Consider the following 68,229-nt stretch of genomic DNA (forward strand, 5'->3'; position numbering starts at 1 on the left):
CCAGAAAAGGCTCCAAAGCAATAATAAAATAATAATAATAATAATAATAATAATAATAATAATAATAATGTCCTTAAAGAGACAGTAATATAAGAGAAAAAAGCCAAGTAAAGATGGGAAATGCACAGGGAGTCTGGATCCTGTATAGTATTGTTGATTTTTTTTTTAATTGCTGAAAAGCAAAGGACAGCTGCTAAGAGACCTGGAATTGAAAGAGGGATTGTGGAAATAAACCAGCCTAGATATTTTAAGAATGTCTTAACTTTTGAAAAGTCAAAAGATGTATTTGTCAGATGGAAATCACCAATGTTTTAGAGAAGAGATTTTGCTTTTGCTTTCACAGGAAACAAGAGGCTGTGGATTCATTCCAGGTTGATTTGGATCTGAAACTTGACAGGTAATATCTATTAACAAAGGTTATAATGACCAGGACTTGGTCATTATCTCGAATTTTCTCTCTGGGTCCACATCCCAAGAGAAAAGGTGGTGTAGGTGGTCTTTGGTTATTTTGTGGGTCATGGATATTTGCTACATTTAGGGGTATATAGGATAAAAAGACAACTATCAATCTCAGATATTTTGCATTGGCATGGATTTTGGTATAAAGGTACAAATTCAAAGTCAATTTTGTTACACTATATATACATATGTTTTTACTCTTGTTTAAAGGACTTTTGTATATTGATACAAATTAAGGCAATTTTTGTTACAACATATTGCATACGTATTTTTGCTCTTGTTTAAAGTATTGTACCTATACAGTTCATTTAAAAAATTAAGGTAAAATTCTAGTTTTTGAAAACTATTATCATGAACTACTTAGGATAATCAAGAAACACAGGTCAGTAGTTAGTTATCTATAACATCAAATTTGTAGATATGCTAGGTATGCTTTCCGGATCAAACAGAGATATATTTTAGGTAGACAGACCGTCTTCAAATACTTCCAAGATTCATATGGCATTTAAAATGTTAAAGTTTTTTTGTTGTTGTTTTTGTTTTTCGAGACAGGGTTTCCCTGTAGTTTCTAGAGCCTGTCCTGGAGCTAGCTCTTGTAGACCAGGCTGGCCTCGAACTCAGAGATCCGCCTGCCTCTGCCTCCCGAGTGCTGGGATTAAAGGCGTGCGCCAAAAATGTTAAAGTTTTTTATGACAATGAGACACTTCTGGCCCTTGGCAGCACCAATTTATTTCAGAGAAGATATGAGCATTGAAAAAACTCCTTATGGAGTTTGCTTTCATTGTGACAAAGGTTAGCCACTGAGCAAAGAAACTGTTCTTGCCTTTGACTGCTGACTATGTATGTGCTGTGCAGACTGGACATGCAGGACCCACAGCAAAGTGACTGCTGCAAACTTTGTCAAAACAGGTCAGGATGGTCCTTCAGGGTTTCTGCTTCACAGAAGAAACTGCCAAACATTCTGCAGGACACAGAGGAAAGTGACTGACAAACTGCCAATACAGGTGGAGCAGTCTTTCAAATTTCCTCCTTCATTGTAAAGTTTGCCAGGCCAGGTGGTGGTGGTACAGGCCTTTAATCCCAGCTCTCGTAGAGGCAGAGGTAGGTGGATCTCTGAGAGTTTGGGGGCTAGTCTGGTCTACAGAGCGAGTTCCAGGACTGCTCCATAGCTACTGAGAAACCTTGTCTTGAAAAACAAAGCAAAACAAAAAAAGTTTTCCAGTTACTATGGGCCTGGAGGCTGAAGATGGATGCCCCATTGTTGTAAAGAAACTTGGGGTAACTGTCTAGGCAGTCAGATTTCTCTGTCATTCCTAAAGTTTCTAGAAGTCGTTTGTAATGCGCTTTTTGTTTATTTAATTATATCCTTCTGGTGCCTTTGATGGAGATGAAGATTAGATAGTTAAAGTTGAAGTTTTTCTTAGACACATCAGAAATCAAATTATGCATACAATTTTGGATTTACTGAGATAGGATAGACTATATTTTAAAATTACTAGACGCAAATGAATTGGGATTCAGTAGGTACATTGTGAATGTAATCTTTATTTGATAATTGTTCTTTTTTTTTTTTGGTTTTTCAAGACAGGGTTTCTCTGTGGCTTTGGAGTTTGTCCTGGAACTAGCTCTTGTAGATCAGGCTGGTCTCGAACTCACAGAGATCCGCCTGCCTCTGCCTCCCGAGTGCTGGGATTAAAGGCGTGCGCCACCACCGCCCGGCCGATAATTGTTCTTTTTAAAAAATATTTATTTATTTATTATGTATACAATATTCTGTCTGTGTGTATGTCTGCAGGCCAGAAGAGGGCACCAGACCCCATTACAGATGGTTGTGAGACACCATGTGGTTGCTGGGAACTGAACTCAGGACCTTTGGAAGAGCAGGCAATGCTCTTAACTACTGAGCCATCTCTCCAGCCCCTGATAATTGTTCTTATTGTACAGTCTTACTATGTTAACGTTAAAAATTTTCATTTTTGTTTAGAAAGAAAAAGGGGGAAACGTTGGGGAATATTATTTTAAGGTGTGTTGCTTTTGTTTATGCTACATTTGTTTAACTCTGTGAAGCTGTGATTCTTTGCCTGTCTGAAACACCTGATGGTCTAATAAAGAGCTGAATAGCGGCTATCAAGGCAGGAGCAAGGATAGGTAGGGCTGGCAGGCAGAGAGTATAAATAGGAGGAGAAACAAGGAAGAAGAAGCAACAGAACAAGGAGAGAACGGCATCAGGAGTCAACTACCCAGCTACACAGCAAGCCACGGAGAAAGAAGAAAGGTATACAGAGATAGAGAAATAGAGGTAGAAAGTAGTCAGGATAATTTAAGTTAAAAAAAACTGGCTAGAAACAAGCCAAGCAAAGGCTGGGCATTCATTCATAACTAAGACTAAGCCTCTGTGTGTGATTTATTTCGGAGCTGGGTGGCGGGCCCCTCAAAAAGTCAAGAGTAAAATATCACACAGCAGTTGTTTGTCTTGGATGATGTGATGGGCCATGGGAGCCTGCAACAGCTCTCGAGGCCAGTTTGCACCTGCCCATTCTCAGGACGGAGCTGTGTGGATTGGACAGGCATGAACGTGCCTGCCTGTGCACTCGGTAGGTTGAGATGGGACGACGACTGAGTGCCAGGCTAGCCTCAAGTACCTAGCAAGATCCTGTCTGAAAACAAAAATAAAACCCCCAATCTGAGAAACACTGGAGTTGTGTGATATAAGCTTATCATTAATGTCACAAAATGTCTAAGGTAACTAAAATAGATTTACTCTTTGTTCATAATTTTATCAGTCCTAGCTCATGTCTTGTCTCCTCTGCTTTCCGGCCTGCAGCACAGTGAGATGTCATGATCAGAACATAGGATGGGGTAAAACCCTGCTCCCTCATCAGTCAGGGACCAAAGGCTAAGACAAAAGGACTGGTGTCACCACAATAACCAGTGGGGACACATCAAATGACTCAGAATCCTCTCACAAGACCACAGCTCACAAAGGCTCCACACCTTGGAGACTTTGGGGGAACACATATCAAACCATAGCAGCCATAATTGAACAAGCCCCTCTTAATGCCTCAGCCTTCCTCCCACAGCTCAGACTCGCCACACTGCAGCATCAGAGAAGCCAGTTTTTAGTGGTTTAACCCAGAAGCACCGTAACAGGAACAGAGGAAACCCCAGGGTCTCCCCTTAATGTAAAGCCAGCACTGAGTCAAGCCGTGGAAACCAGTCAGCACCCCGGGTCAGAATAAGACTGAGGAGGAAGCCGGATCCAGGGGCTCCTGAGGGAAATGACAATAACCTGGGCTGTGAGAAGCAGTGGGCTGCAGCACGGGAGGAAAATGCCCACCCTGACGGCTCCTTCTCAAAGCCTCTGCTGTGGAGGGTCCAATCTGAGGGCCAGGGAGGAGCATCAGCCTGCAGCTGGAGCTGGAGGAGACCTCCATCCTGTCCCCAGCTTCACAGGGTCCAACTAGCAAGCTTTAGAATGCAGTCATAGGTCTTGAAACCTAATTGGTACAGTGTTTTCTGGGGTCATTTTAGACCTTGAGCATTTCATACAGACACACCACAGCATGCTTCCATGTCCATCAGCTAGCTAATAAGCAAGTGTATTTTTCTTTTGTGGTTATTATAACTAATGATGGTATAACCATCCATGTCTAAGTCTTTGAGTAGACTTTCTATTGATCCGGGGTAGAATTCTAAGGGTAAACTAAGCACGGGAATGCACACTTACAATCTCATTATTCAGAATACAGAGGCAGGTGGATGACCATGAGTTCCAGGCCAGCCTGAGCTATAAATAACAGATTGTATCTCAAAAAAGAAAGAGAGAGAGAGAGAGAGAGAGAGAGAGAGAGAGAGAGGGCACATACTTATAATCTCAGCACTGGGGAGGATTAGGAGTTCAAGGTCACCTTGGCTACACACAGAGTTAGAGACCAGCAGGAGCTACTTTAGAACCTGTTTCAAAACAAAAATATTCTAAGCACAGAACTCTCTGGGTCTTTTTATTGTGTATACTGTGTGTATGCATGACAAATGTACATGGTGGATGTGTGTGCGTGCTAGTGTACCTGGGAGGGTCCAAAGACAACTTTGTGTATTTGTGTGTTGTATATATATGTGGATAGTAATGGTATGTGGTGCATGTATGTGGTGTGTATGTGTGTGGTGTGGTAATGAATTGTGACTGTTTGGCTTCGCTAATGAGACTTAGGTGCTTATTAGCCATTCATTCATGCTTTGTTCTCATTTGCATGTTCTTTCTGAAATATCTATTCCAGCATTTCACCCAACTTTAGATTAGGTTGCTTGAGAGACCTTGATCAACCAAATGGACAGAGTTCAGACAGATGATCTATAAAAATGGAACTTTGACCCCACCCATAATGACCTACACAGGAAGGCAACTCCCTTATCTATAGAAACCAGGCAAGGAGGGCAGCCTGTGTGGGCAGACTTGCAGGAAGTCAGATGCTATCTCTAGGGACTCCTGGGAAGCTAAATATTAACCTCAGAAACAATTGGTCCCAAACACCAGGACCTGATCAATAATTGACAGCGTTTGTTCTGCTTCCAACTTAGAAGCAACCAGAAGCCAAATATGCTCTCCTCTCTGGTCCTGGAGCTGGGCCCTGCTGGTCAACCTCCCCAGCAGCCTCCAGAAATGCATCTTCCTCACATGAAGCTTCCTCCTCTCCATTTGCCTTTGAGTCTTGGTTAAAATGCACAGCCCGCTGCACTAGGGGTAGGCTCTGAGCCACATACCTTGGCAGTCTTCATCCATTTGAACTCCTGTCATCTTACTGCCACGCTATAAGAGTACTTGGGGTGCGGGGGAACACATGCTACGAAGCCCAATGACCCAAGTTCAGTTCCCAGGACCCATACAGGAGAGAACCCATCAATGCATACCACCCACCCACACACGTTTAGAAGAGAGGAGTGCTTTGGGCTCAGGAGTGCTGCTCAGTAGGTAGAAGGCTTGCAGTATGGAGCCCTGGGTTCAGTCCCCAGCACTACATAAAACAGTGTGATGAAGCATGCCTGTATCCCAGGACTCAGAAGGTGGAGCGGGAGGAGCAGATTCCAGTTCCAGAATACCCTGGGCTACATGAGACTGTCTTGAAAAAGCAAAAGAAAAACAGAAATGATGCTGTAAATATTGGAATACTGCTCATCTATTCAATTATCAGATATACAAAATAATGGGTTTTTTTTTAGCAACTGCTTTGTCTTCTCAGTAGTTTCCTTAAAAAAAAAAACTTTAAAAAATTTTTAAGTTTATGCCGGGCAGTGGTGGCGCACGCCTTTAATCCCAGCACGCAGGAGGCAGAGGCAGACGGGTCTCTGCTGTTAATCCGTGAGCTATAATAATCTAGCAGTGAGCTATAATAGCTATAATAATCTAGCAGTGAGCTATAATAATCTAACAGTGAGCTATAATAGCTATAATAATCTAGCAGTGAGCTATAATAATCTAACAGGCCACTGCTATTATTATTCTGGGCACTCTTCAATCCATAGAGAAAGGATTTTCTTCTCCAAACCTTCGTTTACGGCTGTTGAGGTGGCTGGCAAGCGGAGTCCTTTACTTACTGTCAAGCCTGATGGTCTGAGTTTGGTTCTTGGAACAGGAGTTATCCTATGACGTCACATGTGCACCATGACGCGTGCTCTCACACACAAAATAGATGTAAAAAACAATAAAACAAAGTAAAAGGCAACCTTTTCCTCCTACAATGCTTCCCTTTCTTTATGAAGATGCAAGTTTTAGAGTTATGCCATTTTTATTTTAAATAACATTTTTGTGGTACTGGGGGCTCAACCCAAGGCCTTCCACACAACAGGTAAACATTTTGTCACTGAGCACTTTACCCCCAACCCCACCCCCCAAATTAAAAACCGCATTAAGAAAATCAGTTGATAGGGCCGGAAGGACGGCTCAGTGGTTAAGAGTGCTCACTACTCTTGTAGAGAACCCAGGTTTGGTTTGCAGCAAGATGGCCCATAGCTTCAGATCCAGGTGATCCAATATCCTCTCTGGACTCCGACCTGCATGCAAGTATACACACATACACATACTAAAATAATTAAAAAATAACTAAAAAAAATATTTTTAAAGGAGCTGGAGACGGGTCCGTGGTTGAGAGCACCAATAGCTCTTGCAGAGGACCCAGGTTCGTTTCCCAACAGCGACATGGCAGCTCACAACTGACTATAACTCCAGTTCCAGGGGACCTGATGCCCTCTTCTGGCCTCTGTGGGAACTACATGCACATGATTACATGCAGACAAAATCCCCATACAGTAAAAAGAAAACAAAGGCTAAAAAAAATATATATATATTAAAGAAAAAATTGATTTAATAGAAGCTTAACTTATATTGCCCATCTCTCCTTGTGAGAGACTTAGGAGACTGTATTCTAGGAATGGGTCCGTTTCATCCATTACTGAACTTGCGGGCAGACTGTGGTATTCTCTTATCCTTTGAATGTCCATGGGAACAGTAATGCTGTCTCCTCTTTCATTTCTAACACCACCACTGTGTATTTTCTTACCTGCCTGCCCTTAATTAACTTGACTAGATGCTTCCTTCCTCCCTTTGAAAAGTATTTTCAAAGAACCAGCTCTTTTGGTCATTTTCTGTCCCGATTTCCTATCCCACTGACCTTTGGCTATTTTTCCCTCTCACGGCTTGCTCTAGCTCAATAACACAAAATGTTCAGCTTCATTTAGTTCTGTGCAATTTTACGTTCTGTGGAGACTTGTTTTGCTCTTGTGCTCTGCGGAAGGGCGCTGTTTCGCCTCCAGATAGCAGGGCACTTCCCAGCTTTCTCTCTGTTAATGATCTCTAGTTTAACTCCCTGTGGACTGAAAGCACACACCATATAATTCTCTTCTCACAATCTGAGGTGTACATTGGGACCAGAATTGCTTATCTTCGGTGTATATTCCACATTTCTTCAGAAAATTCAATTTTCTGATGTCAACTACCTCAAGCTGACTGGGGGCGTGGAGCTAAACTACATACATCTGCACTGACTTTCTGCTGACCTCCTCTGTGCTGTGCTGTGCTGTGCTGTATGCGTGTGTACTTGCACAGTGGGTCAGATTCAGAATCCTTGTGAATGCTAGGCAAGTGCTCTGCCTCTAAGCTACATCCCCAGCTCTTGAGTTTCTGAGACAAGACCTTGACATTGGCCTGAAACTCAGTGTAGCCCGGGGGCCTAAAACTCAAGATCCTCCTGCCTCTGCCCCCTCTGTGCTGGGATTGCAGATGTGGTCCATGACTGATGCCTAGATCTGGCCATTTCCTGCCTAAGGCTCTCTGTGCCATACAGGATTCACCTATTTTCCCTTCAAAGTTCTAAGAGTTTTTTTCATGTGTTTTTGGTGTTTTATTGTTAAGTAGAGAATACACCAAGGATTGTTATGTCTTCTTGTAGGACTGAAACCACTTTTTGATTTTTGACAGAGTCTCCACTTCAGGCTGATCTTGACTTCCTTATGTAGCCAAGGGTGTTTTTCCATTAGTGAGAGTTCCACTTTCATGACCTATACCTCCCATCTGCCGTCTCCTACTAACAACACACTGGAAATTAGTACCAACATAGACATTGTAGGAGGATAAGAATGTTTGGGCTCTGGCATTCCACTGAACTCAAATTTATGACTATCTTTCATGCAAGGTCTACTCACTCCACATTAGGAACTTCCAAACAGGATATTCTAATACCAACTCAGAAATCTACAGCCCAGTGATCAATTCTGCCTTGTTCATTCAGCAAACTGCTCTGCGGTTGTGAATCAAACAGGCTTTTCAAGGCAGGGTTTCTCTGTTTAACAGCTCTAGCTGTCCTGGAACTCCCTTTGTAGAACAGGCTGATCTCAAACTCACAGAGATCCATCTGTCTCTGCCTTCCAATTGCTGGGATTTAAAGGCGTGCATCACCACAACCCAGCTCTCAAACAGGTTCTTGCCCCCACAATTATATCTGGGAGGTGAGGCAAGACAAGATACCTCCCATGATTCCAAATGAAAGGAATGGGGTATGGGCGTCACGAGTTGCAGGTACCAAGGAAAGTGTGAAACCCAACGGGACAAACAGTAACAGATCCTAAGATTTCAGATCATCTTGGGATGAGCATTCTGCCCTCCAGGCCACAGAGTAGACAATAGCATCTTCAGGAAGCACTGTGGCTTGGCACAGTGGCCTCACCTTTACAGGAGCACTGTGCCCGAGTCAGCAGTGTAGGTTTTCACGGGAATCAATCAATAGCATCTTTATCAAGCAAGTCCTGGGGCAGCTCCACTCCTGTGGATCAAAGGATGACCTACCGTAGCGCAGTCCTCTTCCTAAGCCTCATGGCTCACAGCAGCACCCCCACAGCTGACCCGTTCTTCCTGAACCATCTCTTCTTTAGTACTGCATCTACCATAAGCAGTCCCAAGGAACCAGCCCCACGAATACTTTGATGAAAACAGCAGCGGCCAAATACCCAACTTGATCACCAACTCAGCCAAATCCTCTGCCAGTTCCTGACAGTGCAGCCCTATCTTTAGTTTCTTTTAAGGTTTATTTTAATCTTACTTGCAGATATGTGTGGGTACCTGCAGAGACAAGAAGGGGTGGTCAGGTACCCTGGTACTGGAGTTACTGGCAGTTGTGAACCAAACGCAGGCCCTCTGAAAGAGTAATTTAAAGTGCTCTTAACTGCAGAGTCATTTCTCCAGCCCCCTTTCTCTGGTATCTAATAATACGTTTCTCATTTCTACCTGAGGCTTCTACATACCCAACTGTCTATCCAACTTGTGATACAGTTGTCTCATACGGGTCTTAGAAACTGCTTTTTGTCCAGTACCTCACCTTTCACCTTGTTGTTGGGATGGAACGACAATTTCTAAGCCCCTTCTGTACCAGACTGCTAAAATATTTCTATTACCATTTCAATTTCTTCTCAGATGTCTACTGATCATTTCTTAAAGAGGCAAGCTAAAGTGTGTCAACCTTTTTTTTTTTTTAACTTCTTGCCTTTCCCCTCTTTTTTCAAAGAATTCTTAGGTCTGTTGATTTTTCCCTTTTAAAATTATACTTATTTATGTGTGTGCACATGAATGCATGCATTCAAATCTCAATGTACCCGTGGAGCCAGATGGCAGCCTCAGTTGGTTCTCTCCTTCTGCAACCCGAACCTAGGTTTTCTGGTGTGTCAGCAAGCAACTTTTACCCATGAAGCCATCTTGCTGGCTTGACTGATTTGTATCATTCTAATCTTTTTCTAAATTGTGTATGTGTGCGTATGTGTGCATCCTTGCATACACGCTCATGGAGACCAGAAGAAGGCCTTGAATTCCTGGAGCTGTATTAAGCTGTTATAAGCTTCTTGATGTAGGTGCTGGGAACTGAACCAGGGTCCTCTGGAAGCACACCATGCCCTCCTAACTTCTACGCAGTTCCTTCCTTCTTGGTTACCTAGAGGGCTGAAGAATGAATGGAGGCTTCCGAGGGGCAGGAAGATGCTCGCAGTGGGAAGCTTCTGGAGTAGACCCTGAGTAGGTGAGACTGTCAGAAGTGGAGATGAACAGAGAGCACCATGGTATGGTATCTACTGTCCAAGGAGTTACGACACTCTTCCATGTTCTCACACACACAAGCAGTTATTCCAACACACTCGCTGAATCTCTGTACATGCTCCTATAGTATAGTATAGTGTTAAATACAGTATTATATTGACAAATGAATCCCCCTTGTCCCTAGATCTATTTATTCCCAGGTTTCAAGCAAGACTTTAGCCAGCACAGGTTTCCATGCCTCTGACCTGCTGCTTCCTCAACAGGAAATGCAGGTTGCTCACGGGCATGAGTCCTGTAAGAGAGCAGTGAGTTCCGGCCACCTTGTTGCTGGCCTTCATGCTGAATGATGTGGGCAACCCTGGAGGCACATCCTGTATCCAGAGAATGGAGCCCAGCTTGTTTCTGGCCCCCACCCTCAGTGCCCTCCAACAGGACAGCTGTGTGAGGTCCCAGACTCACCGGACACACTGGAAGCAGTCACCTGGCGCAGGAGTAAAAGCAATCACAGAGGGCAAACATGTGCTTCATTTTTTTTATTATTATTATTCTTTATTGGTCCTACCAATGTGACTCTTTACCCAGGCCCACTTTTCCTATGTGCGCTGGCTGTGGAGACGTTTCCGCCACACAACTGCTAGTTTCTCCCTCCTATGCCTTTTCCTCACTTAGCCTCATTTTCTCAGAAACTGAAGGCATCTGCTTATTATTATTTGCTTTGGGTCTGTGTAAAGGTTCCTTGGCAGGAGAACATGCATATGACTTTTAAAATAAAGACCAACATTCTGACACTAAGGTAACACACAGAAAAAATACAGTACTTAGACATCATTGCAAATAAATACCCCATACAGATGATGTTATCTCAAATGTAACAATATTTGTATGAATCAACACTGTAACAGAAGGCAAAGAGTCCCAACAACTAGGAATAAGAAATGCTCATTCCAGGAAACAGAATTCTTCAATTCCTAACAATTTATATTATTATAATTTGTCCCTTTTTTGGAGGCCAGAGGACAATTTCTCTTCCTCCACTAGTACCAATTTGACCACACCCTGAATCTCACTTAGCAAGCAGCTTGCTAAGGAGTTTAGTGACTTCTGTTTCCTGAAATTAACAGTGATTAGTTACACCAAGCAAGAGAAGATAGAATGTCTTGTTTTCACATTTGCAAAGAACACTATGGCTAGCCCTCTTCCCTACTCGCAGGCCGACTGCGCCGGCTCTCCTGACGCCCTCAGCCCTTCACAAACGTGATGTTTGCACAGCTTGCTCAGCTTGTCCCATGAAGTCCATTTGGTTCCCAAAGCACACTCCAGGTTTGCTGTTTGTTCTGTTTCTAAGCCCCTGAATTTGCATGTGAAGAATTACTGACTAACAGAATTTTGCACAATCACTGTTCTCTCTCCCTCAATGCAGATGCCCAGGTGAAGTGAGCCAGATACCCCCTCCTACCTGTTGGTCCACACTGGCCTTCAGCATTCCCAACTAGCTCTCCGCTGCCCATTGTAGAGAACTTCCTTGGCTGGGACACCTCCCGTAACTGATGAAGGCACTACTGGCAATGGTTACTAACAAAAAGGTGTTGAAATAGAACACCCTAAAAATCGACAACTGTAGAATTTTCTAAGTGTACCACAATTTGGCACAACAACCAGAATAACAAAACAATTCCAATTTGGAATTTCACTGGTGCAGTTGTATAAAATTCTGTTAGTCAGTCATGCTTCACAATGTCCTAAAACCCAGAAAATTCTGGAATTTGTAGGTAATACTACTCATTCAATAATTTATGCTTTCAAGTGCCTATTACTGTTTTAACCAGAGCAAAGGTCAAGTTTTCTTCTTGTTACATTGAACTATTCCTAAGAATAATAATAATACAATATGAAAAACCCCAGAATTGGAATACCCTGGATTTATTAATGAACATGGCATTTAAAATCTGTAACTTCAAACATGAACCACAATGCCGTGTCCTCTACAGGCTGTTGAACCACAGCGTGGATACACTAGCCAGCTCCTTGCCGGGTCGAAGCCTCACCTGCAGTCCAGCTACTAACTATGGAGCACAGCTCTGCCTCGTGCCGACACCAGATCAACACGCCTGAGCTAGGACGGACAGCTACAGGACCACGAGCAGAGACCACGGCACCGGAGACCATCTCTACGCAAGGAATTAAGGAAGCAAATATAATATCAAAATATCAAAAGTGCACAGGTTGATCGGATAAAAAAGGAGCATGTGTAATAAGGAGCCCCCCATGGCAGGCTGTCCAGCAGGCCCCTAGAGAGCCTGACCGTGGTGGTGGAAGCAGGTTCTTCGGCCGTACACAGGCCTTTCCAAGCAGCTCACAGCATTCTCAATAGTAAAGCTTTTTTTTCTCCTTAAAACTCCCATTAAAAACTTGGGGAATGCTATTTGAAAAGAATTACAGTAGCATATCCAAACATCTCTAAGTGGACTTTAGGCTGCCCTTCCTTCCTCTGCATAGGCCATGGGAGGGGAGAGGGGAGGGGGCTGCAGTGTGACAGGCCGGTGGCCACATCCTCCCAGCAGCTACTCTATAGCTGAAAACAGGAGAAAATAAGACAGCATTAGAAATCAGTCACGTGCCACTTCCATACCACTTAACGCTAAAGCTCCTGTTCTGGGAGTGAGCGAGCAAATTAGTTGGCAGAGGAGGCCTGCGTGTGTGTTAGGGGATGGGACTCCAAGTGCCCGCAAAGCCCCAGACGATGGAAGGGAAGCTGTGTCCTGGCCCAAAGAAAAGGAAAGGCAGAAGGTGGGTGGGCATGCGGGCAGCCATTCCCAGGACGGACATGCAAGGGACACATGTGGCCTAGTCTACCCTCAGTGCACGACTGTGTGGTGCCTAGAATCTGAGAGAGACTGCAACAACCTAGGCACCACACAGAGGGAAGGAAGAGAAAGCTGTTTGAGAGACCACAGGGTCCCATGCTGGGGACCAACGTTGTGTTCCACAAATGAAATGCTGTGTCCCAAACTGTGAAAGATACCTGTCCACAGGGTGACAGGCAAGCGGCTGTCACAGGAGATGGAAGTCTGGGAGAGAAATACTGAGCAGAGTCCTACTTCACAGCACACTAAAGCAAACGCTTGATGCCACAGCTCTGCACTGAGCCTCTGGAAAAGGGGCCCCAAATTGCACTGAGAACCACATGACTCTTACCAGCCGGGCCTGAGCACAGCTCCGGGCCCACAGGACGTCCTTCCAGCGCACAGCTGGGCTCTGCTGCACCAGTGCAACCGGGCAGAGCTCACTAGCACTTCTCCAAACACTGCTTCTTTGGGTCTGACAACTTCCAGGAAAAGACCCGAGCATGGGCTCTGGGTCTCTAGGTACCAAAGAACAGGCTGCACCAAGGACCAGGGTCTGGCCAGGCACTTGGAACACTTTTTCATTAAAAAAAAGGAAACCTAGGACCTCAGGCCCTGCCAATTTGTCACCTCACAGGGCAGAACAGCATGCGGATGGATCTCAGAGATGAGACCCTAAGCAGCCAAGCTCTGTCCTTCTGGGCGATGGTTATTTGTGTCTGAAGTGTGGGGGTCTCATGCAGCCTCTGGGGTCAGTTCCCCCTGGGACTGGAGGAAGTTCTGCACTTCTGTCCTGAATGTTCGCAGTGAGATGCTGCAGAAAATACAGGGAACCTTTCCATGAGACCACGCCAGCCGCAGAGAGCTGACCTGGGCTGCTCCTACGACAGAGGCTCGAGTCTCATACAACTGCTTTCAAGCGCTGATGTTGGACACATGTGAGGACCATGCAAGTTTCAGCTCAGGTTCTGCCCATGTGCCCAGGGAAGGACTCTACCTCGGGTTCTCCTAATGGTGCCTGGGGAGACCTTTGATACCACCACCCCAAAAGACAGCAACTGATACAGGATACCCTCGAGGGGGCTGTGGGCGAGAAGCAACACAAAGCTCAGTGTCCTGGGGACAGATGTGTCCCAGTGCTGCCCTTCGTGCGTTAGTCACGTTAAGACTGGCCTAGCACTGCTGTCCCACTGCAACTGGGTTAGTTGAGGTGAAGCAGACGTTAGCGGCGTGCAGCGCCCCACAGCCCTAGTCGCAGTAAATGCTGTGCTTCTCGCTGCAGAACACCTGGTTGGCCAGCCCGGCGCCCTCCGCCCTCTCGCTGGCACAGGCACAGGTGTGACTTACGCTCGGGGTGGCTGGCTTGGCCTTGGGGGTGGCCTTGCTGCGGCCCCTGCGGGTCTGCTCGTGGTCCAGCTCCAGCAGCTCCAGCCGCTGGGTGAGTGCCAGTTTCTGCTGGATGGCCATGCGCAGCAGAGAGTTCAGGGTCTTCTTCTCATCTTCTGCAGCCGCCAGCTGCCGCTGCATCTCATCCAGCTGTGTGATGTACTCATCACATCTGTGGAAACAGCACAGCTGAAAGGCTCAGACAAGGAAAGGCAGGTCCCAGGCACCCCACTCCAGAGTGTCTCTCAGATGGAGCTTGAGCCAGGGCTAGGGAGGCTTGGTTGGGTTTCTTTTAGCAAAGGCTCCTTCAGAGTAAGACCATGACCAGGACCAGAGAGGCAGTGCCCCAACAGAGTAGCCCTTAACCTACCTCCAGTTCTGTGTCACTGCCTTTGTTTCTTTTGTGTGTGTGTTTGGGGAGCGGGCAGAAGGAGTGCAGCGTACTGGCTAGTTTTTATGCCAACCTGACACCAGCTATAATTATCCGGGAAGAGGGAACCTCAACTGAGAAAATGCCTTCACCAGACTGGCCTGTGTGCAAGCCTGTGATGCGTTTTCTTAATTAGTGATTGATGTGGGAAGGCCAGGCTCACCATGGGTGGTGCCATCCCTGGGCTGGTGGTCCTAGGAGCTAAAAGAAAGCAGGCTGCCGGGCGGTGGTGGCGCACGCCTTTAATCCCAGCACTCGGGAGGCAGAGGCAGGCGGATCTCTGTGAGTTCGAGACCAGCCTGGTCTACAAGAGCTAGTTCCAGGACAGGCTCCAAAGCCACAGAGAAACCCTGTCTCGAAAACCCCCCCCCAAAAAAAAGAGAAAGCAGGCTGAGCATGTCAGTAAGAGCTCTCCTCCACGGCCTCTGCATCATCTCCTGCCTCCAGGTTCCTGCCTCGAGTTCCTGCTCTGACTTCCCCAGATGATCAACTACAAACTATGAGATTAAAATAAGCATCTTCCTCCCTGCTGCTTTATTACAGCAATAGAAACCCTCTCTAAACCAGGCATGGAGAACACGCCTTTAATCTCAACACTTGGGGAGTCAGAGGCAGACAGATTTCTGTGAGTTCAAGGACAGCCTAGCCTGGTTTACATAGTGAGTTCTAGGCCAGCCAGGGCTACATAGTGAGACCCTGTCTCAAAAGAAAAAAAAAAATTTCTAAGCCCCAGTGGAGGAACTTCCAGAGAAATCCTGGAACTCTTCTTGTCTCTGCTGCCCTGGAAGGGGCCTGCCGGGAGGGATGCTAAGACTTGGGAGCAGCCAGGTAGAGGAAAGGAGCAGAACCCTGGCCCATTCTGTCTGCCTCTGAAGCTCAGCTTCTTCACAGTCTACAGGAATGGGCCAGGTCTACCAAGTTCAGTTCTCAGCCTTGCCGTCCCCACGGTGTCATCCCAACTTAGACCAGCTGGTGGCGGCACCTGACTCTGAAGGGTGATAAGCAGAGGCCTTCCAGCTGTAAGACTGTTCTTTCCCAGCCTGGAAGCCTAGACAACCCTTAAGGGGTTCCCAGGCCACAGAGATCCCTCATGGGAGAGGAAGGAAAGCTGCACACCTCCCAGGCCTAAAGCTCCCTTGGCCCTCCCTTGATAGAAAGGCTGGAAGTGGATGGCAAATAGCCGAGTTGAAACCCCTGACAGTCCTGTCATAGGAAGAGGAGCTAACAAACTAGTCTGGGCCTCCGTTACCACTGGAACAAAGTTAGAACCGAAAGTGCTATTCCCTACCCCCAAAAGCTCACTCCTCTTGGCCCTTTGCTTCTAAGTTTCCTACGCTCAAAGCAACACAAATTGAGCATTCAGGTTCATTAATAGTGACATTTGAGCCAAGTTTCTGGGGACCACAGGAACAGGGAAACAGATGCATACCTCTGCTGAACGTCTGCCTAAGTGGTATCTACCAGGCCTGTCCCAGATTTGGGCACCTGCCTACATGATGCACAGAAGGCTGAGGTGCAGCCAGCTGTGGTGCACAGTCTTTCCATCTCCTTGCTTTCACTTGTTACCAACTTGAGCCAGGCAAGGAGGGCAGCCCCACATACATGATGGGCTGGGCCAGGGGCTGTAATTACCAACCCTGAGCTGTATTAGGATGCCTGATGGTGCTAGAGCCTGAACCAGCAGGCCTACAGGCTTCAGGAAAAAGCCTGTGGCCTTTTGAAGCCTGTGGGTAAGGGCAACAGGTAGCTCCACCAGGGGAGAAGCTGCAGGAGAGAGAAGGCCACTAGTGGTGGGGTTACCTGGTGGCAAACATGGCACGCAGGGAGGAGAAGGTGGCTGCATCTTCCTTGAGGGCCTTGAGCTCATTCCGCAGCTTCATCATGGTCTCGGTCACCATGGCCTTCTCATTCTCATACTTGCTCTTCAGGTTGGCGAGGGCCACCTCAGCTGTCTGGGGACAAAGAGGTGTAAGGTGGTAGGTGGGGTGAAGCTGCTCAAGGGAAGCTCTGAGTTTACAATGGGAACCCTGCATCCACAGCGGGGCATGCAGAGAATTCTCATATGCAGTCTTGGGGACAAAATGATAACCATGCTTACTGGGGGTCAGCTTGCCTCAGTGAGTCCTACCCTCTGATTCTGATTAGCAGGGAAGAATGATATACCAAAGAGCCTGTCCTGGAGAAGTCACAAAGTCCTGCACCATGCCCCTTGGGGCACTTGGGCCATCCATCACCTTGTTCCTTCAGCATCAGAAACTCTGTAAGGTGGTCAGGAGCAGCTCTGATTAGAGAGCCCTCTAATGCCAACAGCCACTCCACCTCGTCTGGGAGCCCTGAGGAAGGGGACAGCAGGAGACTAAACACAATGGCACAGGCCTGTGGGCCCTGCAACAAGTGGAGGAGGCAGCCTCCCAGTGGGCTCTGGTGCTCCACCTGATGTGGGAGTCCTCTCTGTGTGCTGTGACCATTAATGAATAAAGAAACTGCCTTGGCCTGCTGATAGGGCAGAACTTAGGTAGGCAGGGAAAACTGGACCGAATGCTGGGAGAAGAAGGCAGAGTCAGAGGTACATCATGGGGCTGCCGCCAGAGTAAGACATGCCAAAACTTTACTGGTAAGCCACTGCCATGGGCGATACACAGATTAATGGAGATGGGTTAAATTAATATGTAAGAATTAGCCAATAAGAAGCTAGAGCTAATGGGCCAAGCCGTGTTTTAATTAATATAGTTTCTGTGTGGTTATTTCAGTTCTGGGCTGCTGGGACGAACAAGTGGCCTGCTACTACACCCACCCACTTTATCTTACCTGCTTGTTGGCCTTGAGCACCGTGCGAAGGGTGGTGATCTGCTCCCGTTTGGTACTCAGCAGTGACTTCAGCTTGAGGATCTCCTCCATGAGGGCCTCCTTGTCCTTGTCCACGGCAGGGCCTAGTTCCTGTGAGGCAATTCGCTGCCGGGACAACTCGGTTGTACGGTCTACTGCTGCCTGTAGGTGCTTGATCTGGTCTCGGATGATGGCAATCAGGTTGTAGATGTTCATAGGTTCCCGGCGGGGGTCACTCAATGGTGATGGCAGTGAAGAGCTGGGTGAGGGGCTGCTGTCTCCAGTCCCATCCACTCGGCCCACCTCTGTGGCCAACAGCCCCTTGGGCAGAAGGACAGGTGAACGACGCCCGCGGCCCTCAGGGCTGGTACGGCCAGCTTTGCCCTGGCCCTCGCGGTAGTAATCCAGCATGACACGGTTCGGCGTTTCATTGTTGCACATACACACATGGTGGTAGAGGTTGGCCAGCTCCTCACTGAAGGTTACCAGCTCATCCTGAGCCACATTCAGGCTGCCCTGGGTCTCACCAGCCACATCGCTCACCTTCTTCAGCTCCTTCTCCAGATGGGCCAGTAGCTCTCGGTCCTGGTGGTTAGCCTTTTCTAGCAGAGAGACCTTCTCTGTGAGTGCCTGGCCCTCAGCCTCGTAGCGGCCCTTCTCTTCAGCATGTTGGGCCTCGCGAGCTTCGTGTGTACTGCGCAATGCCTTGAGCTGCTCCCGGAGTTCACCAGCCTCAGCCACAGCCACGTGGTACTTGCAGGCCAGGATCTCAGGCCCATTGATGTCCACTTCATAGTAGTCGCCGTCTTCACGGCTGTCGCGGTCCTTCTCATCATCCAGGGAAGTCTGTCGCTCCTTGCCAGCCTGCAGGCGCCGCAGGGCACTAAGGTTCTCCGTGAGACGATTCACCTTCTCATGTTGCTCAGAGAGGGCCCCCCGAGCCTGCTCCAGCTGCTTCTGTGTGTCCTGCAGTGTTGCCAGTAGGCCCACCTTCTCCCGCTCCATCTGCAAAGGTAGACATAGCAGGAAAGAGGGTCAACCGGCTTACAGGACTCCAGAAGGGCTCAGCCAGATCTCAGGCTATGCCACATGGGCCATGGTCATGCCACTACTGACAGAAGACTGGACAGAATTCACCACAAAGACCAAACAAGTGATCACTCATAAAGGTTCACTCTATGTGTGCTGAGGGGAAGCTGGGCTTCAAATGTGCAACTCCAGGGCAAACTGGCAGGATCCCTAGTGTGCCAGCTCTCCACCACTTTCCTTTCTTGTGTTGTGGGGAACACACTGTAAACTTTCAAATGTACCAATGTATGGCTCTACTGAGACTCTAGTTTGTGGTCTGTGGGTAGGAGTTACACGAGGAGCCATGTCACCCCACCCAGACATGATATGGGTAGCAAAGGGAGCAACATGGGCACCATGGTACTAAACTTTACACAATAATCAGGAACCTACTTCTCTGGGACAGAGTTTCATTTGTGGTAAAGATACAGGGTTTAAAGCCAGCATGAGTAAATTAAAGGCAGCCATGTGTCACAAAAGCACTGCTTACACAGAACATGCAGTCCTGCCAGCACTGCAGAAGGCATGGGGACAGAGAAGAATAGAACCATGAGGCCCTGCCTATTCACCTGCACCAGCTGCTGCTTCAGCTTCTGGATCTCAGATATGTGGAGCTCACTGAGCAGGTCAGAAACGAGGCTTGGAGAGGGTGGAGCCAGGCCGTCCTTCCTAGGTGTGGATGTCTTGTTGTCCAGCGAGGATTTGACCAAACCGCTATGCTCAAAGCCATTGACCAGGGCTTCAGCATCGTTGTTGGGCTCAGCGGTGACGGCATCATCACTGAACTTGAGGCCATCTAAGGAGACCTGCAGGTGGCTGGTGTAGAAGGAGTCATTGATGCTCATGTAGTGCGACAGCTCCTTGCGCAGGTTGTTCTTCTGCTCCCGTTCTGTCTTGAGTGTCTCCAGAGCCTCCTCCAACTGCCGTTCAGAGATCTCCTTAAGCCGGATGGCATCCTCCAGTTGGCTGTTGAGGTACTCGGTCTCCTCCTCCAGGCGCTTGATTTCATGCTTGAGGCCCTCAAATTCCACCTGGGGAATACAAATACTCCAGTGTCAAGGGATGTGGCGGCTCCTCTCAGGTTGACAAATCAGGACAGTGCCAGAAGACTACCCCCAACCACAAAGGACAAGGAGACCCACAGAATGAAATGCCACCCTGTAGGAGAGGGCAGTGGCCGCAGCCAAGGCCACTTCCCACATCAGGCGACACGGATGTTATTCTACTTCTGAAAATTAGTACTAGTGTGCACTGGCTTAAAATTCCATAAAATTACTCAGTTAATACTAACAGCTAAGCAAATCTCTTTTAAATGTGTGTACATCTGCATGGTGCATGATGTATGTGTGTGGGTGCACATGCAACTGTGCAATGTGGAGATTCTCTCCTATCTTTGAGTTCTGGGAACTGGGCTTAGGTCATAAGGTTTACATAGGAAACACCTTTACCCATTGAGCCACCTCACCAGCCCTAACTACTTCTTCTTCTTCTTCTTCTTCTTCTTCTTCTTATTATTATTATTATTATTATTATTATTATTATTATTTTGGTTTTTTGAGACAGAGTCTCTCTGTAGCTTTGGAACCTGTCCTGGAACTAGCTCTTGAAGACCAGGCTGGCCTCAAACTCACAGAGATCCACCTGCCTCTGCCTCCCAAGTGCTGGGATTAAAGGTGTGCGCCACCGCCGCCCGGCTCTAATCACATTATTTTAAAGCATGCCTTGTGGTGTGCTATGACCATTATTTTGAATCATATTTTAAAACAAAGGAACTGGACTTCCCTTAAGGCTGAATGCCTCAGCACCAATTCCTCAGAATGCAAGCTTGGAGCTAGAAAAGAGTGGGAAGGCATAACTGGCCTTATTAACATGGCACAGTTTGAGTGAACAGAGTAGATGGGAGCTGATGCTTACCGTGAGGCTCATATTAAAACATCTCTGTGATATTAAGGAAGCAATGAGGGACTCTCTCTGGGTTTGGGGGAGGAAGGGAAACCCTGTACAACATTCTAAGTGCACCCACATCCCAGTGCCCCAAGTGAGGGGGAGGAACCTCAGAGTAGATGTAGCTCCATTGGGGGCAGGGTTTCCTTGAGCTTTGGCTTTTCTTCTGCTCAGAGCACTGTGGGCAGCAGTACCAATCAATGCCCAATGGCATCTCACGCTTATGAGCTACAGGATGGAGCCCTGCACCTGTGGTTGCCCAGCACCAGACTCTACCCCCTGCCTGCTTTTGCAAACACAGAAGCTTCTACACGGACACATGGGTTTCCTCCTGCGGGACATAAACACTGGGTCCACTGACGATGAGGCCTTAGCTATAAGATGATGTGGGTGAGAGAGGGACCCTAATGAAAGCAAGACAGCATCCATGGCATTTGGGGGTAAGGTCTGGGATTTCCTGAGAGAAAAGGCCCTGTTGGCTACAGCTTAGAGAATGGGAAGTGTGTTCAGGTACTGGGTGGTTCTCACCCTCACCCATCCGAGAGGACCTCCTAATCTTTGCCACAGGCAGAGGGGACGTCTCTCATCCCTACAACAGGCAGAGTCGTGGCAGTGTTCCTCCAGAGGTTTTAGTACACCCTCTTCATCTGAGTTCCCCCATACCTTGGTGATGTGGAACACTGTCCTCCGGACATGACATGGCCCTTGCTGTCTCGAAATCAGAGCAGCCATGATTACCCAGCTTGGAGACCCTCACAAGATCAGGCCTAAAAACATTCTCTCATAGAAGGAAGGGGTAAAGCACTGTTAGACCCTCACCCAAGAGTCCAGCCATTCCCTTCCTCCTGTGTCCTGACCCCAGTGACACCTAATCCTCTTATAGCTATCTCAGAGGTTGCTAGAGTAGATAGGAAGCAGAAGGTTAAATGAAAAAAGAAGTCCATCTAGCAACTGTTGGAGGTTTCACCCACACTCCTGGTAACCCCTTGCCCAAGCTCCTATGAGTTCTCCCCACCCATGCCCCTGGAACCCCTCATCCATGCTCCTGAAACCCTTCACCCATGGCCCTAGAACCCCTCACTCACGCCTCTGCAATCCCTCACCCATGCTACTATGAGTTCTCCTCACCCATGCTCCTGTAAAGAAGCTCAACATTGTCAATGGTTCACCAAAATGGACTTTCTGGTGAGTTATCGGTACCCTATCTGTGCTAAGCAGAAATCGACTCCCAGCAAGAGTCATGCTACACTTGGCTTGGGAAATTGTCATACTAAAGTCACAGCCCTGTTCTGTGCTCTGGGAGCACTAGGTGCTGTGAGCCATATTCCTGTCTCCACTGTGGAGGTACTACTGGCCCTAACCTCAGATATGTTGGAACAAGACACAGAAAAGATGGGTGGATGAAAGGACTGAGGACCCAGGGTGACCCTGGGGTGGAGACTCGCCTGGTTCTGCCTGAGCACAGACACTTGTTTCTGCAGGCTGATGTTCTCCTCCTCCAGCTCTGAGTAGTCCTGAAGTAGACGGGCTTCCCGGAACTTGTACTCCTTGATGTCATCCCGCAGGCGGCCACGCTGGATCTCCACATTCTGGTTGATCTGCAGGGACAGAGGAAAAAGCTGTGTACGCTGCTTCTATAGCTGGCCCTACCATGTGTGCTTCCAAGTGGCATAAGGGGGCCTAGTATTGCCAGGCATGCTGTGAGCCCTCTGGACAACAGTGTGGCTGCTTGGAGGGGAGAAGCCCAGGGCAGTGGGGTGTGCAGAGCACAACCAGATGAGAACTGATGCGGAGTGCATGGGGACCACTGCTGCTTGGCCAAGCTCCAGCATTTCAACCCTGCAGAGCACACTTCTCCAGAAATCCTTTTACTTTCATTTTTAATGAGTCTCAATATTAACGGCTTTCCCTTAGGGAAATTTTGTGGGGGCTTTGGTAAAGGATAAAAATGTGTACAATTTAAACAAAATACAAAAAAAAATGTGTAAAATCTAAACAAAATAATTCTTTAGGGAAAAAAGAAAACCACTGCCACTGTGGAACCAGGAATTCCATTGTGCCCTCCTAATTACACCAAGAACAGGAAAGTTAGAGATTTGCTAGACACACCTGATCCCAAGGATGAAATGCCTACAATTCAGATCCACAGCCTGGGACCATTAAAGGCAAGAGGTCAGTTATTAAGTATAGAGAAATCAGAATGGTACGGTATAATGGGGGGAAAAAAAGATACCAGAACCTTCCTTTTTGGGAGCGTCATGAGGGAACAGATCCATATAGTAAGACTAAGACATTGTAGGGCAGTATCTGCTCCCAGGAAAAGTCCTTCTCCCAAGGTCAGGCATTTGAATAAAGGTCTCCATTCCCTGGGGTGCCCCCCCCCCCACTTGAGAAAAGTTCCTGCTCGCTAAAGTAGTCATTCTCATCTCTAGCAAGAACTTGTAGCTCTCCCAGTAATATATGGTTGGTGCCTATTGTCAAGGTCAATGCTAGAATCCTCAACCCCTGATCTCAAGCCACATCCCAGCTCACATGTCCCTTGTTTCCCCATTTAATCCTATGTGCAACCACAGAGTATAAAAGGTGCAGTCTATTTTCTTTTTTCTTTTCTTTTTTCTTTTTTTTTTTTGTTTTGTTTTGTTTTTCAAGACAGATTTTTCTGTGTAGTTTTGGAGCCTGTCCTGGAACTAGCTCTTGTAGACCAGGCTGGTCTCGAACTCACAGAGATCCGCCTGCCTCTGCCTCCCGAGTGCTAGGACTAAAGGCTGCGCCACCGCCTCCAGGCCGTGGTCTTTTTTCAATTAAATGCTGCTGGCAGCCGTCCTGACTCCCCTCAGATCCTGTTCATCTCCTCCTTCCCCACCCCCACCCCACACGTCCTCTTTAGAACCTGAACACCACCACACCACTCCCCACCGAAGCAGGTCTCTGGCACAGATCCCTCCTACTTCTCTCAAGGGTGGAACTTTAGACAAGTGACTCAACCTGCTCTAACCCTGCTGAGCTCTGCAGACTCCAGGAACCGACCTACTTGGGGTAGTAAGGGAATGAAAAAATGACAAACGCAGAAACAGAAAGGCTGGCATGGAGTGATCTGCACTCTGATGGAGAAGTCACGGCATCTTAGAAGCTCAACATGTTTATTATACACAGCTGAAATGCTGAACTTCACGCCTGAAGGAGGCGGGGTTAGCTAATACAGGCAGGAGCAATCTGTGTAGGGCAGCAGTCGTATCCAGGGAGAAACATTTTCTGCACACACCATCAGCATTCACACTTGGACTAGAGGAAAAGTTTGCCGTCCCTCTAAGCCCCACCCAAGGAAGGCTCTGCCAGTCTCGCAGATGTGAGTGCGGCGCTGGTGAATCTGACGTGGACATGCCCAAGTCAAACAAGGCAAGAACTTCACTTACTAACACTGACCCTTTTTCTCCATTTGCAAGATGGGGTCATCTGACTGGTGAACTGCTAAGTGGGGCAGCACTATGGCATATCTTCAGATGTTCAAACAGTTAAACAGAGTGTCTGTACCAGAGAAATGAAACAAATCCACACAGAACCCTGCACATCAGTGTTCCCAGTGTTCAAGGTGGATGCAACCCAAGTATCCATTGGCCAGTGAATGGATAAACAAAACACGTGCTATCTATACAATGCAGTATTATTCAGCCACGTTAAAGAATGACGTCTTGACACTTGCTACAACACGAATGAAGCATGAAGACATTCTGCTAAGTCAAAGAAGTCAGTCACGAGAGGCCATGCATTGTATGGCTCATTTGTAAGAAAGGTCTAGAACAGGCAATCCACGGCCATAGAAAGCAGACTGGAGGGACTAAAGAGAGGTGTGGGAGTAACTGAAAAACAGGCTTCATTTTGGAATGATGAAATACTCTGAAATTAACTGAAAGACTGGAAGTGTGTATCAGGGCAGAGGGCTTGCCTGGCACTGAATACAAGGCCCTGGGTTCGATCCCCAGCACCACAAAAAGAATAACAACTGTAGGATAGTCCACATACCTACAGCTATGTAGAAGCTGTCAATGCTGAGGGGACAAAGCTTATGAAGACAGAGCTGGGGCCTGGGCTTCTTCTTTTTTTTGTTTTTTTTGTTTTTTTTTTTTTGTTGTTGTTTTTCGAGACAGGGTTTCTCTGTGGCTTTGGAGCCTGTCCTGGAACTAGCTCTTGTAGACCAGGCTGGTCTCGAACTCACAGAGATCCGCCTGCCTCTGCCTCCCGAGTGCTGGGATTAAAGGCATGCGCCACCATCGGGGCCTGGGCTTCTTACTTAGGGCACTGGAGCACATGCGTTGCTGGTCTGGGAGGCCTTCTGAGCATTAGGAACAGGGATTAGAGGTGAGCATGGAACACACTTTTAAGTGAGCTATATAGGATGTATACCACCTAAATAAATCTGCTGAAAGTTGGTTACTGTCTCCAAGTCAAGTGTGAGGAGCTGGGAAGACTGTCACAGGGAAAGGCTAGTGCAGGGCCAAGAGGAGAACAATAAAACAGCCTTCACTGCCCACACTGTACACAGGGACGTAGGAGCCTCATTCCTACACTTTCAGAGCCACAACATTCTTTGCTGTGGTTGCTATCATGTATGTTGTAGGCTGTTGAGCGATTTCTTGACCTCTGCCCACCTGCAGCCCTCTTTTACCCTGTGACAAGTGAAGATGATTTCACACCAATGTCCCCTGGGAGCAAAATCCCCTAACAACCCTTCCCCCCTCCTGCTTCTAATCCCTGTTCTAATGCTCAGATGGCCCCTCTGACCAACAACACACCTGCTCCAGAGCCCTGAACCAGAAGCCCAGGTCCACGGCTCTGTCCTCTTAGCATCTACAGGAATTGCCCCTGATCACATTTCTGTGTTCATCTGAGGGGCATATGCCTCATAAGATGCCATGCAGGGAGATAAACAATAATGTTGGATTAGTGAAATGAAATATCATAAAAAAGTGGAGAGATGGAGAACACAAAGGAAAGTGGAAGAGAGTCACACAGCAAGCACTACTGATAAATTTAGCACTTAAAACTAAGACTAAATTCACAATGTATGAATATAGACACAGCCCCCTCATTAATTGGCTGAAAGAGGCAACAGAACTGACACCAGAAGAAACAGATAGCACAGGAAGAGAAAGAGAAGACCAAAAGATGACAGAGCAGAGATGGTGAGGGTGATATATGCTGAGAGGAGAGAAGCAGCCCCTAGCACAGCTACAAAGGAGGTAGGACGTAGGACCACAAACAGACCTCTTGAAAGCCTGGGGCTCTATGCAGATGGAAACACACCCAGGCTCTTTTCACCCCACCTAAAGCACAAAGGGTATGAGAGTAACTACTAAATGTTCTCTCTCTGCCAGAAATGACCCCAATTCCTGCTCTCTCTCAGCCAACTCAAAAGTGCTTGCTATGCAGAAAGTATTCCAGCATGTACAAAGAGGGACCATGTGGTCAAAGCCCTCAGGTAGACTGGTAACTGAGGGTAAGGGCTGAGTCTCCCCAGTGTCTAGGGCTATCCAGCAGAAATCAGAGACCTAGAAGGCAGGGGTAAGAGACACAGTGGTTCCACATGGCTAGAACGGAGAGTGCAGCTTATACAATTGGAGATGGACACAGAAGGCCAGGATGAAGCCTGAGAGAACCAGGCCCAGAGCCATACAAGGAGTGCTGTGACCCTACAACAGTACCCGTATGTTCTGTGAGTCCTTAGTGCGCTATAAACCTGGCCCTCACAAGACTCTCTAGGAGTTCCGTTCTTACGCCACTGCTAGGACAAGAATCCTGGGTACTAGCCAAGAAGTGTTTCCCTTTGGTGGAGTGTATGGGCCTGCATGGGCCTGTGAATGAGTGTCCTTGTGGAAAAACAAGCACAGAGAAATGTGCAGACACCTAAGTCACATGCTGCAAGGTAACATTACGTGCCAGGTTAACTGCCCCTTCTCTGCTGACAGAGCAAGAATCAAACACATACACTTTCTTTCTAGGGAGACTGCTTCCAACCTCAGCTGCCAGGCTTAGCAAAGGGGTTCAACTGGCCTGCTGCCTGGCACCTCCACCCATCTCATGCCCAACTCCTGAGAATTCCAGCAGGCTCCAACTAGCCACAGGGGTTTAGTTTTCCCTCAGAAAAGTACCTCCTCCCAGGCTGAGTGTCTGATGTCAGGGTACAGGCTCTGCTCTACACAGATGACCAGCCCACATGGAAACAGTGGGCATATGGGCTCGGGGACAACCATTTAAGGTCCTAGCCACCAGCTCTCCTTCACCTGAACCCCCTGACCAGCAAGAAGTGTGTGACAACTGCCTGCTTCAAGAGGCCACTGTGTTGGGAGACTGTCAGTTCCCTTTGCTGGCCTCTTGAGCTCCCAACCCTTTCCATACAGGGCTTGTCTGTTTATCACCTAGAGGAGAACTCTTATCTTTTATTGGGACTAGTGGGCCTTAAGTTATCCATCTGAGAAACAGTGTCATGTCTGCAACAAACCTTTTCTCAAGTGATCATCTACCTTCTAGGAATAATGCCAGCAAGAAAAAACCTGACCAAACTGCCCACTGCTGGTCCTACACGCAGCACAACAACCACAAGTCAAGCCTCCAGAGATGTTTTCCCCCACAAACCTCAGTGTCTTCATGTCTGACAGAACACAAAGAGTCATTAGGATGACTGGGTCCAAGACATTAGAACTATCTGACAGGGACAAAATTGTTTGGTACTGTAAAGTTAACACTGGCTTTAGCCCTCTCTTAGACAACAGACTTGGACAAAGCCTTGTCTTCAGTCTCTGAAACCCTGGGTAGGAGACACCCGGTCCCTTCACTGCACATCCTCCAAGCTCTCTGGGCCCTGTTCCAGCTATGGAAGCTGACCCTCTGCAGTAGATGTTCTCTCGGGGGAGTCAGCAGAGCACAGGTTATCAGCGTGTGCTGTAGTCAGGGCCCTGGAGGGAACTGCATCCCAAGCAGGAAGTCACAGGAGAGGAAAAACAGGAGTTGCTATTAGGGACAGAGGTAGTAGGACAGAGGTCATAAGGAATCATCAAATGCCAGCAAAACCAAATCTAACCCATAGGGGCCAATGCTGGGCAATGAGAGGACCATTATGCTAAGCTAGGAGCAACAGCAGAGGAGAGAACAATGCTAAAAGTGGGTGGAGACAGTTCTGAGAACAGAACCTCTACCCCAGACAGTTGTGCAGAAGGTAAAGGCTGAAGGGCAGCCTATGACTTGGCTGCAGAGGGCCTCCACAGACCTGTGGACAGAGAAAGGGACACTAAAAAAAAAAAGGCGGCTAAAGGGTGTGTAGGGAGACTCAGGATTTCCTCCTAAAGCATAAACAGGAACAACAGGAATCTCTCCCCCACCCCAGACCTGCCTGTCTTCAATTCACTGAGCTCATTTCCGGTCCAGGACAGTCATCCAGCCTTCTTGGCTGCCTAGGGGTTGAATATGGGAGAAAGCCCTGCACTGGCCTTTCAGGAAGGAGGGGTAGACAGATGGATTGTCACCAGAGCTGCTTCTCTTCCTCTCAGCCCCTCCTCCACCCTCACCAGAGCCATACTTGTGGAAGGAAATGAGATCATGCACTGGGCTCCAGAAGTAGAGGCTGCCTTCCCCCAACCCCTTATTCAGACTGAGTTCCTCAAGACCTCAGAGACCCCAAACCCGGGAAAGTGACTGCTCCCTGCTATTGATGGCCCTAGGGTCAGAGTCCCTGGGCCTACTGTGCACAGCCCTGACTACAGCACACGCTGATGACCTGTGCTCTGATGACTTCCCCGAGAGAACATCTACTGCAGAGGGTCGGCTTCCATAGCTGGAACAGGGCCCAGAGAGCTTGGAGGATGTGCAGCGAAGGGACCGGGTGTCTCCTACCCAGGGTTTCAGAGACTGAAGACAAGGCTTTGTCTGGTCACTAATCCAAGTTAGGGCTAAAGACACTATGATCCTAAGCCTCTAGAAGGATCTTGAGGTTAACCCCCAAGACCATGGACCTCGACCAGGATTGTAGCTCACATGCAGACTTTTAGCGATGGTTCCTCAATCACCTCAGTGTGCCATAGAGTCCCTATGGCTCTTGGCTGATCTCTGTCCCTGTGACCACCAAATCCCAAGCTGGGTCATTCATCACTCAGGTTGCGGTGCTCTACTTTGGTATTCCTCCCTGCTGGTCAGGGCCTGCTCAGGGTACACATGGCAGCAGTGAGATGGGCATAATTCAGGCACAGAACTGTTGAGACCAGAGGAGCAAGACGTAGCCACACAGCCCACCCTCACAGTGACAGGCGTCACCCCCAGTCACTCACCTCTTTTAGCTCCTGGGCCACGGACGTGAGGCGCTCATTCTCAGACTGAGTGTTGGTGAGAACATTGCGCAGCTGCTTCAGCTCTGTCTGCAGCTCTAGCACCTTCCGCACGTAGTACTGCTCCTTGGACGCCGACTCCTGGATCAGGCTCTCCTCCCGGCTCTCCCCGTCAGCAGCCACCTTCTTGTGGTTTGTGTGTGCCTGGCCAAATGCCTGCATGGAGAGAAAAGACATTCGTGAGACAGGTGTCCCAAGATCACAAGAAACACAAAGGCCTTGACCTGTGAAGCAGTTCTGTGCTGTCGTGGGTTAAAATACACTGAGAGGCACATGGCAGGCACATGTTTCATCACAGTGGAACCAAACTAGTCTTCGCAGCATCATTATGTGGAACGACAGAAAGGAAAATGAAGAAGACAGGGCCACAAACACTGGTGGAACTTCCCACAGAAGGGACAAAGTTTGAGGCCTGATGGTGTATACCAGCTGGAAAGTTCCCAGGACCAGGAAATAAGTGGTTTAGATTGTGGACCTGGACAAGCTAATGGGAAACAACCCTAGAGCAGCACACCCAACATACATTCCAGGCTTACAAAATTATGTCAGCCATTACACGCAAAGGGTGAGGAGCCGCCCCATCCTGCTACCTGATGTCAAATCATCCTTCATTTCTTCTGGGACAAACCAGGGCTGGGCAACCAGAGTTCCCAGTCCTAAGAACAGGGCACAGTAACAACTAGCTAGAGTGGCCACCTCAGGGTGCATAGGCCCAGAGATGCGTGTATCTGCATGTTTCAGACACTGGTGTCAGGCCCTAGGACTCGGGAAGAAAACCTACCAACTGAGAGCAACAAATACTGGCCTTACCTACACCACCAGGTCAGTCACCCACGGAGGCCAGCAGCTGTGCGGAATCCATACCCTACCCAGCCTGGCCTAGCCTGGCCTCTGTTCCACAGTCCACTGAGGGGCTGTGCTGTCTACTCTGCCTTCCTTTCCTGACTCTTCCTAGGACCCGTGGCTCATGACAAGAACATTAAAGAAGCGTTACTGAAGAACAATAAAATGACGTTTTCACTCATTTTAAAAAGAGAAAAGAACTATTTTCTTTCATTTCTTACTTCACAAGTCTAGGAACTCAATCCAAGAAAACAATGAGCAAAACATACAAAGCCACATTGTACACAGAAGTTACTGAGTTGAGCAGTATCTAATACTAACACATGAAAATGCAGAAAGCAATTAATTTTCATCCTGATAGGGAACTGGAAGATTGGAGCAGGGTCTAGTCTGAGGTATATGCTGTGTCCAAGATACTGTAGGAAGACCTCACAATGGGCCAGAGGACACACAGCCCAGTAAATCAGGGCTGGTTCTGACATGTGTATGGAGGGGTAGCCTGGGGCTCACAGTGTAACACTCCTGCAGTAGACTGTGGATTCCCTCACAAGATGGCCAAGCCTTACCCATATGCTCTCGGTCCTCCAACACAGCATCCATTCTACACAAATCAAAGCAGCTCAGCTTTGTGATTTCTAGTTTGTTTGCCTCCACCCTGATCCTAGGGAAGGATCAAGCCACACACTGCTACCTACACAGCACCTGACTCATGCTGCCTGTCCACCATAAAACACACAGGGAACCAAATACCAAGTCGGCCCCCAACTTGGGGCTCTGGGACTGAACTGAAGAGTCTAGCTTCTGTGGCTGCCTGGGATACACTTGTCAACTTGGGGGCTGGGGCAAGGAGTTTTCCCCAAAGTGTGATGGCTAAGCACTGTGATACAATATTCAAGCCCAGGCCTGCCAACCTAGGCCCCAACTTTTCCTCCACCCAAGCTACCAGCCTAGGGCACAGGAGCAGTCCTGGGCGGCTTTTCAAACACACTGTGATGGAGACATCTGCCTCCAGCGGAGAAGACACACAGTCACAGGGACAGACTCCACTGCCTGTGTGGGAAACCAAAAACCGGAAAACATAGGAACAGTCTATGGAACAGGGCTGCTGAAATGGCTCAGCTGGCAAAAACATGTGCCATCAAGTCTGACAACCTAAGTACTAAACTCAAGACCCATGTGGCAGGAGAGCGCTAACTCCCAAAGTTGTCCTATGACTTCTACATGCGCACTATGGTATATGCATGCCAGGCATGTGGCATGTGCCTACAGACATATGCAAGCAAATGATTTTAAATATGGTAAAGCAGTAATCATCAGTTTTCCAGTCTGTGGTACCAGGTAAAGCAACAGGATGAGGGGATCCTGCAACAGTTCTCATCCCTTCAAAAGGAGCTTCAGGGCATGGCAGGGCCTGTGGAAGTAGATGACTACAGACGGAAGTAAGGGCAGTTAGAGTAAGGACTAGAGTAAGTCTTCACTAGGGTGATCAGTGTAGGGCTGAGGAAGCCATGGAAAAGGACCATACAGGAGAGCAGGAACAATCCCCGACAGTCTGAAAACAAGCCTGCTCCCACTAGCCAGATTCACAGGCATGAGGAGAAAATGTCTGGGGCCTGGCAGAATCAGCCTGGATTACACGCTGATTAGCAGAGCAGAACGAAGCGTAAAGACAGACCATGAAAGGATTAATCCATTTCCAAGTCACTACATTCTAGAACAAAGCTCAGAACACATTAAGGGAAACAAACACATCCAGATGCCAACAGGTGAGCTCCACAGTGAAGACCTAATGAAGAAAGGATCAGCAGATAGCACACAGCCCTGAGCGGCCCAGAAGAGCGGAGAGGCTGAGAGTCAAGTACCAGAACCAAATCCTCAACTCAGAAGCAAAGAACAAATGGAAGACATAAAATATGCCAATAACCTTCTGGAGAAGGCAGGGTCAACAGCAGACACACTGTGCATCTGAAGGATTGATTAACCAACTCTAAAAGGCAGCCAAAGGAAGGGCCCAAATGAAACAAACCAACAAATAAGAAAGCATAACCTAACAAACCCGAGAGAGCAACCATTTCAAGGAGCATATTTATCAACTCACAATGCCAAAGGTCCAGCTGCTTTTGATAGAAAACTGACCAGTTCATTCTAAAACTCATATAGCAATTCAAAGGACCTAGAACAGACTAAATAACTTTGAAAGAGCAGGACTATCCCCACCTGCTCCCATGACCCAAAGGCACTTCCACTTCACTGCATAGAGACAGATTAACTGGCCTGACCAAGTTTTATGTTCTCTCTCTCTCTCTCTCTCTCTCTCTCTCTCTCTCTCTCTCTCTGTGTGTGTGTGTGTGTGTGTGTGTGTGTGTAAGAGAGAGAGAGAGAGAGAGAGAGAGAGAGAGAGAGAGAGAGAGAATCTCAGATCTGAGCATGGCAGTCAACAGCAAATACATGTAAACCCATCTACCAGGAGGCTGAGGCAGGAACAGTATGGGCAATAGAGATGATCCCATCCTGGGAAAAAGAACACCCACAAGGGGCTGGGGAGATGGCTCAGTGGGTACAATACTGGTCATGTAATAATAAAGACATGAGTTTACTCAAATTACTCAAAGCTAAAGGCCAGATATGGCAGTGTATCCATCTGTAATCCCAGCTTTCCACTATTTAAAGTACAGGGTCTTGAGAGATGGCTCAGTAAGTAAAAGCATTTGCCATTCAAGTCTGCTAACCTGAGTCCAGTCCCCAGAATCCACATAAATAAAGGTGCAAGGAGAAAGTCAGTTCTACAAAGTTGAACACACAAATACAATAGATTTAACAATTATATGTACCATATAATGAAGTACTACTCTCAATAAAAAAGAATTGATACATCAACAAAGATACACCTCAAAATCACCTCAGAGAAAAAAGATAAGACTGTTGAATTCCCTTTCTGTAAAAGTCTAGAAATGCAAACTAAACAGAGGTTCAGTGGTTGGGGTAGAAAAGACTACAGAGGACACAGGACAAATGCATTATCCTGATTTTGCTGATGGTCTCATGAACATATGCTTACATGAAAATTTATACTGAATACCCTAACATGCATGAAGCTCACTAAAGTTGCCTAAGGGAACAGCAGGTTTGTTTCTGAAGTGCTGTACCCCTCACCTGGAGAGTGTGAACCTACCAGACACAGCCCATTCCTGTAGCCACCATCTCCAGCTAGGAGATGAGGGTTAGAGAGGTGGCCGTGTCTGTCTTATCAAATTGCTTTTGACCCTTTCAGACCATACTGCATCCAATTTTAGGCAATCTTCCAAATCCATCCCAAATCCTGTTGCACCCAGAATCATCCTCCCATCCTATTGGTTGTGCAGGGTCCCTTCCATCCTTCCTTGAGGAGGTGCTCCCTGGAAAGGAGTTCCTGTCTGACCTGAGGGTTGGTGGGGAACAGCCATAGATGTTTTTGTAGATGTCCCTGCCTCATCTAGTGGATCTTCTAGGAGGTACCCTCAAGAGATGGGAGCCTTTGTCTACCACCCTGGTGTCAGGATCCTTCCCCTGGACCACAGGTACAGCTTCTAACCTGCCCCTTCCACAAACTTCCCCAGCTGCTCCAAGGAAGGAAGACAGGGAGACAGAAGATCAGCTCTTCCCCAGTCTTCCGCACAGGATGGTGGATGACCTGTGCTGTGCGGAGCAGCAGTGAGGTCGCTTATGGGCTATTCAGGAGATTCAGTTCTCAACATAGGCTCTTGGCCTACATCCTGCCTGCTGCTCTGAAGTTGCCCAGGTTCAGCAAGACCCAACAAGGCCGGGAGAGATGAAGCATGAGGTCATGACTAGTCAGGTGCCTTTAAGAGAAACACAGCCCATGTTTGCTTCTGTCCAACAGCAGCCCCCTGAGACGCTGGCTTCAAGGTCAGCCACACCCATGTAGCCATGGTGCAATCATCTATGCCTACAAGAAATCAGCCCAATCATGACTTCAGCAGCAGGACCATCCTCAGAGATGGGACTTTACAGGCTGCAGGACCCTAGTGAGCCTGTCAAATGTGGTTGGGATGGGAAAAGAGAAGCTCTGGGCAGGAGAAAAAAATTACAGCAGTCCTAGCAGACAAATTTCCAAACTAAGCGTAGTGGGAATAGTGGCCTCGGGTAAAGGAACAGCATGAACAATGATGGGGGTAGCAGGTAAGGAGGACAAAAGGCTTGGGCAGTTGAAACTATACCCATGGAAGGAGGTCAGGGCAAGTGCAGCAGCAAGGCACAGGGCAGGGCTTTGTGTCTTTATCCCTCCACCTCTGGAAACCAAGTATCACAGCAAGGGAGGACAGACTCTAGATGCATGTAGGAGCATACAAGCCCACCTGTGCCCAGCGTCTTAGTTGATCCACCTCTGAAATAGGGCAAAATAGTACAGATGGGGGTCATGTTGAGAGTAGATTACAGTGTCCCTCAATTTCCTCACTGATAACTTGGGTTAATAATGTCTCCAGCCTGAGCTCGCTGCTGAGAGGATTTAGGGTCAATAATTGTCTCATTAGAGATTGAGCAGCCTCTCAACTCCCTGAGCCCCACCCAGTCCCCAAACACAACTTCAGGGAGTCATTCTCTGTTCTCATCTCCCTTTTCTTGTGGCCCAGATGGAAGCATTATGTCTGACTCCAGGCAGAGCAAGGAACTCATCCCTGGACCAGTGTCAGCATGCTGAGTGCTACCCTGTTCCCAACCCCAGTGATCTAGAATGAGGGCGGCACAATGTCGGCCACCAAGCCTCAGAATGGGCTCTTGTCCACAACAGATGCTCAAGTCCTGAACACAAAAAACAGAGGTTGAGATCCAGCGTCAGAAGCAGCACAGATATGGCTTGGCAGACACTTCCTATGATTTTTGAAATCAGGATCTCAGTGGCCCTAACTCCTGAAGTCTATAATAAGCTGGTCCCAATAAAGTTTTATTGCAACATTGTGTTGTTTCCCCAGGAAGGGGTTTGCTGAGACCCAGTCTAGGCAGCAGTCCCATCCCCTCCCATGAGCAGAACACCTGAAAGCTCCCTACTGTCACCTGGGGTGGGGGTGGGGGAGTCCAACAACCCTGAACAACTCTCAAGTGTTCCTTCCCTTGATCTGTTGTAGAAAACCTAAGTTCACTCTGGCAAGGCTACACCCTTAATCCTGTGCCTGGTAGAGTGGGAAACAAGCAGCTGGCCAGAACTTAGGAGGGTAGAGAAGTATGCCAGGTAGAGGAGAAAGTGGGGCCAAAGCACAAAAGGTAGGACTTGGTGGGGTTAGGAGACCCAGTTCCCCATGCCAGTGCCTGGCATCAGACTAGTATCCCCATTCCTTCCTACTTAGCCATGCAGACTTACAGCCTTGTCCACAGACCAGCTGGGCAGAAGGCACTATTCCGTTAGCACTTCCTAGCTGCAGAGGAGGAGAGTGAGCAGAGTGAGCAGGTATGTACACGTCTGGAACTAGGCTGCCTGGGCCCATCTCCCATGCGCTGACAGCCAGATTCAGTGGGAGCACTCCTTGCTGAAACTGAAAACTGGGCTACAAGACTAAGTTCCCAAGGCTGGGTGTGAAGAAGCCCAGGACTGCATTGGGAGAACATGGTACCAAGCCAGGGTTATCCACAACCAGCCTACTAACTAAAAGGATGAGGACTTGAAGACCAGTCCAGATCAGTGCCTACCCCTACCCCTTTCTACCTTTCCACACATTTGGTCAAGTCCTACAGATCCCACAAGGTTCCTACTCTCGAGTGAGCCAGAAGGGCAGCTTGGCTCCCTGCCAATGCCTACTAAAAGTTTCCTCACCTACAAAGGAAAGAAAGCCCCAACCACTTACCAGAGAGTAATGTGGACATCTCACAATGAGAGCTACAATGAGCTACAGTGAGAGTACAGATTGACCCTTCAATCTGGAGAATACATTGAGGGCCTGGGAACAGGTGTAATCAGGACTGAGGACAAACCCTCTGCCACCCTACACACTATCCATGGGGGCCTGGCTCCCTGGAGAAGGCCTACACCAACAAGCCAGGGAAGGGTATCCCAAAGAATTCTTCTTCCTAAACCAGTTTGATCATTTGATGCAGCAGGCATAAGACTTGCCAACCAGGGGAGCCAGTCTCTGCAATCTAATGAGACAAGGTTTGTTCCAGGAAACAGACTCCACAACAAAGCCAGGAGCCTCCAATCCTTTGTCAGGGCTGATTCAGTACCGCCTACCCACAGACTGTGGGTTCCACACTTATTCCGAAAGGGACACCACGCCTGCATCAGGCTGGGCCTGGAATCCCAGGAATCCCTAAGCTGTACCAGCTGCCCATCCTGGCACGCCTGCTGGGAAGGGCTCCCCTACCACCTGCTGAAATGGAGATGCTGTTTGGTTCCTGGCAAGGGCTGGGGAAGCAGAGAGGTTTGCTTCTCATCCGTTCCCCACATCCCCACCTGGCAGAGAAAGGGGACATGAGAATAGTCCCATCACAGCACTTCTCCATCTAGGCTTGTTAGGAATGCCTAGAGGCTGGCACATGCATCCTATCAACCTTTACCAATGGCATTTAGTCGTACTTACTGCATTCCTGGCCTCTGATGGGCACCATTAGCGTAAATATTGTGCAGTGTCAGGATCCCCAGGACCCAGCCATTCAAAAGACAGACTGACTGGTGGATTCACCACCCATTCACATTTGCAAGCCACTAGGCTACCACAAAGGGGAATCCAATGTCTTGAAGGCCTGAGGTGGCTGGAAAGAAAAACATGGGCCTGGGAGGCACTGTTCAAATGGGTCTGTGAGCCTTGTTCTATCCTGGGTAGTTCATGGAAATGCTCAGTGTTCTGCATTACCAGGATTCCAGGACACCAAATGGCATCAAATCTTATTAAATTCAAGATGGTGCTCTGGATATTAAGCTGATATAAATGCAAGCTCAACACCATTCATTTAGAGATAAAGAACTTAAAGTATTAAGAGATTAAATCTATAATCAAAGTTTGATTAAACCTATGCTGCCTGGAAAAGGCTAGTATACAAATTAACAAGTAGGTAGAGGGGCCACTCAGGGACCTCCTCAATGACAATCAGGACTGTCAGAGACAGAAGTCTCCACAGCAGGACAGACACAATCTTCTTCCCAAACAGAGCCGTAAGTAAGAAAAACTATCAGAAGGAGCTGTAAATGACGTAAGAGTAATCTAAAATAGGAAGAAACTGCTAGCATGTCTGTGTGCCACAGAGAACAAAATGTATTTTTCATGTTTGTATTATAATCTAAAACTGTTCTGAAAAAATGCAACAGAAAACTATGCCAGCATGTACCCAAACACACAAAAATTAAAAAAATAATCCCTTAATTACGTCTGTATCAAGAAAGGCATACAGAACTAAACAACAGGAAACAAAGTAAACAAAAATAGAAACATCTTATCAACACTCAGGATAGTCTAGCTGGACTACGCAAGGGAAAGGCAGCCACTAAAAATAAACATGAATGATAAAAAGAGCTGTTCCTTGACTCTAAACAAAGTAGCAAGCCAAAGCTTCCACACAGCAGTGATAGACACAGAAAACAAAAGGTAAAGCAACCATGTTAGTGTGTCTTTTTACCCAGTTACAAGTACTAAGGCTGACAAACGTGCAGCTACCTCTCCAGACTGAGGAGCTGAACACTGACAGCTTGATTCCAGCAGACATGTGAGAACTGAGCTCCCACATCCATGACAACATCTCCCTTCCTTGGGCAAGCCACGGAGGAGAACTTGAACCCAGGAGACCAGGATCAGAGTCCCTGGCTACTACCACATCCATTCAAATGGAGGCATTGACAAGATCTCAGCAAATCTTCCCTTCCAAATGGCAGGTGCTTAGAGAGCAATCCTATGCTGATACAGAACTGAAAACTCAGCAAACCCAATAAACAGAACCTGCTTTATGAATTATTCAGTCATTAGAAGACCATGCCCGGAACTCAAATGTGAGATAAGCCAGTTCAGTTTTTAAAGTAAGCTTTCAGCATGTACTAAGGAACAAGACAGGCTGAGAAGCAGAAGTAAACCACAATGTCAGGAGAAGAACTACCAACTGCCACACATAAACTAACTGTTGAAAGGAACCGAGAAAAGGAATCCCTCCAAAAAACATGAGTTAAAAGTAAAATAAACAAACAAGAAATCTCCAAAGTAGATTGTTCAGTTAGGAACACAAAATTTAAAAAATTATACTTATAACCTTTACCTCAAAGCACATACTCCACAGACATCAATTTCAGTAAAAATGACACTTGTTCAAGGAGGATTATAAACACAGTAACAAGAAAGGCTAAATAATATTAGCAAAGTAATTTAATCTCTCAATGTCAGGCAAAGTTCTTTTAATATGGGCACCACAGCTAGAGAGTCTTGGATCCTTCGATGACTTCTTCATGCTGTGGAGAAATTTATTTAAAAAATTTTGCAAACAAAAAATTTTCCCTTTCATTAAAAATATCTTTTGTATATGTTTTTGTTTAATTGAGACAGGGCCTCCTGTATCCCAGGCTGGCCTCGAACTTGCTATGTAGCCAACTAGGACTTTAGGTTTCCTCATCCTCCTTTTTCCATCTCCTGGGTGCTGGGTTACATACTAACCCCGACTGATGTGGTACTGAGGATGGAACCTAGGGCTTTGTGCATGTAACAGAGCTACGGCCTCAAGAGCCATGCAACCCAAATTTTAAAGATAATAGCACATTTATGAACACCCATCTTTTGAATTCAGGGAGGTTGAATCCAGTGGTACATTTATAACTGTGAGAAAACTATCATTAACTACACACTAACACCCCTCTTCAGAGAGAAACCCTGTCTCCATTAGCAATAACTCCTCAGCTCCACTTCCCCAAAGTCAGGCAACCAACAATCTATCTTCTATTCTTATAAATTTGTCTATTTCTGGGCATTTCATGTAACTCATACAATACTGGTCTTATGTGTTTTTTTTCTCAGCACATTTTTCAGGTCCATGCACGTTACAATTTTTATTAGTACTCTATTCCTTTTTATGGCTGTATGTTCCTATGGCACAGGCAGACAACATGTTTACCTACTGATCATGTGATGACCATTTGTGTTGTTTTCCGTTTGAGGCTATTAAGAATAACAGTACTACAGTCATTCATTTAAAGGTCTTCAGAGCGGGCGGATCTCTGTGAGTTCGAGGCCAGCCTGGTCTACAAGAGCTAGTTCCAGGATAGACTCCAAAACTACAGAGAAACCCTGTCTCTGGGGGGGAAAAAAAAGTAAAAGTCTTCAGAGGATTTTTGTTTTTATTTATTTGACATTTTTGCCTTTTAATATTTTGAGACAAGGTCTCTCTATGTAGGCCAGGCTGGCCTGAAATCACTACATAGCCCAGGCTGGTCTTCAACTGGCAATTCTGCTGACCATCTCTTGAGTGTAGCAATTACAGGCATATGAGCCACCATGTCAGGTGCTTACCTATAAATTTTTGTGTGGATGTATATTAAGTCTTTTGGTTCTCTGCCATGGTTTGAATGTGACCTGCTCCCCACAGGTTCATGTGTTCTTAGCTGTTTGATGCTATGTGGGGAGGCTGTGGAACTTGTTAGAAGGTGGCCCATAACTGAAAGAAGAGGATCACTGGTAGTGTAGGAGGTCCTTCTGTCTATGTGTTTCATTGGTTAATAAAGAACTGCTTTGAGCCTATGGCAGGGAAGACCAGAACTAGGTGTGTGTGGGAGGAGCTAGGCTGTATGCTGGGAGGAAGAAGGGCAGAGTAGGAGAAGCCATGGATCCTCGGCCTGAGACGGACTCTGGTTAGAATCTTGCCGGTAAACCACAGCCATGTGGCGATACACAGATTAATGGAGATGGGTTGAATTGGGATATGGGAATTAGCCGGTGGGAAGTTGAAGCTAATGGGCCAAGCAGTGATTTGATTAATACAGTTTCTGTATGGTTATTTCAAGGCTAAGCTAGCCGGGTGGCCAGGATGAACAAGCGGACCCCTACCTCCTACACACTGGGGCACAGGGCTTGGTGATAACTCACCTCTGCTTCAGGTCAGAGATCTCTCTGCTTTTCAATCTGCTAAAATGTGACCAGCTTGTGCTACAAGCTCCTGCCACCAAGTGTGAAGACACAGCTACCATGCCTTTCTATCCTATTGGAACCATGAGCCAAAAAATAAATTCCTTCTCTCCTAAACTGTCTAGTCAGACATTCCACCAAGTAGACAAAAAAAGGAACTAACACACCACACGCCTGGAAGGGAATTCAAGACCACACTGTAGTTCCAGGATGACTTTCTTTTCTTTCCTTTCCTTTTATGTTATTTTCGAGATGGGGTTTCTCTGTGTGGCCTTGGCTGTTCTGGAACTTGCTCTGTAGGCAGACTAGCCTCAAACTCACAGAGATCTGCCTGCCTCGACCTCCGAGTACTGGGATTAAAGGCGTGTGCTACCACTGCCCAGCTCAGGATGGCTTTCTTCAAGAAACCAAACTGTTTCCCAAGGGCTACTCCACAGTACACTCCCTTCTAGTCTGTACACATGCGTGCCACATTTGTTGTCTGCCTATGACAACCACCACCACAGTGGTGTGAGGCGGCTACCAATGTGTAGGTCTCCTACGGTGTAATACTGCCCTCAGATCTCTGCCTCAAGATTCTAAGAACTCATGTTCCCATCTTAGGGATGAAGAAATCCAGGTCCCCAGTGGTCAAGACTGTGACAAGGAAGAAGAACAATTAGACCAGAGCTGTCCCACTCCCAACTGCTGTCTCCTTCCTCAGCACTGATGGGGAAGGATGTACACACACCTTGACTCCCAGGAATAAGGAAGATGCTCAGAGAGACACCCAGTGAAGGTCCTAACAGCTTTTCACAGCCTTCACTTGTAAGAATCATGGAAACTATCCACGGAAAAGGCAAACTGATGAGAACAGCTGCATGTGAAGCCAGCAGTAATGCCAGGGGCTCACAGTGAGGAAAATGAGGACAGGTGCTCTGCACATTGCTGTGCTATCAGGTGGGCTTCCACCCACTGTCCAGCCATTCCACCCAAAAGAAAAGGGCACTTACCATCCACTAAGCATTCCCAAAGCCCCATGGTAGAAATGACCCAAATATGGTCTATCTGACACTGGGTGAGGAAGGTATGACACACCCCAGGCGATCACCAGGCAGCAAGAAGTGTGAACAACCTAAGGCACTACAATGAGGATCAACCTCACAATGTAAACACCATGAGCACACCCAAAACAGGCAATATGTGGCTCCATGGGAAACACTGAAAGTGAGCAAGATCAGCCCAGAGTGTCGGCAACTCATGAAGGCCCAGAGAGAAGACGCAGGGGCTTTCTCATTGGTTGCATTCACTGCAACGAACAACAGAGCTATATAATTACAATCTGGGTACTTTCAGTAAGTCTTACACACCAATGAAAGCTCACTTTAACTTTAAAAATGAACACGGGGTAGGAAGTGGAGAGATGGCTCAGGAGTTAAGAACACTTGTTCATGCAGAGGACCTGGGTAAAGTTCCCAGCACCCACATGACAACTAACAACCCACTCTAAATACAGTTCCAGAGTATCTGGCACTCTCAGATGAGCAGTGGTAGTGCACACCTTTAATCCCAGCACTCAGAGGCAGGTGGATCTCTGTGAGTTCAAGGCCAGCCTGGTCTACAGAGCAAGTTCCAGTACAGACTTCAAAGCTACAGAGAAACTGTCTCAAAATAAAACCAAAAACAAAAATAAAAATAACCTGGGACAGTGAGATGGTCCGATAAGGGTGCCTGCTACCACCAAACTCGATGACCTGAGTTTGATCCCCAGAACCCACATGACAGAAGGAGACCAGCTCAAGTTGTCCTCCTACCTCCACACACATGTATATATAATGTGTACATTATATATACACATATATAAATGGAAAAAGAATTTTTTTAATAAAAAGACTAACCCAACCATAGGGACTGGATATCTAAAGTGTTCTCAGAACACACACTAGGCACACTAGAGCACGGAGCATGGAGCTGCAGACATTCCAGCTCCTGGAGTAAAAAGAGAGGGAGCAGAACTGCAGGTGACCAGCGACAGTGCATTTGAATGCCTGTGCACTATGTAATTATAGTTTAAAGGTTAATAAAACCCCAAGCCAAACAAACTTAAGGTTTGAATCCACTCCACGGAGTTCAATTACCTATGATTAATGAAACAAATGGCATCACAGACAAGATGAAAGATACCATTTCCATGAATGCACTTTCAACAAAAACCTGATATGAGAACATAGAAGCAGCTGGGTGTAGTGGTGCAGGACTTTAATCCCAGCACTCAAGAGGCAGAGACATGAAGATCTCTGAGAGTTTGGGGCCAGCCTAGTCAACATAGCAAGTTCCAGGCCAGCCAGAACTAACAGTGACACCCTATCTCAAAAACAGCTCAGAACTGCTGGGCAGTGGTGGTGCACGCCTTTAATTCCAGCACTGAAGAGGCAGAGGCAGGTTAATCTCTGAGTTCAAGACCAGCCTAGTCTACAGTGCATTCCAGAACAGCTCCAAAGCTACACAGAGAAACCTGTTTCAAAAAACAAAAAACAGCACAGAACCAGGCATGGGAGGCAGGAATAGAAGGGTTTTTAATTTGAATTCAACTAATGAGAGATGCCAAAAAAACAAACAAACAAAAAAACCCAGACTGGACAGGTAATGGTGCCAAAAAATGGACTGCAGGGTTACGGTACACAATGTGCACAAACTCACCCCTTAACAGACGCATAGACAGCTACAAAGCATCAGCAGAAAGAACCTCAGATTGAACTACGCACAGATCAGGATGCAGCACAGAGTTAGAGGGCAGAGCTCCTGCCTAGTCCATCCCAGTACAACCTGGAAGGCCTGAGGCTGGGCTCAGGTGGGCAGGAAGTACAGTGGAAGGTGGGACTCTAAACACATCAGGGGCAAATTCTGAGGCATCTTTATAGGCTTTGCTAAATTTAGGTATTCTCTCCCAACCTCCTGTCACATTAACTCCACCAGTCTTGGGTTGCTACATATGAAGACAACTCAGGCTATTAAGTGCAGCTTGTTCCAGCTCTGGTGAAGGTCCAGAAGACCACAAGAGTGGTCCCAAAGAAGAAAAGCAATAATCTTCAGGGTCACTGCACTTTACAGCTTGCCCTGACAGAAGTTCACTAGCTTCCCACAGGAACACTAGCCTCTTCTAGACCTGAGAAAACAACTTTGACAACACAAGTTTCCCCAAGAGAGTCTGAGAGAAAGAGCAGAAAGTCTGAGACTTGTAGGCAGAAGGCACAGAGCCTGACCAACTCCAGCTTGTTTCACAGAATCCTCTGGGGAACAGAAACTGTCTATTCCCAGAGCAGGCACACCTGTGGTGTGGCTTGGATCCTGCCTGGGAAGCTTGGATTGGCTGCAGGACTGCCAGTTTCAGATGAAGCAAAACAAGCCCCGAGGGTCCTGAGCTTCAGCCTACTTCCCACAGAAAAATCACTTCCCTTTTGACACCTAGCCCTTTCTCCCTAGACACAAGGTAACAGGCAACAGCAGGAAGTGAAGGCACCTCCTCACTGGAAGCTGTCCGTGCATGGGTGGGGGTAAAGGAGCTGTGGCATCCCCTAAGGAAGATGTGACAGGCAAACATCACCACCGCATGGTTCACAGGGGCTGCTGCTCATCCCAACACGCACCACCACGGGGGCTAAGAACCACACTTTGAGTAGTCCTCTGGTCACCGTAGCACAGCAGAGCAGAAAGTACTGGGTGTGACCCCTCACGAGAGTGAGCTACTGTATGTACCACTGTGTGTCTCAACTTTTAAAACAAGAACTAGGGCTGGAGAGATGGCTTGATGCATGTACTGCTCTTGCAAAGAACCTGAGTTCTGTTCCCAGCACCACATCAGGCAGTTCACAACTGCCTGTAAGTCCAGCTCAGCTCCTATTGTCACTCTAGGCAACCATGCTCACATACACATACCAAAACATCACACACACACACACACACACACACACACACACACAGAGAGAGAGAGAGAGAGAGAGAGAGAGAGACAGAGACAGAGACAGAGACAGACTCAGAGAGACAGAGAGAGACAGACAAAAGTCAGAGACAGAATTTTTTTTGTTATTTGTTTTTTGAGACAGGGTTTCCTCTGTGTAGCCTTGGCTGTTCTGGAACTCACTCTACAGACCAGGCTGGCCTTGAACTCACAGATCCACCTGCCACTGCCTCCCAAGTGCCTAGATTAAAGGTATGTGCCACCACTGTCTGGTCAGATACACCTAATTAAAAAATAAAATCTTTTTAAATTTGTGTTTATTGAATTGATGTACATGGGTGCCTTCTCTGTATGTATATCTGTGTACCACATGTACACCTGGCATCCTCAGAGGCCCGAAAAGGGCATCAGAGCCCCTGGGACTGGAGTTACAGACAGTTGTGAGCTTCCATGTGGATGCTAGAAACTAAAACTGGGTCCTCTAGAAGAGCAGCCAGTGCTCTTAACCATGAAGCTTCTCTTCAACACCAATAAAATGAGCCTTTAAAACAATGAAGGCTAACAGGCATCTGAATAGCAGTCCACCATGAACAGACATCCTCTGGGGTCAAAGGCAGCCCTAAAAACACAGCCCGGTTTAAAACCGGTTCTTCCTCACACTCACTCCAACAGTGAGCAGCAGGTCTCCTAGCAGCCTCTAAGAAAGGCCTTCCAAGATCATACATGAATAAGAACTTTCTGGATAGTTGGAAAGAGCCCTACAACTTCCCTCCTGCATTTCAATCAGGCCACACCTCTGAACCAGGGTGCCAATTGAGATCCAAAAGGGACATGATACAACTCCTACCAAGAGCAGTGGCCACTGTCATACCAGTATGGAGAGTCAGGCAGTTCTACAAAGAAGCACTTGGCCTCAGAGCCTCCTCCATGAAGTGGACCTGCATGTTGGAGTCCCTTCCAAACCCCCTACACACTCCTGGAAGCTGCACTGCCCTCCACCTTCCTCCTGGGAACCTGTATGTGAGGAGCTTCTGAGCGTAGTTCAGGACACAGGATTGGCCAGGGTCAGCAGGGAGGACTAGACCTGCTTAGGCAGTGACGCAAAGTGCAGCAGCAATCCCAAACAGCAGAATGCCCTCTAAGCCCACACTACCCTCAACCAGTGCAGAAATTGAGCCAGGACCATCCCGACAAAACACAGTGTGAGAAGTTTGTACCTACCCTCAGCAGGTACAGAAATGGAGGGGGGATGCCTGTGGCAATAGGTTAAAAAATGCAGGAAAGATACAGATAACGAGTGGGTGACAGGTTTGAGGAGGACACAGCTGTGCGACAGACCCTACACCCAGTGGCAGGTGGAGATGGGAAGTCCCAGATGATGGAGACACGGGGTGGGCTGGGTAGGCTGGCCTTGAAAGAAAGGCATCTCCTCTTCCCTACTCTATCATTAAACATTCACCCTAGTGACTGAGCAGCAGGAGGAGCTCCCAGACTAGGACTCTTCTAGGTCTCTCTTTTCAACCAGGCACGTCCCAGGCTCATGCACATTCCTAGACAGCCCTTGGTATCCACAGGCCAAATCACAATCAATGGATAATGTTGGCAAGTTTCAGATACCTAGCAACTGAATTCCCACTTAGATCCCTAGGATTACTTTAGAAGCATCAATACTACTGGATTTAATCATCCTAGGTGTGGTCTGAGTTTTGGAATATTTAAAGTCCCACGTGATCTGTCTGTAGGCCGTTTTGAGCAAACAGACCTGCGAAATCCCGTCAAGGGACCACAGAAACATCACGGGAGACTCTACCCCACCCCTGCCCCACCCCAGCCAGCTGTTCACCCCAACTCCTACTGTGTGAGAAGGTTCTAAGGAGGACTGATCAACTCCTTCCACCATTGTTTAATGACTTCCTGAGCAGGCGTGGGCAATACAGGGCACAAGGGCTCCAGAGGCAGCACGGGGCGGGGATTCATCAGGTGCCTTGCACAAGAGAACCTTACCTCCCATCTCACAGGCAAGCAAACTAGGGCCCAGAAGGCCAGACAGTTCACCCCAGGGCATCACCAGGGGTGTTTTTACTATCAAAACCCACCTCTGTCTTTGCAGCAAAGTCCCTATAAGAAAGAATAAAGGCTTCCAGGAAGTCAGGGGCCTTGTGGACACAATGACCACCTACAGAGCTCTGCCTAACCCCACAGTCTGGCAGGCCTCAATCTTCTATCACATGGCAGGCGTTCAGGAGGCCCACCAAACCCAGGTCTCTCCAAAAATACATCATCCTGCCCACAGCAAGAAGCTGAGGCAGCTACCAAATGGGAGCCCCATGCTTATGACTGTGAGGATCATTAGGGCCAGAACCCTGGAGGCACCCCAAAACAGCATAGAGCCGCAGTGCTTGTCTCTGGGCCTTCTCTGTGTTGGACCCCCTCCACTCCCCCCGAGGTCTGTGTCAATCCACAGGGGCCATTCCACTGCCAACTGAGAACCCCAGCTGCCCTGGGCAGTGTCCAAATGTTAAGCTGCTTTTAGAAAAGTGGGGATTCATCCCTGGGCAGAAGGGATTTATCCAGAATTGGGCGCCATTTAGAGAAGATTACACCCTAATTGCCCTAGTGTCAGCAGGCAGCCTCCTGCCAGCTGAGCCCTGGGACTGGCAGAGGTCCCTAGAGACCCTGGCTTCCCTATCTAAGGACAGAGTCCAGCACTGGGGCCTGGGGACCAGCCGTCATCTTCCACAGCAGCTGGCTCAACACAGGACTTCCATTTGGTGGCTTGTGGTCAGGACAGAGGGAGGGGCCTAGAGATCTGATGGGCAGCTTCCAGCTCACATCTGTTCTGGGCTAGAGGAAGACAACTTAACAGGCAGGCAGAACATCCTGGACCAGGCCAGGCTACAGACCACAGGTACGTGTAGCAGCAGCTTACTTTTCTTACTGTCTCTACCCTCACCACATTCCTTCACCTCTCTAGCCTGTTTTAGCAAGAGAAATCAGAGAGGCTCATGGTCAGAAAATGAGAAGAGAATCTCAAGTATAGGCCATCTCCACCCAGGCCCTAGAGGGTTTTTCACCACAGGACCAATAACAAGAAAAGAGCCCAAGGAGAGTTGAGAGACATCACAAGCTGTAAGACAGATGTGCTTAGTTTTCCGTTCTGAGGGTTCTAGATGGTGGTTAACCCTGTGGACAACACTGCAGCACTGCAGCACTGTGCCTGGGTGCACATCCAACCCCGGTCCTCTATGGGCAGGTCCCTGCCACGAGGGACTTGCATATCCTGAAGTGTTATCACAGGATCAGACTAATGCTGGGACTATGAGTCCTGAAAGGTAGACTGCCTACAGCTGTCTGATCTCCCATCCCTGCTTAGAGACCTTGGCTTTGTCAAGTCACCCTTGGGGAGCCTTCCATTCCTATTCCATTCCTATTCATGCTGAAATATGACCCTCACACACTGTCATCCTGGAATCCTCTTTTGGAGATCACCACGGGCTATGTCATTGTCTCCTTTAGCTTAACTAGCTTGTACCCCACAATACAGCACTGCCAGGAGACAGGGTCTAAAGGGAGATTTAATGGTCACAAGAGGGGAGCCTTCATGAATGATGACTGACTTCTTGTGCAGCCACACACACCTGTTTCCCCTCTTCTTTCCACCATAAGTTGAGCAGCATGAGTCCCTCAGCAGAGGACCAGCAAGTGCAGGTGCTACACTCTTGGACGTCTCAGCCTCCAGAACCATATGTTCAAATAAGCCCTTTCCTTTAGATATTCTCTTATAGCAATAGAAAGATGACTAAGATGCAGTCCAACTATAATAGAACCTTGGCTGCAGCTGCAGCCATAATACAACCACAGCTGATGTCGGGGGTCATCCTTACAACCCTTCAACAAGAATTTAAAGTATGGGGCTATACGTAGGGTACTTAAAGGAGGGGAGACCCTAAGGAAGGGTGCAGACAAGCTCAAGTCACCAAACCAAGATGACTTTCTGGAGGAGTGGGGGAGAGGCCTCGAACCCTCACTCACCTGTGGCATATCTGAGAGTAGGGTGGTGTTTCAGATTCCAGCTAAGAGGTAGGGAGAAAGGTAACCTTTTCAGTGAAAACTGAGGCACAATCAGAGGATGAGGAGAAAGGCAGGATGACCAAGAGCAGCTGTGCAAGAAGGCTCAAGCATGGGACAGGACACCATGTCACAGGAAACCTGGGATGATCTGGTCTGGAGTTCACAGTGCCACCCAAATAACGAAAGATCCTTATGCAAGCGCACATACAACTGCCCCAATATAAAGAGGGGCAGATACAGAAGGAGAAGCCAATTGCCTCAGAGTGGCTGGGACCTAAGACTTCAATGAGGATGAGATAAAGAGCCAGGCAAGGGACAAGGAAGAAGTCCCAGAGGAAGGTGGTGACAGCAGACACCAGCAGGCACTCCAGAAAGATGGGGTTGATGCTGAAATTCTAAGAGAAGCATCTGGACTCAAATGCATAGTAATCTGACACCACTGAGGAGGGACCAGCATCAGCTCCTACTTATGTGAATGCCCTGGAGCCCAGCAGCTGATCCCTCCCTTAATGGCTGTCTTGATCAAAATACACATGGCTCAGACAATAGGCTGCTTAGAGGAGTGAGCCCATCCTAGGCTGGGCTTAGGCAGAAAGAAAATGACACAGAAACATCTTGTGGACAGATTTAGAAGCAAGAGTATGGGGACACACTAGAAGAGAAATGTAACACTCACTGCCTATGAAAAAACCTATCCATTATCTACTAAAGAAAATTCTATTACTTTTTCTCAAAATTAAAAACCAAACAAGACTATCATTAATTAGCAGTGACCAAGGGTAACCCCACCATTCCAGGGACTGGCAAGCCTCAGATAGGAAGGCAGGGGAAGAGGCTGGCCTTGGCCTTCATTACACAGGTTTTCCTAAAATTCACTACACTGCACATAAAGAAAAACTAGAGGACTAAAGTGGAAGACGGACTGAGACATACCATAAAAACAAATAAAGCGGGGCTGGGATGAGAGCCCAGCAAGTAACAGCATTGCCATCAAGTCTGATGACCTGCGTTTGATTCTTAGAACCCATATGATAGAAACAGGACTGACTCCCATAAGTTGTCCTCTGATCTTCAAGCACACAGGCATGACAGTGTTGTGTTTGTGTGTGTCTACAAAATTAGAACATGAAAAAAAAACATAAAGAGGAGATGGGTCAGTGGGTAAGAGTGCTTACCATGCAAGCTTGAAGGTATGAGTTTGAATCTCCAACAACACACATGAAAAGCCAGGCATCGCAATGCCTTCAACCCCAATGATGGGTGGAAGTAGGAATAAGGCAGAGGTAGAAGGGCCACTGTGGCTTGCTGGCCACCAGCCTAGTTCCGGGTTCAGTGGGAGACCAAGGAATAAGGTGAGAATCAGGACACTCAGTGTCTTCCTCTGGCCTTGCACAAGTGCAGAGTTGCATACACCACACGTATATTCATCCTCCTTTCCTTCTTTCATACACACATATATGCATGCATATATATATTAATTTAAAAAGAAAGAAACCCAATAAAGTGGCTAACGTACTGTTAAAATAACATTGCATTGACAAAAGAAAAATAACACAGTTCAAGGGAACAGAACAGGGGATCCAGAAAGAGAGCCACACAAATAGTACCAACTGATGTCTGACAAGGAGCAAAGACAACTAGCCATGCGGTCGCCAGGACTCACACACAGCTGCAAACTCTTCACAAAAGTTCATTCAAAATAGACCAGAGATTCATATGAAAACTACAGAACTATGAGGGTAACTAAAAGAAAAGAATCATCTATATGACCTCGGGTTTGGTTATAAAGTTTGAAACACTAGAAACATAATCCACACATGCAAGAACAGCACAAAATAGAAAAAAGCCTGTCTATCAAAGATACTACTAAGATAATGAAAACACCAGTATGGTCTGGGGCTTATATTCAAAACAGCTAAGTGTTTGCTATAATATTAAACTGGGGGCGCCACTCCAGCCTTCTAACACCCCTATATCCAAGAAGTCTGGGATGATTGGAAGCCCCTGGCCTGGCAGTTGCCCTGGCTTGGACTCCAACTCCCAGCCTGCCAAGCGGTAACCCCTCCCCAGGGAGGGTCAGGACCACGCCCCCAAGCTAATTAGGCTTGTGCCTGAAAGAAGAATACTTGGTTTTTGGGTTTGCGTGGATCCCCTCTGTCTCTCTCTCCCTTGCCATGCTCTCCCGGCCACGTGAGAGTGCAACATTTATTAAACATGGGCATTTTAATTTGGCTTATCTGGTTTGATTGGATTTGTGTGCAGGCGGAGCAGCTCGTCTTAGGAAATATTTCTAACACTTGCTATGACTCCACATAAAAGATCACTTACAAATGAAATATAAGAAAGCTAGCAACTGGATTAAAAATGACTAAAACACCAGGAAAGATATCAAATCATACTGATGGCAAGGGAGCATATGAAAAATGCCCTGGGTTCCAACCTCAACATTACAAAATAATAATGATGAAATAAAAGGGTGAAAAGAGGCCTAGGACCATGCATCCTCAGAGAACTGCAAATTTTCTTTTTTTTTTTGGTTTGGTTTTTCGAGACAGGGTTTCTCTGTGGCTTTGGAGCCTGTCCTGGAACTAGCTCTTGTAGACCAGGCTGGTCTCGAACTCACAGAGATCTGCCTGCCTCTGCCTCCCGAGTGCTGGAATTAAAGGCGTGCGCCACCACCGCCCGGCGAGAACTGCAAATTTAACAGCAGTCACATTCTGCGACACACGTATTAATACAGCCAATATCCAACAACAGCAGGGAAAGCTACCAAGAATGGGGGCAGCAGGAGCTCAGTTACTGCTGATGGAAATACCAAATGGGCAACCAGGCTGGAAGACAGTTTTGCTTTTTACACAGCTAAACAGTTTAAACCTCACTCACATATTTACCCAAATGATTTAAAAACATGTCTGCAGTAGCTTTATTCATGATTTTAAAAAGTGAAGCAACCAAAATACCCTTCAAAGGGTGAATATTGGTCAAACATACGGAAAGATGAAGACACAGATGAATCTTACATGGTTCAAATTGTATGACATTCTGATAAAAAAAAATTATACAGATGTTAAAAAGATCAGTGATTGGCAGAAACTTGGCGGAGGTGAAGGTGAACTGCAAAGGATACGTTTTCAAGGTAGTAAGTCATACTGTATGACACTGGAAGGATACACACACACACACACACACACACACGTCAGCTTTCTGAGACAGTGTCTCATGTACCAATAAGTAAATCCGAATATATGCAAATATTTTTTAAAATTATATTGGTGATCCCAGGATGGAATGCAGAATGTGGCCAAATAATCTAAATTGCAAATGAGGGGTGCAGAAATATCACGATGGGGTAAGTAACTGTGGGAAAAAGTGAAATCTGTAAAATTAAAGGCAAAAGGCTGATGAAGTAGCCTAGTGGGGCACAAATGAACCATCTGAACACAGTGAACTAGGATCAGTAGTTACAGTCTGACAGATGGCGGGTGCCAGGTGTCTCACTGCTGGAGTAGGAGGTTCCAGATAAGCAGGTGGTGAGAATGACCCACCTGCTGACAGATGAAGCTGGATGCAGTCATATGAACTCATACTGCAGACATGTATGTACATGACTTAGGAGACACACTACTTGCTCTGCACTAGCCATACAATGAGCAGCTAGACCTTTGTTTCTAGTGCCTCTCTCATCTAAAGCAACTAGAGCTTCATGGAAGAAATGCTGATTCCAGGACTACACATAACTTTACAAGGGGTACAAGGGGCTAGAGAGATGGCTCAGTCAGTAAGGTTTCTGCTGCTCCAGTGAGGTCAAAGCAAAGGCACCTGTTTAAAAGGCACCAGCACTAGGGAGGCAGAGACAGGAGGATGATGGGGAGGGCCCTGCTGGTCAGTCAGGAGAGACAAATCAGTGAACTGTAGGTTCACTGAAAAATCCTGTTCCAAAAACTATGGTGGGGAGCAACTGAAGAAAACATCCAACATGACCTCTGGCCTTTACACATATGTGCACCTGCATACTAACCTCCCCACTACACACACAAAATGCTTAATAACAAAAAAATAAGTCACAATAATAGAGTATGTCAGGATCATAGGAGGCAAAGCTAGAGAAGCTTTTATCAAATTCAGTGTTATTACAATCTAGAGAATAAAGTAAAAGTCAAATATATCTTATACACACAAAATAATAAAAGGGTAAGAGCAAAGGAGAAGTCTATGTAAAACTACCCCAAACCTTCCAAAGAACACTGCGTGGAAAAGAGAGACAGGAGCAACTTTAATGCAGAGAAATCTACCAGGAGTGATATATGATTCACTGGCTCAAAACCTCACGTTGGTTTGTTTGTGGTTTTTTTCGTCCACATTACCTGGTTTTGACAAGTGCATAAAATCATCTTTATACCCATCCAGTGTCACACAGAATCATTTCACCATCTTGAAAAACAGTCCCTTGAACTTCATTCCCTGCCCACCCCCGAGACTCTACCAGGTCATTACCGTCAACAACAGCCATGAAGAAGCAGACCTGACATGCTGACGAGACTGTTCTCCTATGAACCCGTAATTCAAACCCACTCAAAAAAAAAGTCAAATAACAAATGTCACCAGTGACTTTCTACAAAACACCTGACCAATCTTCCTTAAAACTGTCAAAGTCACCAAAATTAAGGAATGTCTGACAGACTGTCACACCTTCAAGTAGCCTGAGACCTCAAGGTGACCAAATGTAATGTGATATCCCAGATGAGACCCTGGGTTAGAAATAGGACACCAGGTAAAAGAAAGACAACCTAGCTGCAGCACAGGCTTTACGACAGCTGAGATTGGTTCATCAACTTTAACAAATGTATCACACTAATGTACTACATGAATGAAAGGGACCAAAACTCTCTGTACTACGGGCAATTTTTCTATAAATCTAGAATGGTCCTAAAGTTAAAAAAAAAAAAGTTGGTTATTTGAGAGGGTTTCTCTGTGTAGCCCTGGCTGTCCTGGAACTCATTTTGTAGACCAGGCTGGCCTTGAACTCAGAGATCTGCCTGTCTCTGCATCCTGAGTGCTGGGATTAAAGGCGTGCGACACCAGCGCCTAGTCAGTGATTTATTTTTTAACTAATGATAAAAAGGCAGCACACAGTGTGACAGAGTCAATGGTTAACACATAGAAACTCTGACACAGGACACTTGGTTTTAACAAGGTGTGAGGGCTGGTGTGATGTGGCATCATAGGCTGGTAGTTCTGCAGCCTCTGTCAGGTGGTGAGAGGCAGATTTTTCACTTGGTCCAGGAAGTGTCCAGTCAGATGTGCAAGTGTGTTCTCATATGGCTCAGGTCTCACAGGTGCCCCGGGGCTCTGTGTTCACTACTGTTATTTCAGACAGGGTCTTAAGTTTGGTCTGGCCTTGAACGTGCATCTGGAGATAACCTTGATCTTTTGATCTTCCCGCCTCACTCCACAAGAGCTGGGACTACAGGTACGCAGCATCTCACACCCTGTTTATCTGGCACTGAGGATCAACCCAGGGACTCAGGCATTAGCCAAGCACTCTACCAACTTAGCTCTAGCTCCAACCTCTTTGGTGTTTTTCACAAATGAAGTTACACACAGGCAAAGGCAAAACTCCCATGGTTCTCATATCTTTTCTCCACATGCCAACTACTTTGGAACAAATAACTCTAGAAATCTCAATTGAGCCAAGGTAGAAAAAAATGAAGTGCTGCTCAGACAGACATTTAGGAATTACTAGGTTTCAGGTGTGAAAACCCTGTAGGAAAATACTCCTTATTTTCTCAACAGAGCCACTGCTTCAGAAGTGACAGAGCAAGATGAACTGAGGCACAGAAGCGAGACTGGCCGCAGCCAGACACTGCATGTGCAGCAGGAGCAGGGATGGGTCGGCCCACTGCATCCTTCACCTTACCTTTGTTTTGCTTAAAACTAACTCCGCAGCCGGGCAGTGGTGGCGCATGCCTTTAATCCCAGCACTCGGGAGGCAGAGGCAGGCGGATCTCTGAGTTCGAGGCCAGCCTGGTCTACAAGAGCTAGATCCAGGATAGGCTCTAGAAACTACAGGGAAACCCTGTCTCGAAAAAAAAAAAAAAAACAAAACAAAAAAAAAAACAACTAACTAACTCCGCAGCCTGGCATGGTGGCAAACGCTTTTAATCCCAGCAAGAAGGAAGGGAGGGAGGGAGGAAGGAAGGGAAGGAGAATGGGAGGGAGCGAGGGAGGGAGGGAGGAAGGGAGAAGAGAAGGAGACTGTGACAGATGCACCATGGTGCCCCCAGACCACAGTGTCCATCACGCACTCATGGGAGGAGGAAGCAGCAAGGAGAAACAGCCACTGCTCCTCAGTGCTCAGGTTCTAGAACAGACCGTGGCTGCTCTGCTCTATATTCTGAAGCTCCTAAAACACACTGAAATAAAGACCTAGGTCCCTAAGTAGACCCAACAGGAATGCCACATGAACCTGAGCCAGGGCTCTTGCTGGGGTGACTGTTCAGACCTAAGGGAAAGACAGTGATCATCCAGGTGTTCCTAGTGTGCCACACTGTAGTGACAAGCATCACCATTAAGTCACTAAGGCCTAGACAAAGGAGTGGCTCATTTAAGGCCATACAGTTCCCGAGAGCCCAGGCAGGGCCACAAAACACCCCTCCGGCATCACAGGACTAGGCACCACATGCTAGCCTCCTCTCTTGCTCAGGCAATGCCTGGCTTCTCTGAGGCCTACTGATTCTCCCAAGAGCTGTAGGCTCCCAGCGCTGGGCCTGGGCCTCCTTTTGGCCCCACCTGCTAAGCCTCAAAGTATGCTTGGCATCTCTAAAGACAGGCCTGCTCCATCACAGCTGTGCCAGCCCTGTGCCCAGTGGAAGGTAGCCAAGGCCACACCTCCACATGCTGGCAGGGCTGGCCTGGAGCAGCCATTCACATGCCTGGGGCAGATTCTCTACCAGGTACAGGTGTCTAATTCCCGTGCCCCTCAGAACAGCAGGGTCTGATGTGGCAGTTAAAGACACTGTTAAAAGTAGAAGAGCCCGCCAGGCAGTGGTGGCACACACCTTTAATCCCAGCACTCGGGAGACAAAGACAGATGGATCTCTGTGAGTTCAAGGCCAGTCTAGTCTACAGAACAAGCTCCAGGACAGGCTCCAAAGCTACAGAGAAGCCCTGTCTCGAAAAAACAAACAAAACAAAAAAGAAGAGTCCTATCAAATTCCTCCATGACCCCCTGCCCAACATTTGGAGTTAGAAAGGCAGGTCCAGAAGGGAGGTCACCCAGCAGTCACTGGAAGAAGTGGGACCACAAGGCCACTGTCTAGATGGCTACAGTTGCCTCTCTTCAACTGCCTCAAGGACTTGCAAGACTCTCCAGTCAATCACCTTTACACACAGTAGATTTACTGACACCCTATCTGGCCCCACAGAACACATTTGTGGCTCCTGTGCCTGCCCCTAACATCTGTCTGCTCGAGAAATGAATAAAATGACAGTGTGAGGATGTCAAGGGACAGGGGACCTCCTGACTCATTTAAAATGAAATCAGGACTTCCCCCGCTCTGGAAGCAAACACTCCAGGAGGCTGGGCCTCATTTTGGTAGGGCACTAATCTATACACCTTGAAGTGCATCATTCGTCACTCCTGCCTCAAGTGGGCAAGCCCAGAGTCAAAGGACCTGCCAGAAAGTGTCTAAGCTTGAGAGGAGAATGGGACTTCCAAGAAGGGAGAAGAAGCAGGGTGGTCCCACAAACTGGCAAGGCTTGACGTACAGGACAACCCTCAGAGGTGGTAAAGGGAGACATTTGAGCAAAGACAAACAGACACAGGGAGGACCTACAAGTACCACAGTGAGGAGTTTGAGGCCTGAATGAGGTGGAGCTAGGCTGACAAAGCATTTACTGGGTGCCAGGTACTGTGCCCAGCCTGGCGCTGGATTCCACCCACATGGGCATGATGATGCATAGAACTTAGCACCGCCAGAAGTGACAAGGGACAGCAGTGAGGGTGTGTCCAGGCCTGTTCTTGGGCCAAGCCCAGTGGAGCAGAAACTGCTTCTGTGACTCTCTCATGACAGAGATGGGGAACCTGAACTCAGCCCATTCACCTACAGTAACTACCCTCTCTGCCACTCCAACATACCTGAATGCCCAAAGCTACAGCTAAGGACACAGCAAGCTATTTCACGGCCACTCAGGAGCATGAATACCATAGGGCTGGAAAATTCTCTATCCCACCATGATGAATAAGGAAAGAAGGCACAACATGTCTTGGGACAGATGTGGCCCTTACTGATTCACACACACACACACACACACACACACACACACACACCAAACAGCAAAATGGACCATGGAACATACACTCTACTTTCTGCCTCAGTCAACACCCAGGCTATGGCTGTCAGCAGGACCTAGCCATTCACCCAGAAATAAAGACATCAGGGCCAACACTGAGTCGGCTCATCTACCACAAGCCTCTCCTTAGCTCTGGTCATAAATCCTTTCACCAGGGTCAGCCAGCTTCCTCACCTCAAGGACTTTCATCGTTAAATACAGGCAGGAGTACAAGCAACATGGCATGACTTGTTAGTAACTAAACCTACCACAGCTAGAGGAACAAGCAATTAAAATGGTTCACCTCTCTATGGGAGAAAACTTCCCCCACACACTGTCTCCTTAAATCTTAATTTGTTTTTTAAATAGTAGTTAGTATCTTCAAATACAATACTGACCAAAATTAAGGAGTCTGACAAGGGCCTGCTCTGGCATGGGCGTGAGGAACAGACACAATGTTGACAGGAGGCAAATTGGCACAAACTTCTTGCTAACACCCTCTAAAGCTGAGGCACTCTTCTAGACTCTACTAGGAACTTCTGGAAGAAACTTTATGCCACCTTACCAAAGGGAGAGGAGCAGTCTGTCCAAGCCTATATAGCCCATGTGGGGATGAGCCAAGGGGTGGCATTACGCTAAACAGATATCTGAAGATCACTAGAGTACAGATCACACCCCCTTCCTCATCTCCTAAGGGTTTTCTTTCCCTCAGATAAAGACAAAGCTGTATGCACGCCATGGTTCTTCACCTACTGTGCAAGGAGCTGACAGATGGAAGTCACCGAAGTGGGGACCGGATAGGCCACCAACAGCCTGTTTTCACAGCAAATACTACTGAAGGAAAGCTGTTCATTCAGAAGAGGATAGTGGGCTCCCAGGAAGTGGCATTCCACCAGAAGTGGGAAGGCAACCCATGCATCTGTGCAAAGGGAGTGGCACTATAATTAACAGTTGCTACCTGCCTGGAGGTCCACGAAGGGGGAGGGGAGCCCCAGACAGAAGACCAGATGTGGGATGAAAGCACACCCACTCCGTGTTTTCACAGCGCCATCCTTCATCTGTCCCACCACTCAACCCCAGGGGAAGGGCTCCTGGTCTACTACTCTCGCCAGTCCACTGCCTGTGGAGCCTGGCCTAGGAAAGTTACTGAAGTCCTCTGACAGACAGTGGATTCGAGGTTCTGTGTGAGGACCCAATTCCTGCCCACCCAAAGAAGCAGTCGCTTCCGGTACTCATCCAGCCCTGCTCTACCCAGATCTTAAAGACTCCCCAGAAAAGTAAGAGAAGCTCTGAAGCTCTGGAGTTCAGGGCTATCCAAAGCTGGCTGGGAGCAGAAGTACCAGAGGAGATGAGCCTGTGACCAATACCCAAGGCCAGAACTGAGTCTGATAGGGAAAGAAGCGGTTCACATAAGCCAACAAGCTACCTGCTTGACCCAATGCCAGGCCTTTCCTAATACTGAATACTAAGAGCAATACTTCTGGGTTGGCAAAGCTGCACCTCTATTTTGCAGAGGTGGAAGCTAAGGCTTAAGGAGAGCTTGTGCCCATGGCCTCATCATAAGCAGCAGGGAATGGTTGGTCCAAACTCAAGTGCATCCTTCTCCCAAAAAGCATTTCTCCACAGTCTTCAAAACAAGTCAAGAGGATGGGAGACACTAACACTTAAATCATCCCTTAATAAAGCCTCCCCAGGTCCCTCTGACGCCCTTTCCCAAGCCCTTGGCCGGCTTAGGGGTTCTAATCTGTCTCCCCACAGTGGGATGACACAAAGCATGTTTCCTACAGAAGGAGCACAGACCAGGGTGCCAGGCAGTACCCAAGAGGCAGAGCAAGCCAGGAAGTGGTCGATGAAAGCCGTATATCCCAACGGTGGGAGCACCATTAATGATATGAGAAAAATTGCTGAGCCAGCGCTAAGTCACAGATGGGATGGATACCTGGAAATCTAGCCTGTCAAGTGCCACAGGCAACCAGGAGCCACGACTCACTCAGCCCAGTGTCCATCCCTTCACAGCCGCGGGCAGTCATGAAAGTAGATGAAATGTAGAGGGGAAGTGATTTGCTTGAAGGTGACAAACAGTGACCAACCAGACCCAGGCCCAGGCTCAGCCTTTCCCAGAGGGTCAACCTTGCATCGATAGCCTCAGCTGTAAGCGCATCATCTGCTCGCCCCCCACCTACACAGACACACCCAAGGCAACAACGACCACAGCAGAACATCAGACGTTAAAGAAAGGGTCACCAAGGCCTGCAGAGAAAACTAGCGGGTGCGTGGGGCTGCAGGAAGCTGGACCCCCTCAGCCGGGCATTGACAGCCGGAGGAGGCCGAGCTCGTTCACTCCCCCCCCCTCCACTGCCCTGGGCCGCCACTCTGGGTTCCCTGCCCCACCCCTGGTACCTCCCACCGCTGCGCAGGGTGACCTTAGAGCCCCAGGCGGGGGTCGCAGCCGGCCACTTACTTCTTTGAGCTGCTCCATCTCGCTGCGGATGGCCTCATAGTCCACCTCGAGCTCCTCGAACTGCAGCTTGAGCTGGTGCTTCTCCTCGAGCACTGCCAGCCCATACTCGGCCGCCTGGATCTTCTCACGCGTGGTCTCGGCCAGTTCGTGGGACAGCCGCTTCACCTCGGCACGCAGCCACTCGGGCTGTGCCTCCATCACGAGATGTGCGTACTCCTCCTCCTCCGACGGCGCGGACATGGTGGCCGCGCGCCGAGGCCGGCTCCCACCTTGGCTCCCACAAGCCGGGCCCTCTTAGCTGCCGCCGCCGCCGCCCAGCCCCGACGGCCGCCCGCGCCGCCGCACTGCTCCTCCCTGACGCGCGGGGAACACTGGGGGCTGCAGTCCCACTGCGCATGGACTACACAACCCGTAGTCCCTTACACCCGCCTGCTCTGCGGCTGTGATTGGTCTAAATACCAAGGGGGCGGGGTCCTAGCAAGATCCACGCCTACGTCTCTTTAGCATTGTGGGAGATGTAGTCCTGCTTCGCCCTCACGCCTTGGCTCGTTGTGCGCCGCGCCCGGTTGGCTCCAGTCGGTGATTGGCCGGCGCAGCTGACGTGACAGAAGTAGGGATGCCAACGACCCGAGCCCAGGGACCCGGCAGCCTCCCGGAGAACCTCCAGCCTCGCCCTCCCTGCCTTTGTAGAATAAGGCGTACCGAGCTGTGGATACCACGAGTAAGATTCGTGTCCTACAACGTCAGAGCATTGCTTGTGAGACTATGGCGCGCACTCTGTGCGGGATTTGAATGACTTGTGGCGCGCCACGGGCACTGCCAAAACAATCCGACGCTAGGGAGTCAGGGGGAGCCCAAACCCGGACACTACTTCCTCTTGTCCCACAGTCCGTTAGGGTATTCTTTCATGAAACTGCAGGCACTTCTTTGAGCACAGCGTCATACATGTGTTTAAAAGTTGCCTATCCCCGGTTTTCAGCGTGACAAATTATTTCAAGTATAGCTGTACTCTTCACTATAAGTCTAAATAAAACTTGCCCCCTCCCACAGTGGTTTGTATATAACGCGCTTGTTCTCTCTCACTGCCCCCGCCCTGCAAACACCACACCCTACAGCTGCCGACCACCATAAAACACATTAGAGGTCAGCTGGAGAGATGGCTCAGAGGATAAAGCGCTTGCTGAGCAAGCGCAAGGATCTAAATTTGCATTCCCAGAGCCCACGTAAAGCACAGTCTATAATCCCAATGTTCCTCGGGCAAGATGGGAGGTGGAGGCTGGAGAACCCCCTGAAGCTAGCCTGGCGTATGAAAAGAAATAAAACAAAGATAACCCTGTCTCAAACAAGATGGAAGGCAAAAACTGACAACTGAATGTTATCTTCCGACTTGCATCTGCGTGTGGGGCCCTTGTGCACACACAGGAACACGAACCTACTTCACAAACAGACAAAGATTAAAAGAAAACCTAGGCTCAACGCAAGAGTTGTCTAGTAAATAGATTGGACAGGGTGGGACACACTTTTAATCTCAACACTTAGGCAGTTTTTAGGAGGATCTCTGAATTTAAGGCCAACCTAGTCTACACAGCAAATTCCAGGACAGTCAGGGCTACATAGGAGAGACCCTGTTTCTTTCTTTCTTTCTTTCTTTCTTTCTTTCCTTCCTTCCTTCCTTCCTTCCTTCCTTCCTTTCTTTCTTTCTTTCTTTCTTTCTTGTTTTTTTTTGTTTTTGTTTTTGTTGTTGTTTTTTCGAGACAGGGTTTCTCTTTAGCTTTGGAGCCTGTCCTAGAACTAGCTCTTGTAGACCAGGCTGGCTTCGAACTCACAAAGGAGACCCTGTTTCAAAGACAAAAAGAGTTTGTAAATGAAGTGTGCCATTCCCCTTTTCTTTAGCCAACCACCTGGTTGTCTGGGACAGTCTTGGCTCTACACTGAAAGGCTCGCCACCTATCAGGTCCCTGTAAGCTGTTCACAAGAGGAACTAGAAAGAACAGACCTTGCTCCAACAAGCACTGAGCTCTACAGTAGCTGTGCCTACCCGGACTGACCTGACTGGGAACCTCCCCCACCCCGACCCACATCTGTCTATGAGCCAAGTGTGAGGAGGAGTGGGAGAGCCAGGAGCCTCTGGTGCAGAAACTTTGAACTTGAAGACAGGGTGATGGCAGAGATGTTGAGATACAGAGGGTGGGTTGCAACCATGATGGGCTTCCTTCCTGAAGCAGGCACAATGCTGACCAGCAAGGTTAGGGCAAAGAGGAAGTACTTTAGGATCCAGTTTGCCACTGGTAGGGGTGGGGAACCAGGAAATACTTCCCTAAGGATATAGCAGCAGGGAGAGATTCAGAGGACTTAGGGAACCAGCAGAAACAAAACTAGGTGAATCTCCCTGGCCCCAGATGATGAGACACCTCTTGAGGTCTCTCAGCGTCGCAAAACATGCCAAGTTTTGACCTGCATCAGCTCACTCAGTGCTCTTAAAACTCCAGTTCACATCATCTGTTTTATAAATGAGGAAACCGGGGTCCATTACCAAATCCTAGGTATTGTCTGGCCGGTATCTGGGGCTCCAGTCAAGGTCCCCAGGGATTCCTCTGATACAGTGTGACCTAATCCAGCACTACTCCCTGGAAATGCACGCCCTCTGGTGATAAAGTAGGGAATGTACACGAGGATGGAGACAGCCTGGCAGAGAAGAGTCCAAAGCAAGTAGTGAGGACTCCTACCGGAAATGCAGACCGTGGCCTTATCTAGTGATGAGCGGCAAAAGCCCCAGCGGCAAAGAGAGGTGAATGTCTCCCTATCAACCTGCTATGCCTTTGTGAGCAAAGGCTCACTGGCCAGTCCTGCACAAAGATGCCCTGGCTGGGACTTGCCTTGTATGGGACACATTGCTAAGCTTTGCACATTCACTGTTGCCTGGAGAGCTCTCCTTGCCCATGTCGGTACTTCCTCGCTGGCCCAGGAGCAAAGTGCTCTCATCTTCATGTGGAAACCTGCTCGGGTCTGCTTGACTAGAAGAACGGTGCATGACGTAGCATTCCTAAACACCCATGATGTCTGATGACAGCAAATGATCATTGACTTTAATCTGACTGTCACTCATTCAACAAACTCCTCTGTGTCAGGCCTTGGAGGGCTCAGACCTCAGACGCATCCCTAGTGGCAGCCTTGGAGACCTTACCAGCCTTTGTAGCTTTTGTCCTGCTCTAAGGCCTGTGCCTCAGTATTGATTTTCTGGGCTAGTGAGCTGCCTCAGAGGGTAAAGGCACTTGCTCCAAGACTGATGACCTGAGTTCAATTCCCAGACCCACATGATGAAAAGTGAGAACTGACTTCCACAAGTTGTTCTCGGACCTACACACACACACACACACACACACACACACACGCATGCACACAATCACTCCATGACAGAGCCCTGGATGGGAGCTGACATTCATACTTCCTCTCCTCTCACCCCTGGCTGATGAGCAAATGGATACTCCTCTCCCTCGGGTGTTCCTACCCTGACCTCCACTTCTTTGCTCATGTACCTGGGGGCACGGGGTCCTGTGGCTTGAGCCAAGACAGCTCTGGATGAGACAGCCCGTTGGGACTATCATCCAACAGGTAGGCTGTTTGCCAGTGCCTCTCCCAGCTTCACAGAGATCCCTTTGTCCTGTAAAACTCTGACCTACTCCTTAACTGATCCACATTTTCAACACGGACCCTATCAGAACCCCAGGTGGCTCTGTTTGTTTTCTAGAACTCTATCAAGCAAGAGGATAGAGTGCAGAGTCTGGAAGCTAACCTGCTGTGAGCAAACGTGCCAGAAAGGATATCACAGGGGAAAGTTGGGACCACCTCAAGTCAGATGCAAATTAAGCCCAACTAGGATTAAAGACCTAATTAGCACTATAATACCCCAGAAGAAAACAGAGGTGCAGATTTTTATGTCCTTGGATTAAGTGGTGATTTCTTTGGTATACTTCTGAGCCTAAGGGAGAGAGAGAGAGAGAGAGAGAGAGAGAGAGAGAGAGAGAGAGAAGGGGGTGTGAGAAATTTGAAATCTCACCTTCAAAGGATGATAAAGGATGATTTTTAACAAAATGGAGGAAGTCCTGAGACTGGCGTTCAGCCCCTGAGCACAGAGGTGCCAGCCATAAGCTGCAACCTCAGAGCCCTTGCAACAGGTGTCTTGGACCTCTGCAGGCCATCTGTTGTGAATATCCCCATTTGGGGAAGGGTTGAAAGTAAAGGATTTAAGGAATCTTCTTTCTTTTTTCTCTTTCTTTCCTTCTCCTTCTTTCCTTCTTTCTGTTCTCTCTCTCTCTCTCTCTCTCTCTCTCTCTCTCTCTCTCTCTCTCTCTCTCTCTCGACAGTCTCTCTACACAGTGAGTCTCTGAAACTCACTCTGTAGTCCAGGCTGACCTTGAACTCACAGAGCTCTGTCTGCCTCTACCTCCCAAGTACTACTGGAGTGAAACACTTTCATCTGAAGTGAGAGATGAGGTGGTAGAATGGAGGGTGGGAGTGGGGGCATAAAAAGAATAGAGAGCAGGAAGAGAAGCCTCTTGTGCACTAACCTTGAACTTTAGCTATAACATTAACAGCAGCGAGTGCCTTTGTTTGCTCCTGACGTCCTGACAACCACAGACAGAGGGGTCCAAATAACAGAACTCTCTTTTCTCACAGTCCTGGATCACCCAGGTACCAGCACAACTTGGGTTTTGGTAAAATCTTCCTTCTTAGTTCACAAATAGCAATCTTCTGGGTCTGGTTTTATGTTTACATGATAGAAAACGGTGTGTGTGTGTGTGTGTGTGTGTGTGTGTGTGTCACACATGCCTGTATGCCTGTGGAGGTCAGAAGAAGGTATTAACTGTCCTCCTCTATTAATCCTCCTTTGACCTGTTCCTTTTGAGGCAGGGTCTCTTTCTGAAGCTGGAGCTCACATTTTCTAGGCTACATCAGAAGCCAAAAAGCTCCAATAATTTTCCTGTGTCTGCTCTCCTTAAAGCCGGGGTTACAGATGTTCATGGAGCACCTGACTTGTTATATGTGGGTACTAAGATCTGAATTCTTGTTCTCATGATTGTGCATCAAGCCCTTTTAACCACTAAGCTGTCTATCACCCCAGCCCCCACCGTCTCTCCCTAGAGGGACACCAGTCCTATTAGATTAGCCCCTCCACATATATGAGCTCATTTAATCTTTTTTACCTCCTCACAGGCCCCATTAGGGATGGGAGCTTCTATATAACTAGAATTCAGTCCATAGCAACAGGAATTGGTGGATGTGTAACAATGCACCCACTAAAAATTAAAGTCCCAGGGACTGGAGAGATGGTTAAGAGAACTTGTTGCTCTTGCAGAAGACCTAGGTTTGGTTCCCAACACCCTCATCGTGGCTCACAAATATCTGTAACTCCAGTTGTAGGGGCATTTGACTCCTTCTGACCTCCATGGGCACCAGGCACACATGTGATGCCTTCATATACATATAGGCAAAACACCAACACACACAAAAAATAAAATAGTCTAAAAAAGTGAAGTCCCACAGGGCAGTAGTGGCGCATGCCTTTAACCCCAGCACTTGTGAGGCAGAGGCAGGCAGATCTCTGTGAGTTCAAGGCCAGCCTGGTCTACAGATGAAGTTCCAGGAATGGCTCCATAACTACTGAGAAACCCTGTCTTGAAAAATCAAAACAAACAAACAAACAAAAAAGTAAAGTCCCAATTTATTCAATTTTATAATTTCTTTACTCTAATACTTCACTCACTGCCAGTTTTAAGATATCAATGCCAACTAAAATGGTGTTGGAAAGAGACACACAGTAGCAACTATTGCCTGATGATTCCACTCAGATACACAGACTGAGACGATCTCAGAAGGACAGATGGCAGTAAAATAGGAGTCAGACAGTGATGAGGCTTTTAGTAGAGTAGAACTGGAAGTATACGTAATTAAACATTTTAATAGAAGTTATCAGTAGGAAGGTTTCTGCAGATTTAACTGCCTGCTTTCTCAAGTTCAGCATGTACTGAACCTCATAGCTTCAGTTGCACACCAAGTGCTTCGTTACTGTTATTATCTTTTATTGATATATTTATATATTTGAAATTATCCAAGCCAGCTCTTAGGATCTGCCTGTCTCTACTCTTCAAGGTTGGGGTAATAAGTGCATACAACCATATCTATCTCCTTAAATAGGTGCTGGGGATTCAAACTCAAGTTCTCAGGCTTGCAGAGCAAGCATTTCTACCCACAGAACCAACCATCTCTCCATCCCCTAGCTTTAGGTACTTTTAATGAGGATAACAAGCCAGGCATGGGCGACTCAAGTAGGACTTTGAGATCAGCCCGGACTACTTAGTGAACTGCAGGCCAGTTTGGATAAATAGCAAGCACTGGCCTTGCAAGTGTGAAAACTTCAGTTCCATGCCCAGAACACAAGCAAAATGAAGAGCAGGAAGCCTGGTGGTGGAGGAACATGCCTTTAATCCCAGCACTTGGGAGGCAGATCTCTGTGACTTTGAGTCCTACCTGGTCCACAGGGCAAGTTCTAGGATAGCTAAGGTTACACAAGAAAACCCTGTCTCAAAAAAAAAAAAAAATCCCAGAGCATGGTGGGATATTTGCATATTTGTAAACCCAGAGACAGCAAGGTTGGAGGCAGAGGCAGGTGAATTTCTGGAGCTCACTCCCAGCATAGGCTATTTGGTGAAGTTCCAGACTAATGACATGAGAGATGTTGTCTCAAACAAAAGGTGGGAGGCATGTGAGATACAACACCCAAGGCTGGCCTCTGACTTTAATTTTTAGTGGACATGTAGATGATTACACACCTACCAACCTTCATTTGATAGCTTTTATTCTTGTTACTGCCGACTAAATTGGATACCCCTGCTCCAGTTGTTTAGAAGCTCTAAACCCGAATAGGGCCCGTGAGGATGTGTGGTAGTGTGAATATAATTGGCCCCCATAAGCTCATTGGGCATGGCATTATTAGAAGGTGTGGCTTTGTTGGAGGAGGTGTGGCCTTGTTGGAGGAAGTGTGTCACTATGGGGGCAAACTTTGAGGTCTCCTTTGCTTAAGTTTTGCTCAGAATGACACTCAGTTCACTTCCTGTTGTTTGTAGGTCAAGGTGTAGGACTCTCATTTCTAGCACTGTGTCTGCCTGCACACCACCATGTCACACCATGATGAAATGGACTGAACCTCTGAAACTGTAAGCCAGCCCCAATTAAATATTTTCCTTTATAAGAGTTACTGTGGCCATGGTGTCTCTTCACAGCAATAGAAACCCTAAGACAGGAAGTAATAAAGATTAAATGATTTCATGTAGGGAGGGGAAGATCTAATAGGGCTGGTGTCTACATGGACACACATACCTGTATAACACACATATATATACACTAAAAAAAAAAAGAAAAAATGTACCTACTGTTTGTTGAGAATCTACTTTGTTTCAGATTGTGTTCAAGTCGCAAGCATTTGCCTTTGTTAGTCTTTCCTGAAGGCTCACGGGTGTGTTGGATTTCTATCTCTGTAATGGATACTTAAGACAGCTTACAAATGGAAAGGCTTTCCTTTGGTTCAGCTTTGGAGGTTTCAAAGCATAACTGCTTTGAGGAGCCATTGCTTCTGCGGACTGCAGTGAGGTAATACTTCACATAGAGTGAACCTATTCATCTCATGACCAGAGGTATGAGAAGATACAGGAAGGGGCAGGGTCCCACTGTCCCCTTCAATAGCATGCCTCCCAGAGACTCAAACACTTCCTACCTGGTTAACTGACGCACTCCTATAAAATGTGATTGTTCAGGGGAGGTTGTAGTCATTCCTGATGTTTCAGACAGAGAAAGATGTAAAACTAAGGATTAATTACGAAAGGACAAAGCCAGAAAGAAGTAGCTGTCAGGGACCTGTGGCTGGATCCCAAAGTCACGGTCAAGGTCACAGCTACCTGGATCCGTAATGCTGAATAAGAGCTCAGCGAGAGAGGTCATTCTAAAGTTCACATCAGTCAGAGCCTGCACATCATAGGGTACCACCATCTGGAGAGTACTACCTTCTTCTTTCTTCCTACTAGGGGTCTCATCTCACTGGCACAACCCATGTGTATCCATCCAGCATTCTAAAAGGAGGGGTCACCAGGACATGGAGCTTTCAGCTTGACAGCCCTTGTACCCCCCACCCCCCCTACAAAGGAACAAGTATGTGTTGTAAAAGTGGTCTAGGAGTAAAAATAGATAACAAGATAGTTTTTAAAAAAGGATGTATTTATGTTTATGTGTATGTTTATGTAGAGTGTCTGTGTGAGTGTATGCCATGTATATGCAGGTACCCAAGGAGGCCAGAAAATGACGTGGGATTCCTTGGAGCCGGAGTTACAGACAGTGGCTGGAAACCAAACTCAAGTGTTCTGGAAGAGCAGCACACAGACTCAGCCACTGAGCTATCTCTCCAGTAGCAATAGACGAGAGTTTTTGCAATAAAAGTGTTATTTGGATGTAGATGTGGTGGTCAATGCCCATAATCCCAGCATTTAGGAGGCTGAGGCAAGATAGCTAAAGGGCACAGCTGGCCTGGCCTGGCCACCGAGATAGTTCAGGACGGCGTGGGCAGCTTAGTGGATCCCTGACTTGAAAGATGGAGTGTGAGAGACACAGTGCAGTGGAGAGTTTCTTTGTTGTTGTTTTGGGTTTTTTTGTTTTTGTTTTGTTTTTGTTTTTTGTTTTTCGAGACAGGGTTTCTCTGTAGCTTCGGAACCTGTCCTGGAACCTGTCCTGTAGACCAGCCTGGTCTCGAACTCACAGAAATCCACCTGTCTCTGCCTCCCGAGTGCTGGTATAAAAGTCTGTGCCACCACCATCAGGCAAGTGCTTTCTTACTAGGTCTGAAGCTTTAGGTTTAACCTATAGTATTGCAAAAATAAATAAATGGATAGGGCCGGGTGGTGGTGGCGCACGCCTTTAATCCCAGCACTCGGGAGGCAGAGGCAGGTGGATCTCTGAGTTCGAGGCCAGCCTGATCTACAAGAGCTAGTTCCAGGACAGGCTCTAGAAACTACAGGGAAACCCTGTCTCGAAAAACAAAACAAAAAAAAAAAGAATAGAAAACATTACAAACAAGATGCTATTTGCAGTCTTGTGTGGGTACATATGTGTGTGTTCTGTGTGTTCATGTGGGCTGTGGGGGTGTGAGCGGAAGCCAGAGGTCAATATGGAGTGTCTTCTTCAACAGCCCTTCTTCCTATTTTTGGCAGTGAACCTACAGTGCATCTTTCAGCCAGACTGGCTGCTCAGCAAATCCCATAGATCCTCCTGCCTCTGCCACCTCAGGGCTGAGATCACAGACACACAGGCACACACTGGGGGTCTGAACTTAGGTCCTTACGTTTGCACAGTGAGGCCTTTACTACCTGAGTCACCTTATAGCTCCGTAATCATCAATTTGGATGCAATATAGTTATAAGATTAGTACGTTTTTTTCCCCCAAAGAGCACCTGTGAGTCTGGAGAAAATAATCAAAACAGTGAAACCCAAAAAGCAAAAGCCCAATCCACTCAGTGCTCTGGAAGTTTCTTTCCCAGTCGCATGCATCAGACTAAATATTT

The 68,229-nt window shown here is 47.6% G+C and overlaps 1 protein-coding gene across 2 annotated transcripts; it reads right to left on the reverse strand.

Annotated features, from left to right (window-relative positions):
- Positions 1-10,548: 10,548 nt before the first annotated feature.
- Bicd2 (BICD cargo adaptor 2) lies at positions 10,549-58,975 on the reverse strand. 2 transcript variants are annotated; one of them, XM_038334748.1, is made up of 8 exons: positions 58,625-58,975; positions 28,843-29,055; positions 21,973-22,125; positions 19,153-19,614; positions 17,498-18,520; positions 16,490-16,641; positions 14,221-14,431; positions 10,549-12,602 (listed from the first exon to the last, which is right to left on the reverse strand). In XM_038334748.1, exons 1-8 carry the CDS (start codon positions 58,862-58,864, stop codon positions 12,597-12,599), a joined length of 2,460 nt encoding a protein of 819 aa, XP_038190676.1. In that variant the 5' UTR covers positions 58,865-58,975; the 3' UTR covers positions 10,549-12,596. The 2 variants fall into 2 exon arrangements, with proteins under 2 accessions (XP_038190676.1, XP_038190675.1); XM_038334747.1 differs by having other exon boundaries at positions 10,549-14,431.
- Positions 58,976-68,229: the final 9,254 nt, after the last annotated feature.

This window comes from Arvicola amphibius, chromosome 6 (genome assembly GCF_903992535.2).
Source record: "Arvicola amphibius chromosome 6, mArvAmp1.2, whole genome shotgun sequence".
Lineage (NCBI taxonomy): Eukaryota > Metazoa > Chordata > Mammalia > Rodentia > Cricetidae > Arvicola > Arvicola amphibius.

Excerpts from the sequence above, each read along its gene's own strand:
- Bicd2 (XM_038334747.1), bottom strand. The coding sequence starts at position 58,864 with ATGTCCGCGCCGTCGGAGGAGGAGGAGTACGCACATCTCGTGATGGAG. Across the intron at positions 22,126-28,842 it reads TGGCCCAGGAGCTAAAAGAG|ATCAACCAGAATGTGGAGAT; the intron begins GTGAGTGACTGG and ends CTGTCCCTGCAG. Across the intron at positions 16,642-17,497 it reads TGCTCAAGGCCAACAAGCAG|ACAGCTGAGGTGGCCCTCGC; the intron begins GTAAGATAAAGT and ends CTTTGTCCCCAG.